Genomic DNA, 72,089 nt, shown 5'->3' on the forward strand with positions numbered 1-72,089 from the left:
AGGCAGGAGGGGTTTTAATACTCATTTGCATTATCTTCCTAGATGATATTATAGTGTACCCAGGGAAAACAGGAAAGAGAAAGGAAGGAAGGAAGGAGGGAGGGAGGGGAAGAAGGAATGAATGAATGAAGGAAGGAAGGAAGGAAAGAAAGAAGGAAGGAAGGACAGAGGGAGGGAGCAGGGAACAGAGAGGGGAGGGAAGCATTGAAACCAAGTTCTTAAAAGAACACTGTTTAGAGACTTGACAGCCATCTAGTGACATGTTTATAGTGAAGAGTTTGAGTCATTTTGCTGTAATCCACAAAGACCCCAGCAGCAGCTATGACCGGTCTGAGAATTTGCCAGGAATCAAAGTCTTGGCTCCATCCTCAGTTTCCTGAGTTGGAATCAGTCACAGTCCAGGCCCCCGACTCATGTGCACACTGAAGCTGGAAGAGACTCATGAGAGAGAGGGAAGGAGGAAGCCACTGTCTGACCCTGTGACACCCCACCCACAGTGGTAGAGGCAGCTAGCTTTCTGTCTTGTTGCCCAGGCAGAAGCTCTTGAGTCCCAAGAGTCTGCACACAGCAGCCCTCTCCAAACTCTGGCTTATATCCTCCAAGATGGCACTGTCACAGGCTGCTGGGACCCCTCACCTGTGCTTGACAAGTTGACACTCTGTGCAGGAGGCTCTTGCTTGCTCCAGTGCTGTCTAGCTGGTGACCACCTGGGTCAACCCTGGGCTCCTTCCCACGGGGGCATCAAGACTCTCAGCATCACTGACTTTGCAGATTGGAATGTGTGTGGAGTGCTATGAGGGGTACCAGACAGTCACCATGAGTTCTAACAGTAGCCAACCCTGCAGGTGGCCTTGGCAGTGCCTCCCATAGGCTGGCCCACCCCCAGGTCCTTCCCATGTTCTTCAGTCACGACCACCCTGATGTCATCCTCTGACCTTTGCTCCTGAGGAAGGGCTCACCTCTTTTGTCCACATCTCCAACAGCCTACTTATCCTTCTTGCACTGGATGCTCCATTCCCACCAGTCACCAGGAGGCTGGTCACTGTCGCCTGGAGTATCTGGATCATTTCAGGCCTGCCTCAGTCCAGGGAACTTGTTTGGGGTAGCTCTCCTTTTGAAGTGTTGGCCTTTCTGCTCTTGCTGCTATTTGCTACCAGGAGGGCAACGCTGGGCAAGCCAAACCCACTTTGGCAGAAATGTACAGTGTTCACAGTTTGGTCAAACAAATGGAGACAGTCTGGGAGTTAGTGTTCAACTTCCCAGCCCAGAGTTGGGGCTAATTGTGTCATACAAAGAAAGCTAGGGGAAGCCCAAATTTCTGTGAGAGAAGCCAGAGGTCACTGCGTCAGAAGGCTCCTTGTCTGATGTGGGGTGCAGTGAGCACTTGTGGGGTTCAGTGAGCACTTGGTTCTGAGGACTTTGGATTTTTGTGAGTGTTGCCTCTTTGCCTGCCTCATTGTCAGTCAAACGCACAGCCTTCCACAGGGCAAAGCATAATGCCACCTGTATCACTGGAGTGCCAGGAGGAGCAGTAACTGTTCGGACTATGCAAAATGGTTTTTTGAATGAACTAAGAGAGAGAATTGTGGCTGGCATTTCAATATGGAAACATCCAACACGTGAATTTTAATATGGACACTTGCCAAGTATGGCACAGGCATGACGCCAAGGACACAGAAGTCAGAGTTGAAAACAGCCTTTGGAGTTGATGCTAGAGAAATCGAAAGTGTTGGCCACTTTGTGTGTGTGTGTGTGTGTGTGTGGTATGTGTGTGAGAGTATGTGTATGTGGTATGGTGTGTGTGTATGTGTGTGTCTCTCTCTCTTTCTCTGTGTGGCATGTGGTGTGTGTGTGTGCTTGCCTTCCACACTCTTTGAAGCAGACTCCCTTTGTTGTTTGATGTTGTGTTTTATATTCCACCTCCCATATCACTTACAAACACAGAGTAAATATATATTTACTCTGCTATACCTGGCTTTATATGGGTTCTGGAGATTTGAACTCAGATCCTGTCATTTGCACAGGAAGCATTTTACCCACTGAGCCATTGCCCGACTCCAGTTTTGTCTTGATAGAGTCTCTCTACATAGCTAAGACAAGGCTAACTTTAAGACCACAATCCCCCTGCCTCTGCCTATTTGCTGAGTTCACAGATGTGCAACTCCAGGCCTGTATTATCCACGTTTGAGCCCCTTGCTTTGAAATAATATAACCTAGTCTTACATATACAGGTTAAAATTCTTTCATAACCTCAAAAATTTCAAAAACAAATGAACTACATCGAGAAACAAAATATTGGCACTTAAATGATGCAGTGTGTATTTTAATTTCCTTCTTTTTAGATTCTTTTCTCTTCTTGTGGACCATTTAGAAACTGGCTGTATTTCTGGAAAGAGCAGGCAAGAAGATCTGGTCCGTGGTGCTGGTTCTGATTTCTCTCCTTTGGGTTCTTGGTTAGTTACAGCAGAGAAGGAGACTGAGGTATTAGTCTGAAGCACATCTAACCACATCCAACCCGAGTAGCCTGAGGACTCAGCCTTCCTGAAGTCACACATTTACCCCCTTGTTCTGACTGAGCTTGACCAATCAGAAGACCACAAGCCTGGCAAGCAGAGATTTAAAATGGAATAGTGCTTGCATGTTAGCATATGTCCAGGTTAGTGCAGCAACGGGGGAGACACACAGAAGAAAGCCAGCTGTCCCAGCTGAAAGCATGTGCACTCAGCTGATCATCAGACGCTCAGTGAGCCCCACTCCAATCCAGAACAACAGATCCGGAGGTGGGCATGGTCGTACAAGCCCAGTGAGGTACACTGAGCATCTTCAGAGCTTGGGAGAACTGAGCTAAGTGTGAGGCCCAGAGAAAGCCAGGCAGGCACAAACAAGCATCCCACTGCTTCCTCTTCCTCTCTCCCCTTGTCTTTCCAAGATTGTAGATATGAGGGTTCAACTAAGCATGTTTTTTTAGGTCTACCTATGTGATATTATATACCAAAATGGCATTTCTTTTTGAGGCAGAATAACAGCCTACAGTATGTGAGCATCACGTTTTGTTTCTTCACAGGAAGCATAGACAAGGATGCTGTAGGAGCAAAGAGCCTACCCTCTACCAACCCACTCTGTGGGTACACAGCATTGGTTCCAATAAAGCTCGCCACTTTGGCATCTGAGATTGTGATTTCCTGGCCACAGGACCTTTCTTATCTAGTCAAGCAGTAGAAAAAGGGTCACCGTGTAGAAGTGTAGAAGGGTGATGGGACAGTGTGATCCTAATACTTGGAGTTCATCACTAGCCAAGGCTAGCCTCCTCTATACAGTGAGACCGTGTGTCTTGACCAGGGAAAACAACAGAAATGGGTACTGTAAAACAAAAGCCAACCAGCTTTTAGGAATGTGAATGCAAGGTAAATCGCCTGCCAACAGCGAGCGATTGAATGGGTGTTCTCAGCAGCTCCTCTCTGGCAGAAAGCAATCACAGACCAAATGCAACATGGGTGACAAAGAGTTTATCCAGTTCTGATTGAAGTCTATCACAGAGGGATGGAGGAAAGGGACTCAAGCAGGAGCACTGGAGGTCATGGGAGAATGGTGTTTCTTGGCTTGCTTCAGGGTCTATGGTCAGCTCCCTTTCTTCTGCATCCCACGACCACTTGCCTAGGAATGGCACCACTCATAGTGAGCTAGCCCTCCCACATTAATCAATCAAGAAAATACTCCAAGAACATGGCCATAGGCCGATCTGATGAAGCCATTTCCTCAGCTGAGGTTGCTTTTTTCTAGGTGTGTTAAGTTGATATGAGGTACGGGGAGTAGGCAAGTTCACAGAGAACAGAAGTGACATCACTAGGGGTGGAGAGGAGGGAGAGGCCAGCCACTGCTCCGGGAGCGAGGAATGTCAGAGCGGGAAGGTGACATTTCTGGAGCTGGTTCCAGGGGGTGGTTCCTCGAAGCCGAATGTTGTGAGTTGTATGGTTAGGAAGACTTGCATAGGAAGCACCGATTGTGTATTTTACCACAATAATTAAAGTAAACAAAACAAGTGGCTTCTGTCTTCAGACTCAAGGAATTTTCTTGCGACCCAAATAACTGTTTAAACCACAATGGGACTCTGGTAGTGTTTCACATGGCTTCTGGATGAACAACAGAGGGAATGGTTTTATTACTGTTGCTAATCTTGTCCTCTTAGCCATGCAGGGTAGGACTTTCTGAAACAGATACGTCAAGGCACAATTTTTGCCATTATGGGATTGGATTATTGTAGTCTGTTTCCATCTGCAGTCCTTTAATAAAATGTGTTTAAGTCAGTGTGTGTCACAGTTAGGTAGCACTTGACCACCTGGCCAACGAGTACTAAATCTTCACTACCTCAGTGAGGAGGGCTGTCCTGGGTGGCGATGGCTGCTCTGCGGGCTTGTGCTTTTGGATCTGCCTTTTGTTGTAGCCTGTATAGTTTGCCCTTTTATACATAAGTCCAAAGATATCTCTCTCTCTCTCTCTCTCTCTCTCTCTCTCTCTCTCTCTCCTTTAAAAATTGTGTGTGTGTGTGCGTATACAAGTGTCTGAGGAGACCAAAAGTGTGTCGAATTTCCTGGAGCTGGAGTTGTAGGGATCGTGAGCTTCCCAGTGTATGTGGATGCAGGGACTCAAACTTGGGTCCTCTGGTAGAACACCAATCACACTTAACCACCAAGCCATCTCTTCAGGCCCTCAAGTTGGATCTTAATTAAAATTAAACTTAAAACTTAAGTGAGTTTTTCCTTTATAGGAAATTCCCTGTAGCAAAGCTGGCTTCTGAAACCACCAAGACCCCCACACTCAGTCCATACCCCTCTGGAATTCAGGGTGTAGGTTTCTGTCTTTACAATGTCCTCGCTTGGCACGAATGTGCTGGCAAGCCCTAACTTCTTATAGTCCTTTAGCTCTCCCTTCTTGGAACTCATTGTGTAAACTAGGCTGGCCTCAGACTCACAGAGATAGCCCTACCTCTGCCTCCCGAGTGCTGGGGTTAATGGTGAGCACCACCATGCCCAGCGGTAGTCTTAAAGTCAGTTTACTACACTGAGAGGTGATCTGGAGGAGGCAGAGGGGTTACTGGTCATTCCAGCGATTGATCTTTGTTTCCTGCAGTGTCTTCATGTTCATGGCTGAAGTTAATTTTGCTTGATTGGCAGTGCACAGCTGTTATCACTTCTGCTTTGCCCCATAGCCCACTGCCTTCTTTTGGATCCACCCAGGTATCAAACAACAGCATTTTAGGCTTCTGTCACCCCAGGTACCATGGGATTGGACAAATTCAATTGTGTCACAAATGTCTCCCACTGCACCCTTTTCAGTTCTGCCGATGGAAATGCAAACGAAGAGACCTAGTTATGAGCCCACGTGAGGAGCATCATGGCACTGTGCAGTGTCCAGGTGTCCAACTCAGGGCCATACGGACCTTGAATCCCTGAGGGGCCTTCTCACTGAGGAAATGGGATGAGGCTGCAGTGAGATTTTATGGGCAGACTCTGTAACCTCTGGGAACACCCCAGGATGTTTAATTAACCTCACTGACCACTACAGCAGACTTTAGCTTGTCTGGGTGCTTAGGCTAAGTGACCTAGACTGAGTCATGTGACTCCATGGCACGGCTGCCATGCCCTCACCTTACTGGAGTGCCGTATTTACTCTGAAGTTCAAATTTACTGTTACCAAGGGTGCTCTCCTCTGATATAAGGAGGCCAGGCTAAGTGAGTTAGCAGGAAATAAAAAAAGCAAAGCAAACGCCACAACAGAGAGTATCATTAATTTTGAATTTTAGAGAAACAATGAAAAACTCTGTACATGCCCCAATGCTGTATGAAATATGAGGGAGTAAAGAGGTTTTTTTTTTTTTTGTCTTGTTGATATGAACTCAAATTTAACCAGGTAAAATTACCAGAATCTCTGTGTGCCTACTTGCCTGTATATGTATCACGTGTATTGGCAGAGAATGGTGTCTGATGCCCTAGAGCTGGAGTTAGCTATGGTTTGAGCGGCCTTATGTGGGTGCTGAGAATTGATCCGGTCCTCTCTGTAAGAGCAGTGAGTGTGTTTATCCACTGGGTAAGTTTTACTTAAATTCATTTCACTCAAGTATCAGCCTCTGCCCAAGGCCACGATGTGAGATCTGAGTGAGTACTCTTGTCTCTTTAAAAGCAGGGAGCTTGAGAGGGAGGCTTGCCTTACATCCAGAGCAGCACTGAGGATGCCCAGGGCTTTCCATCCCTGTGGGCTGCTGTGGGTTTCCCTCCTTCCTTGTCCTGCACCCCTTTCCGAGGCCGTGGAGGGCTATTAAACACCAGCCTTACCTTGTGAAAGGCTTGCCCAGCTGTAAGAAATAATGACCAAAGGGATCCTTTGCTTTCTGTTTTTCCATGTTGGACTCACCTGCCTCTGGCCCTGGAGGACACATGCATTATTGTCCTTCTCCGCTTCTTTCCAAAGGGGAGCCCAGGCGTGTTAATTACTGGGTGGCGGCTACATTAGCTGCGAGTGGATGACAGCTGGGTGCTGGGCCCGCTCTTCGAGGAGAGTTTTGGGTTTCCATTGTGGTCCTGGTTGTAATCCTGGACCTGCCATCTGCCCTAACTGTTGTTTTAGGTCAGGAACAATTGGCCAGGGCCGAAAACATAAACACCTCCCTGCGCTGGCCCTTATCATTTTCTTTTCATGTTGGCTTAGGAAATACACCTGAGAGAGCGAAGGCTCACAATGAACCCAGCAATTACCAACCACCGTGGGCAGGCAGCAAACGTTCAGAAGCAGAGCCCCAGGAAGGGTGGCTGCAGGCTGCAGGCTTGCCTCAGGGCCCTGTGGCCACATCACCACTGAAGACACAGTGCTGTCTCCTCTGTCCTGAACAGATCAAGCTTCCACTAACCAGAAATGGCTTGGAGGCTTCCCCTGATTTATTTTGAGCAAATAGCTACTAGTTCTGGTTATGTGCAGTGCTGGGTGCTGGGAAATCTCAATAAAGATGAGGTAGGGCATAACCAGTTTGTCTCTATGGCAGTTAATTGCAAAAGTGTTAAAAGCAAAATTGGATACACCATCTCCCTTTTCTTCCCAGGTATGGCCTTGGAAGGAAAACCCCAGAGCCACATTGAAAATGAAGGTGGCCTTACAGTGTGACTCCTGTGTACCAGGCATCATGTCAGTGAGCAAAAATAACAGACAAAATTAGACCTTTATCATTAAGTCCTGGAGCAAGAAGGTCATGACATGAGCGTGAACTTGAAAGGCACTGTGTATTGTTTGAACCCCAGGTCAGCCACCTCAGCCCCCTACACTCTACCTGCCTTCAGGCTTAAGGAATGTATGCTTGGCTTCCTCATCTGCTGAATGAGGAGGACACTACTCTGTCTTTGCAAGATTAATGTGAAGTGGCAGTAATGGTATTTAGGAGTCCCGTACGGTCACGGTGAGGACTAAGCTGGTTGAGGCTTGAGAAAGATGTTTGGCATAAACCACAAACCAAGGACACAGCAACTCTCCTGATAAGCTTCTGTGCTGCTATTGAAAACTGACGAGCGTGCTACCTTGTGATCTTTTCCATAAACAATGCAGAATGGAAAAGTACTTCCAAACTTAGTAGGAGTCTGGAAAGACATAGCTTTATATCCTGTTCCCACTTACCAAGAGATAGCAAATTAGTTAAATTGTTGAGGTCACTTTCCACATTGGCTCTCAGATATCAAGGATGTCATTTATTTACCTAATTCTCCAAATATCATTAGGATACCAGTAACATGAACTGTCAGTCAAAACATTTATTCATTACCACCTAATCAGAAATCACGACGGCCTTTTGATAGTTTGTATCGATTGTTAACAGGAACTACAGTCACCTCCCAGAGGAAACACAGCTCTGCCATGCCAGCGAGGGGACTTTTAGACTGAGTTAGTTGAGGTGGGAAGATATACTGTAAACATGGACGCCACCGCTGCATGGGCTGAGATCCACATCTGACTAACAAGGAGAAGGCCTAAAAACCATTTTCTCCTGACTGCAGACACAGTGTGGCCAGCTGCCTCATGCCCCTGCCTCTACCCTAGCTCCCCGATCACCATGGTCCATCGACTGGACTGCGAAGTCTAAACAAACCCTTCCTTCCTTCCTTCCTTCCTTCCTTCCTTCCTTCCTTCCTTCCTTCCTTCCTTCCTTCCTTCCTTAAGTTCCCTTCACCATGTATTTTACTACAGCAACGAGAGAACTGCCACAAGCAGGCCTCAGTGGGTGATAGGACTGGATGCATTATGTTCATGGCAGGTCATACATTCTGATCCTTTGTTCCTCTTAGAGACTAGTGACATGACACAGTTAAGGCGTCAGTGATGTGCCACACAAGGGAAAAGCCAGCCACTGACATTGGGGTAGTCTGTGGTTACAGTTAAGTTCACCAGGATGATACCATTGGCTTTAGCTAATATCTGACAAGTCTATTCCTCTCCTCTCATCTAACGATTGATCTCTTGTTAGCCAGCTCATTAGTGTGGAAGGCATAGATGCTTTGTGTGCTCAAAGGAAGGAAAGCATCCCCACCGATCCCCTTACTAAATGACTATGGCTTCAGGGGCCATGTACATTCACCATTCCTTTACCTGTCCATTTATTTAACACACCTTGAACGAGTACCAAACCTGTGTTGGGCTCTGGGCTTGGTCCTAGAGGAAGAAGACAGATGTAGACATAGTTGAGAAATGAATGAGACAGGCTCTTGACCTCAGGGTGCTTACCTAATAAGAGGGAGACCCTGGGAAGAAGGCATATGACATACTAGACATTTCTTCTGCTAGGCCAAAGTTCAAACTTTATCACTCCTACTTAGAATACTTATGAGTTGGTATTGACTTTAGGTTACCCTCATTCACTACCTATATTTGGGTTGAAATTGCAATAAGCAGCCATTACACCACAACTTTCCAGGCTGAACATGGGCTTTTGAAAAAGTCCATCTCCTACTTAATATTGTTGTCTCCATCCTACTGTAAGTGACTCCATGTTAGTTATCTAGACCCCAGTCATTTCTCTGTTTGGGACAAATCCCATGACTCATCAAATTTCTTCTGATTTTAATGTCCTATAACTTTGTTGGAGAAGAATATGTACATTCTATTCTTATGACATATATTTTGACTAAAAACAACTTACTGGAAGAAAAGGGTTTATTTTGGCTCATAGTGTACAGCAAAATCAAGAGAGGAACTGAAGCATGAACCAGAGATGGCCCTGATTGCTGTTGTACACAGCATTATCTCTGACCAAGGAACTCACTTCACAGCCAAGTGAGGTATGAGGAAACCATAGAGGATGCTGCTTGCTGCCTGCCTCATAGGCAGGCTTGTATTCAGCTGCCTTCCTTCAGTAGTTGAAGACCATCTTCTTAGGGATGGTGCCACCCACAGTGGGCTTGGCTCTCCTACTTCAATTAACAATCAAGGACCCTCTGCCCCCCATTCTCCCAGACATGTTGCCAAGCCAGTCCAACCTAGGCAATTCATCAATTAAGATTCCTTTCTCAAATGACTCTAGACTGTGTAGATACTTCAAGCTAATTGGGACAGGAGGTAAATTCTTTTCCTACAGTTTTCTTTCCCACAAATATCTAGATGGTCAATGCTACAAATATATTTTTGGTACACATTATTTTCTTGCCAGAACTTTATGGTTGTAGTCTTCTCTGCTTTTCCATACTCCTGTATTTGTATATATACCAGGGACAGCAGAATGAGAGTAAAATGTCCTTAAATTTGCTCATTTTTTCCCAAGGCTCCTGAGTATATTAGATATGTTGTTACCAACCGATTCCAATTTTATTAAGTCTTAATCTCTTGTAAACACTAAAATAAGTAAGATCAACATTTTTTTTTGTAGTCATGGAGATATGAAATTTTGCATCTTTGCCCAAGGATGGGCCCACACTGACAGAAAAGACACAGAGTGACCAGAATCTGTCTTCTAGCAATTTTATTTTTACTTGCAAAGTGATCAGAAGAGGAAAAGAGCTCTGTTCTAGCTTGCCTTCTGTTGCTGTGATCAAACACCATGGCCAAAAGCAACTTGGTGGAGGAAAAGTTTTATATTCTTTACAGGTCATCAAGGGAAACCAAGGTGGGGGCTGAAGATGGGAACCTGGAGGCAGAGACTGAAGCACAGACTATGGAGGATGCTGTTTATTGGCTTGTTCCCCATGGTTTGCTCAGCCTGTAGTCTTAGACATCCCAAGACCACCTGCCTAGGGGTCACACTGCCCACAGTGGGCAAGGCCTTTCGACATCAGTCATTGATCAAGACAATGTCCAACAGACGTGGTCACAGGTCAGTCTGGTGAAGACAATCCCTTAATTGATCCTCTATCTTCCCAGGTGACTCTAGCTTGCGTCAAGTTGAAGAAAAGCTAACCAGCACATTTTCCTCATGTATTTTAATTATCAAGTCAACAATCTCTGTAAGAACAGTCTCTTTACAAAGGAAAACAAGAAATAGTCAATAAATGATAGGCAAATACTCATTGCTGCCTTCATCTAGACTTGGATGAATTAGGGGAGAGTTTACTAATTATAGCCAGATGTGATGTCATTAGCCCTTAATACCAGTACCTAGGAGGTTGGGACAGGAGGATCAGTAGTTCAGGACCAGCCTTGGCTACATAGTCAGTATCAGGCCAGCTTTGGCTACATGAAACCTTCTATTAAAAAAAAAAAAACAAACAATCATTAGCAACAGTCGGAGTTGATTAGTTTATATCAGTTGTCATTAGCTGATCACCTGCCACAATGGCACAGGTGTCTATTCTTATTTATATTAGCTTATATTGAATATGCATATCTTATGATCACAGGATTGATTATATGCCTGTTGTTACAGTTTGAATGTAAAATGTCTATCCCAGGCTCCTGGGTGGGATGCATGTTTCCCAGATGGTACCTCTCTACTGGGAGTGTTGTGGAAACTGGAGGCAGAGCCTACATAAGGTAGGCCACAGGTCCCCAGTCCCCTCTCCTGTCTCCAAGCTCTATCCTTCAGGAATGGAGGACAAGTCCCTGTCACAAGCCCCTGCCTCATGAGTCCAAATGATCATGGACTTTCTGATACTGTGAGACAAAACAGCCATCATCCCCTAAATGGTTTCTGCCACGGATATTAGTAGAGCAAATGAGAAAAGTAACCCATAGGTCCATTTTGCAGACGAGAAGACCAAGGCATCACAAAGGTATATAGTTCGTAGAGTCACACTGAAAAAGTGGAGAGCCATGGTTTCCCACCCAGGCAGGCTGGTTCCAAATGGCCCAAGCTCTCCATGGTGCTCACTGCTCAGCCATTCCACTGCATGTCCTTCATCCTTGATTCTAGTTCTCAACCAGAGAACTACCTGAGATAGGAAAGAGGGAATTTATCTCTGCAGGAATTCAAATTTCACACGCTCTGGGACCATTTACTTGAGATGAATAGCAATATTTTCTTTAAAGTTCAGAGGGTTCGTAGGAGGTAGTGCCTGGTTTTATTGTCTTTTGTCTGTGCAGTACATATTATTTATAAGGTGTTCAATTAGACTACAAAGAGGCCCTGGGTTCCCTTGGAGATTTAAAAAGCCTTGTGGAGGGATAATACAGCTTGGCCGTGTCTGGGCCTGCACTTCTCTATGTTTTTATAAAAGGCAGGGTGCCCTTGGGTCATGTTAGATCTCACTCAGTGGAAGGTGGCATGAAGGTGTTGTGACCTAAACACTCACTGCAAACTAATTCTCAATGCTAATTCTGGCCACTTCTTTGCCACTCATGCTGTTAGTGCTGTCCAAGTCTGGCTGGTAGCTAGATTTATCTTCTCTGACAGTTTGTAATATTTGGACTACAATGAGGTGGACAGTTGATATAGAAGTATCACATTTCTGTAGAGTAGGCATCAGTTATCTGTTGCTACAATCCTGCTGCATTACACGCACACCCACAGGAGAATCTTAGCATGAACATCATTGCTCTCAGGTCTATGTGTCAGCATGGCTCAAGCAAGAGGCTCAGGAGCGTGAGGTCAGCTGCAGGTTGGACGAGTAGCTCTGCTGATGTTGGCTGAGATCTCCCACATGCTGAGATTGGTTGGTCTAGGAGGTTGAAGTCAGCATGAGTCTCCTTCCTGTGACCCCAATTCTTTAGAATGTTGGCCCAGGTAGGATCACTTGGAGGTTGTAGAGAATGAGCAGACAGACGTGAGTGTAGTTCTCTGCTTTGAAACAAACTTCTAAGTGGTGGTTTCCATTTCTGTTGCTTTCCTGCAGATAAAGACAGTTATACGCCCAGCCCAGAGCAAAAGGTGCAGTGGTTCTCAATTTAGGAGCTGCATATCAGATATCCTACAGATCAGATATTTACATTGGAATTCATAACTATCAAAATTAGTTAGGAGAATGAATGAAACAATTTTATAGTCATGGGTCACCATAACCTGAGGAACTGCATTAAGGGTCACAGCATGAGGAAGGTCAAGAACCACTGTAGGAGTGGAAACCACCCTTGGTCAGAAGTGACTCAAAGTCACAGTCAGAGGAGCGTGCATGCAGGAAGGGTGAGAACTAGGGTAGGGTTAGAATTAATCGGCCTTGAGTAGAATAGACAAAAATGCCCCCAGTTGACCTGACATTGTTTCCAGTGTCTTTAAAATTTGTTTCACATTTTTATTATTTTGTGTGCATAAGTATTTTGCCTATAGTATATGTGTGTACCGCATGTGTGCCAGGGGTCAGAAGAGGATGTTCCTCTCTTAGGACTGGCTTTATAGATGGTTGTGAGCTACCATGTGGGTGGTAGGAATCGAACTCCGGGCCTCTGGAAGAACAGCCACTGCTCTTAACCTCCAAACCATCTCTCTAGCCTCAGTTCCAAGTCTCTTAACTGAGGATAATTACTGGTGTGGGAAGAAGGACAGCCTGGTTCAGGCTTCTGCTCTCCATACCTTGTGGTGGTCTGAGTGAGTATGGCCCCTATCAGCTCATAGATTTGAATGCTTGTTCACTGGGGAGTGGCCATATTTGAAAGTATTAGGAGGTATGGCCTGGTTAGAGGAAGTGCGTCACTAGGGACGGGCTTTGAGGTTTCCAGAACCTGTGCTGACCCCAAAGTTGCGATCTCGATCTCTTTCTCTGCCTACAGATCAGGGCCTAGCTCTTAGCTTCTGCTCCAGCACCCGCCTGCATGCCGCCATGCTCCCTGTGGTGATGATAACGGACTGAAGCTCTGAAACTGTATGCCAGCCCTAATTAAATTCTTTCTTTTTATACAAGTTGCTGTTCATGGTGTCCCATCTTAGCGATAGAACACTGACTAAGACATATTTCCTTGACCATAAACTAATGTTCTCATGTCCTTGGTCAATTTCACCCTTTCCGAAGTCATCATGGGACTCTACTGGGCTAATGTCAGTTGATGGCTTCTAAAGTTTTAAGTCTCAATGCATATGGCAACTCTCACTGGTGGTATTTAATTAGGTGTTAGGGAGTCTGTCCCTCCCCTCCCCAAATGGACAGACACTAAATGATCTCTACAGAGAATGTGTAAATCCACAGAAACTATAGTTTTCTTATACCACCCCAAGAGTGGGTCTGGCACAGTCCAAGCATCAGCAAAAGCTATCCATAGGAGTGGAGTCCTCATGAATACGAGAAACACAGGTTTTAGACATGAGGCTATCCCTTCCTCCTTTTGGAAGAAGAAGCACCTGTTTGGGTGTGGTTCTTTTATCCAAGGAGACTGCATACCGAAAACTGATGTCTGACTTTGTTTCTACCTGTGGGACCAACTCTTCAAAATGAAGCCACTTCTCCTTTTCCAGATTTTTTTGTGATGACATATGTTACAGGATGTTCTCTGTTGTTTGTGGGCTCTTGTTTGAGAGGGGCTTTCATGTCTCCCAAACTTCCCTGAACTTCCTAGTTAGCGAAGGGTGACCATGGACTTCTAATTCCCCTGCCTCTGCCTCAGAAGTGCATATCAAATCCCTGGAGCTGGACTTACAGGAAGTTGTGAGTGACCACGTGGGTGCCAAGAAGTGAACTTAAGAGCACCTGGAAGAGCAGCAATGACTATCTCTCCAATCCCCTCCTTCCCCCATCCCAATTTTCCTTTCTAAAATATATGCCCTGCCTGTATACCCCCCAACTCAAAATCACTATAAATGTCACTATATAGAGAATGTACAAAAATGTCATTTCTAAACCTACATTATGGATTTGGGGCCTTCCTCTTGATAGTGCCAGAACTCACGTGCTGCACGAAGTTTCACTAGGAGTTTGTTTACTCCCAGTCCCATGCACAAGCGCACCCAGTCCTTAAGCCCGATGGAGACAGGTTGGATTCAGCTAATTCATCCCATCCCTCTCCCGTGTAAAGAAACAGGAGATAAAAAGGTGGCCTTGGATGGAGTCCCCTTCCTGTGGACTTCCTTGGGCTCTCAGTTGTTAGAGCAAAATGGCTGATGGCTGCTTAGTTAGGGATCTGGGAATGACCGCGCAGGGCAATCTGGTGCAGATCTGGCCAGCAGCAGCAGCTACACTGTGGTGGAAAAGACAGTGCTATCCTGTTTTCATTAAGTGTATTTATAAACACACTGAACATGAAACATTTTCCCTTTCTTCACAGTGATGGATGATTATATATCTATGAAATGTTTTCATTTATTTGGCGCCAGGGTAATCAAAATCAGTTGAAACTGTCCCAGCGAAGGGAAGGGAGAGAAAACAAGGCAGCCTGGGACAGCCCCGGCCGCTTTCCTCTTGCTCTTCGGGTAGGAACTGCCTGGCAGAGAGGGTCCTTCACAGAGGAACGAGCTCTCGGGAGGGGTAATTGCTCCCAGCCCTGCTCATGGCTGCAGTCCACCGAAGCTGCAGCTAAGAAGAGCTTTCAAAGAGCTCGCCTGCCTTCTGGAAGCAGCGTGGGAGCGGCTGGGCCAGCCTGTGCGTGACTCTGTTTAGGCTGAGAGGGAGCTTCGTCCCAGAAAACCTTTGTGAATGAAACGAAGCGGGCTTTCATGTCTGCCCTGGCCCGTGTTCTGGGTCAGGCGCCCTGATCTCCAACATCCTGTTTAAACTGGTGTTTTCCACTACATACAGACAAAACTATTTCTATTCTGAGCTCTTCGTGATTGCACAGAGACTAGCAATGGGGATTAGGTAGGGATGCAGGGTTGTCCTGCTGGGGAGAGACATACAGAAAGCAGACGCCCAGTCCTCTGCTTTTGATGTTTTTTTTCTTTCCTTTTTTTTTTCTTTTTCTCTTTTGGACAGCTACAGGACTTAGATCTGTGCTTTACAAGTTCAACCTTCAGTTGAAGAGGCCACTGTTTTAGCGAGTTTATCCAGCCTAAACCACAGGATAATGCTGTTTGCTTCTGGTCCTCGCTTTGCCTTTTGGCTCCAACATGGACCTGTTTACGGGCCAGAGAATTAAAACCTCAGTGGGAGAAAGAAAAACAAAATGTCGCCGGCCATCACTCATCACCTTTAAGGGAATTAAGTTGACTGTCGGAGCAGGAAAAAGACCTTCACCTTGTGGTTAGGTCTAAGAACTTGTTTAAGAGAATGGAGGGATTTCTCTGTGGCCACCAACACGGTGAGGGATACATTAGACAACTCACCTGGTTTATTTTCCTGAGAGCTTAGCTAACTGACTAAGTAGTCGCTTTCATTTTCCAGATGTCATAAGGAAGAGAAAAGGTACAGAGCCAGACTGCTGGCTATTAAAAGGCAACAAAATTGCGCGCATGCGCATCCGCCATTTTGACCCTGTGAAACGGAGCGAGCAGTAATGGAGCGAGCTGTAATGGAGCATGGAAAACCAAGTAAAATAAACCCTCTTTATCAATAAATTAAAAACGATTTCAGTGTTTGAGAGTGACCTTTGAGGTTTTCTTAGTTCTAAGAAAATTATAACTGTATTCCAGCACCCTAGATAAACCTGTTTCCCTGTTCTCGGCTGAGCGGCCCCTCCTATGGGCTCTTAAGCTCAAGACAGTGGAGCGGACGACCTGCATGCTGCCGGAGCACGCAGTGCACACTTGTAAGGATGCAATTGGAATCAAAAATAGTAACATGAAAAATGTGCCTGATACCAACAGGAGCATCTTCTCCGGAGGGACCAAGGGGCGACTTTGGCCCTTAATTAGCCAATAAGATTTCCCATTTCTTCAATTGGCACTTTTGTCTATGAACTTGGAAGTTGTCCGGTTTCTAAAAGTAAGCGAGGCTCTAAGTGATATAAGGGTTTAAGATATTTAAAGTTGCTTCTGGGGTGCTGGCACGGCTTTAGAAAGACAAACTGTATCAGTTTCTTTCCCTGCTAGAATGAAATACTACGAGCAAAAGCAGTTTGGGGAGAAAAGGGTTTAATTGGCTTATACTTCTACACCACTGTCAACTGTCAAGGCAAGGCACCCAGGAACTTAAGGCAGAAACCTAGAGACAGGCACGGAAACAGAAGCTGTGGAAGAAAGGCGCCTATTAGCTTGCTCAGGCTGGTTTCTTATATAATCCAGGACCACGTGCCCAGGGGTGGTGCAACCTTTTGGGGGATTGGTCCCCTGAGATGGGTTCTCCCACACCAATTAATAATCAAGGAAATAACCCAGGAACTTGCCTACAAGCCAATCTGATGGAAGTGTTTTTTTTTTTTCAGCTGAAGTCCTCCCTTCCCAGATTGAGTCAAGTTGGCAAAGATTAATCAACACACAAGTATGGCAGGAAAAAAAAATCCATGTCCTATATCAGTTTTTCATAATTAAAAACTAGCTACTATCATTTAAAATATATTAATAATAATTATGAAAGAATATGAGAGAAAGCTGCTTTGACCCAAAAAAGATGGATTGAGTAGTTCTCAAGATTGTGACCTTGACTTTGAACATTTAGATTTTCAATTAGTTGGCGTGAAACCTGCTACTTTTACTAAGAGAGGAACTAATTAATTCAGTAATAGGCAGAGAGACCCAAGTTCCTCCCAGGAAGATAAGATGACATCACCTCAGAGTCTGAGGAGGCAGTATGCAAATGTAACTTCAAATCAGCCAATCACATTGGTTGAGATATAGTGAGCATAGCCAATCGTGATCACTCATCCTCCTTCGTAGACCCCCATATGTCAGCCTCCAGTAAACAGCACGAAGAGCCAAGAGAGGGGAATCCAGCCAAGTCTTACACAAATCCCTATGATACATTTATCTCCGGATAAATAGTTCATCTCACTGACTTCTGTGGCAGAGAGATCCACTGCATGGTATGATGTTGGTGTTTTCCTAAGGAATATATTTCCACCATTAGAGCCAAACTGACTTGTTTAAAAGGAACTTTTCCTTCTTTCTTTCTTTCTTTCTTTCTTTCTTTCTTTCTTTCTTTCTTTCTTCCTTCCTTCCTTCCTTCCTTCCTTCCTTCCTTCCTTCCTTCCTTTCTTCCTTTCTTTCTTTCTTTCTTTCTTTCTTTCTTTCTTTCTTTGTTTATAGGCATTTCAGCCAGTTTCATTCAAATTTTATCTAAGTGGGAGCATGTGCTCAGATATTGAGTATGAATTTCAAGGAAGAGCTTTACTCAGAGTTTAGCTTAATCTACGTTATTAACTATCCTTTCTTGCCAGCATGTTACATATTTTTTTTAAAAGTGAGACGCTCTCATCCCTTCTTGATTAGTGTCCAGCAGGCTCCATGGTCTCTGTTTCTGCTCATTGCTTCTTCAGTTGGCTTCCCTCCCCCACACTTCCTGCTCTCCCAAGTATCCCAGCACCTCTCATTCCTGCTACAGAACATTCCAGGCCTTTATGTAGGCCCAAGACCTCACACACTTATCCACCCAGCTACACTTAGCTGAGCCTTTATAATTTGTGAATGTCCTAGATAGTTTTACCGCTACAATGAAGAACAACAGACTGGGTAGTTTATAAATAACAGGTGCCTGTTTGGCTCAGAGTTCTGAAGGCTGAGAAGTTCAAGAGAATGGTGTTGGTGAAGAAACTTAGGGCTGATGAAGGACGGAAATAATGGGAGGCAGAAGGGCAAGAGAAATAGACCGAGAAAAGACCAAACATGCTTTTATGCCAGTGCACTCTCAAAATAAGTATACCCTAGTTAACAGCATTGGCCAATTCCCAAAGACAAAGCCCATGAAGTAATGAGTCCAGCCCACACACGAAGGCCACGCCCACACACGAAGGCCACGCCCATACACGAAGGCCACGCCCACACACGAAGGCCACTGAAGTCCTATTACTAGGTCCTCCTCCCAGCATTGTTGGGGATTAACTTCCCAACATCTGAACTTGAGGGATACAATCAAACCGCAGCATCCTGTATAAAGTAAAAACATGGGTCCCTTATTCAAAACTCACTAAGAATGTCAAAATGGCGACTGAAGGGCCTTAAACCAAGGACGAGCATGGAGCTTGGGCGAGCTCTCAGGGCACATGCTGGAGAAGCCAGAGCTGACCACACTAGTAACCATACTCTCACAGGCATCTCTCACAGGCACGTAACACAGGACGTTCTCAGAACACATGAACCTTTGCTCCTTTTACTAAAATCCCTTTTAACCCAACACCAAGTGTTCAGAACTCAAATCTGAGTGTTTCTTTCCTCCCTTGATCCAAATATGGACCCCCCACCCCGTTTCCTACAGTCTGAGTGACTTGTTCAAAGGCTGTGCTTATTTTTCTGATTATAAGTACACTATACAGAAGACTTTTAAAATAATGAGAAAGAAAAAACCCTCATTACCCACAAAATGCCACCAGTTAGAGGCAAATACTGTTTTTCTTTGCTTTCTGCTGATCAGATAAAATGTTCTGGCCAAAAGTAACTAGTAGAGGAAAGGAATTTTTGGCTTCTGCTTGCAGATCACAGCCCATCACTGAGGGAAGTCAAGGCAGGAGCTGAGGCATGAACCATGGAAGAAGGCTGTATACTGGCTTACTTTCTGTCTCGTGACCAGTTTCTTGTACAGCACAGACCCATTCACCTGACTAGTACGGTACCATCCACAGTGGGCACAGTGGACTAGGCTTGTCCACATCAATCATCAGTCAAGACTCTCTCTTACAGACATGGACACAAGCTAATCTGATCCCAATTGAAGTGCCCTCTACTCAGGTGACTCTGGGTTGGTAAAAAATCAATCAGCATACCTACTGTTCAGATTTTTCTATAGACCCTTCTAAATTGTATTTTTTCTATACATTTTAATGTAAGAGGTTGTATTGGCTCTTGTGTGTTTTTCAAGTCTAAAGTGGGATCACATGATCTTTTTTCACTTAGCAATGGCAACACAAGCCATTTGTACATTAAGAAATACCTGTAAAGTGTTCTGTCTACATAGCAACTGACACCATAATCTCTCATGGTTGGTTAAGTATTATAAGGGTGAATGAGATTGCTTTTCCTATTGTAACTTTCTACTCCACATTAATTCGAAGCAAACAGGCATTCAAGCAAATGTGAAATGTGAACCCAGGTCCACATAAAGGCAGAGGTGGCCCAGGAACTGCAGGGACCTGTGATTTAGAATTTAATGCAGAAGAAAGGCCCCAGCGTCTGCACATCTTCCAGAGCCTTGGACACTGTAGGCTTGGCAGTTGTTCTGCTGTGGAGAGAGGGGAGCCAGAAGAGTTCCTGAAAGAGAGAGTGGGGACAGAGATTTGCAGTGGTGTTGACAAGTGACGAACAGGGCAGCTTCTGAGCCAAGGAAGTGTCACGGCAGAAACAATCCTCTCACTAATGGCGAGTCTTCTGGTCGCAGCCAGTCAGTTCCCACACTGGGAGAATCTAGCCAAGTTCTCCTTGCTTATGAGAGACAAATGCAGGGAGAGGGATTGGTTTCCATCTTCAGCAGCCCAGTGTTTTGAATTCCCTGGTCATATGTCTGCAAGCAAGAATTCAGGACAATTTTAGTGAAAAATTACACTTCTTAAAAAATTTTTTTTTAACAAAAATCACTTGTAAATTATTGTCCTTGGTGTCAAGTAGTTTACTCTTATAATACAGTCCATTGGTGCTTAATCATTTGGTTTGTGATGACAGACATTCCGAGTACAGAAGCCCAATCCCAAAGAGGATGGAAAATGTTCCTGGTATTTACATCAGCTCAAAGAATTCTACAATATATTACAACAGCTTACTGAGCCCTCATACTGACTGCAAAATGAGCCCTCCCGGATATACACCACAAGAGGCTGCATCAAACAGCCACCAACTTAGTGGTCTCCAGGTGAACTTTGGTTGTATCCCTTCAGTCTCTGCCACCATCTTCTCAAGGCCTCTTCTGTGTTTGGTTTGTCACCTCTGTTCCTAACCTGGAAACTTGCCTGTAGAGAAAGTCTCTTGTGTACTTTATGGATACAGCAGCTGTCAGTTAAAGCTGATTGGCCTGGAGCTGAGGCAGGAAAAAGAAGGTGGGACATCCTAGAGGCAGAAAGGATTCTGGGATAGAGCAAAGCACAGACGACTGGCACAGGAACATGGAGGAGGACAGAAGAATGGGAGTTGAGCAGAGGTAACCAGCCACATGGCAGAATCTAGATTAGAATAAAATGATGAAGTTATTCTAATCAGAGAATTATGCTAGTTGGAGAATAAGCCAATGCTTATGGTCAAGATGTTTGTATACAGATACAGATACAGATACAGATACACACACACACACACACACACACACACACACACATACACATACATATTGAGTGTCAGAGTTGTCATTCTGGGAGCTTTGGGACAGGAGGGAAACCGCCGCTCATATTCTTGCCATTGGAGTTAGGGCTTACATGGATATCCCGGTTGATCTCATCTCAAGATCGTTAACCAACTCTGTAAGGACCTTGATCTAGTTAGCTCTAGTTATCAACTTGATCCAGCCTGGAGATATCTGAGAAGACAGTCTCAACTGAGAGATTTTTCAGGAGTGGCTTGTGGGTGTGTGGATGGAGATTCTCTTGGTTTTTAATTGACATAGGAGGGCCCAGCCCATTCTGGACCCTCCCACACTCTGGATAGCATCATGGGTGTCAAGGGCTATGAAGTAGACACATATTTTGGAGACCACCATTATGAGAGAATCCATGACAGAGAAGGATATTTAGCTGCTGGTGTGTCCCTAGAAGGGGCTTCTGAGTCCTTGTGGATAGACATGGCCCTTCTGCTTTCCTCTGAGTCCTTGTGGGTAGATGTGGTTAGCCTGCTTTCCTCTGGGTGTTCGTGGGTTAGACATGGGTCAGCCTGCTTTCCTCTGGACCCTCCTGGGTAGATGCGGTCAGCCCACTCTCCATTGGGTCTTTGTGGGTAGATGTGAGTCAGCCTGCTTCCCTCTGGGTCCTCATGGGTAGACATGGTCAGCCCACTTTCCTGGGTAAGGCTGTGGTAAGCAAGAAAGAAACTAGCGCTAAGGGCTGTCTGGGTTGAAAGGCAGTCAGAGCTGGCTGTCTCCAAATCTCTACTGCAAAATGGTGTTTGTGGGTGCTGAGAGTCATTCAGTAGAGGGAGAGGGAGCTGCGCTTGATGTGTGGTACCATGTGAGGTGGCAGCTACCTTAGCAGCTTCCTGTGTACAGATGGGATATACCTAGAGGATACAATTCCTGCTGTGCCACCACATCATGGTACCTGGTCTGAGATCCAACCCTAGGAAAGAAGATGTTGTGATGCTAGAAGAAACGGGTGTCTCATCCACTGAAGGGCAGGAGGCCCAGGAGAGGTGGGAGGTGCTGTTTAACCTTTTCTTTGTATCCATTGGAACTCTCTAGAGAGACAAAACCATTAGAAACATACCCATGTGTACACACACATAATAAACATTCATACAAGCACACACATATACAAATACACAGACAGATAACTACACACACACAGACACTCACACGTATAAACACACATGCATGCTCACACGTACACACACATATACTCACATGCATTCATAATCATACACATGTGCACACACAGAACACATACACTCTCTTCCACATACATGAACATACACACATACACACACTCTTTCTGACACACAAAGGCACACCCACACTCATGCATGCATACATAAACACATGCACACACACTCTCACATACACATGTATATACACAAACAACCTCTCTTTCACACACACACAGACACACACACACATTTGAAGACTCCCTCTGGTGTGAAGGTGGAGAGAGCTGAGGTTGAATCAGTGTGGATTCTGTGGTGCAGTCTTGAGAATTCCTTCCTGGCGAGGCCACCACAGACTTTACATTTAAGACTGTCAGCAAGGCTGCTGCATAACTCTACCATACTCACAGTCTTCAGAGGTAAGTATTGATCACATGCAAATTATACCTTCACAATAAGACCCAACCAGGTTGCATTGGCACCTCAAGAGAGCTACCACACAGACATACCAGCAGGCATGAGACTGTCACTGGGGTGTCTCTGGGCATCTGGTAAGTGCCAGGATTGTGCTGTGTTGCTGTAGATATGATTGTGGGTATGAAATACCTGGCCTGTGCTATTAGGATCTACAGTGAGGTTGCTCAGCCAGCCCAAGCCACCATGGAGGTTAGAGTATCCTGAAGTGGTGGAGGCTATTGGTAGAATAGTGACTGAGGCCCCAGGAAGGCCCAGGATGATCTTCTCAGATTGACACAAGAATTATGAGCCAGGGATGTGGGAAGACAGAGGAAGGAGGCAGAGGAAGCTGATGAACCAAGGAAGTGCAGGAGACAGAAAAACGAGGGGTGTTCCCTGCAGAGAGGCTCAGAGTCACAGAACACAAGGAGCCTAAGGAGTTAACATTGACTAGCCTGAAGATGTGGTCGGGGAGCAGTCTTGGAACTGACCATTCCACATCTCCTCTGAGATGCTGAAGTCAGGGTCACTGCAGGCCACAGAGGGCTGCTGAGTTAGGGACCATATGGTTAGACTTTCTGGGGATGATCACCAACATGAAATGGTTTATACACCACAGTCTTTGCTGCCCTTGACCTCAGGAGCCCCTGCTCCCATGGTACCTCAGATGAGGACATTCTCCTCCTCCTTAGCAGTCTCTTGCCTTTCATGGAGAAGATCAAAATTAGAGTGAGTTACCATTGAACATTATTCAACCTTTCCATATTAAAGTGAACATGAGATCAAATTGTCAGTTTTCCCAAACTTTATGTCAGTTTGTATCAGGTTACCATTCACATGCCAGGACACAGAGCTTATACAGGCCCAGAGTGGAAGGAATCTTCAAACTGGGCCAAATCTATAATGTGAAGAACAAGAAAGAAGAAAAGGAAGAAAAGCAAAATGTACTCAAAGCAAAATATATTTGAAAATGAATGAGCCACCAGCTCTGGGCTGGGGGTGGAGGAGTGAGGAGAGCTCAGCCCACACTGACTTTTGGGGTCTCTCATGTATCACCCTACACCCCCAAGCAGTCAGATGTGTGCCAAACCAGAACATGCTCTTCCAGACGTGCCCCCCTCAGTTCCAATGTGTGTGTCTTATGTGGAGTGGAATCCATATATTTCTTATCCATTTACACTTAAACTTTCAGGACATTGTCCAGGGATGCCTCTGTGCCTCATGGATCTCTCCATCTTCCTTGCTTTTAATTTGAAAAAGGAAATAAGACTTTGCAGAGTGTGGACTTGCAGCCACAAATTTGTACGATGAAGAAAAATACGGATCTGTTGTTTCTCTTTCTTTTTTTTCTGTTTCCTGAGCTTCAGAGATGAGACTGCCGACTTGGCAAATGCATAACTAACCAGAAGAATTTGTACCAACAGAATGGACCCAAGTAGCTGTCTCCTGTTCATGTGTTCAGATTATTCTCATAGCACTCCACGGCAGCGGGGAGGGGTAGAGGTATGGCAGGGGGGAGAGGAAGGAAAGGAAGAGAGGATGTTTCACAGAGAAAATGACAAGAAGGAGCAGAGGTCTGAAGGGCAGCTACAGAGAAAGAGTTTAAAAGTGTTTTTTTTCCTGTGGAAGAGCATGGCTGTCTACGTACATGGGTGGGTGGTCAGAGGATTTGAGAGTTTGAGCGGGTCTCCCTCATTCTTTTTGAGACAGGATCTCACATTTCTTGAACTCCTCAAGTAGGCAAGCCTAGCTGGCAATTGAGCCTCTGAGATTCGCCTGACTCTACCTCCCTGGTGCCAAGATTACAAGCTCATGCCACCACGTTCATTCTGCATTTGTTCCATGGGTTACGAGCATCCAACTCAGGCCCTTGAGCTTGCAAAGCAAATGCTTAACTGGTCGAGCATCTCTCCAGCCTGAGAATTTAAAACAACCCTAACACATGGGAAATGTGTATACCCAGGTCAAAGGAGTGAACAGCATACCTCTGAGGGAGGGGCACTTGCACTCTGCTATGGACCTTGTGAGAGCACCACATTGGAGCAAAGCCCATTCAAACTTGAAGACACAAAGACTACTTTCCTATTTTGCCATTTTTTTCTCTGGATACCAAAAGTTGCTTTTCTGGAAAACCTTTGTTAATGATAAAGTGTTTGATGCAGTTCTGGAACCTTCAGATGAATCTTCAGAAGTTCTGTAACATTGTTGGCATTCGTGAATGGCTTGTACAATCTTTTCTCTGTCTTCTTACACACTCACTGCCTTCTTAGAAGCTGTGTAGGTCACAGATGATTTGCTTTAAGAGAGATGTGCTCTTTGAATAAGACCCTTATTTTCTGTTTATCTATCTATCTATCTATCTATCTATCCATCCTATCATCTCTCTGCCTATCTATCATCTATCTATTGATCACCTATCTCATCTACCTATGTATTTATCTAATCTATCATCTCTATCTATCTATTGATCATCTAATTAGTTACTATTATCAGTCTATTATCATCTCTATCATTTATTCTGTATGTAGCTAGCTATTATCAGTCATCTACTTATATCAATTTGTCTATCCATCACATATTCATCCAACTCAAGTTTCTAATGTGCCTCACATACATCTACTATGTAGAAACATTCACAAATGCATAGTCATTCTAATGTATCTATTAGGACACAGGTTAACTTTAAGTTATTTTAAGTTCTTAAAATGTCTCTGCTTTGTCCTCTGCCCTCATGGACTTTGACTTGGGTGTGATCTGAAGGGACTGTATGGATGACTCCTGAAAACCCCACACTCTGCACTCACGTGACTTCCTGTGTTTTGCTTTCTTCCCACTAGCTTTTAATGTCTAACAGTAAATTAATTTGTTCATTGGCCATTTTGAGAAACATCGTGGACCAAAATTATGAAAAGCGCAGCACAGATAGCATCCCAATTCACCCTCACAGCGACGCCCGGAAGTGGGCACTGTCTTCCCATTTTATTGCTAAGGAAACAGCTGCTTGCAGAGCTCCAGACGCTTGCTCAGGGTCACACTCTTGGTGTTAGGCCTGTGGGTGGAGTCCAGAGCTGTCCGTGAGACCTCAACCTGCAGCCTTATCTCCTATACACAGACTGATGCACAGGAATTTATTTGTTCACTGGAAAAGACATCTTGAAAGTCTCCAGACACCCTCTGTGTTAAGTAGTTAGGAAAGGGCCAATAAAACAGAGTAAGGCCATTGTTCATGTTTGTAAGGAGATTGTTTGATTTTATCAGTAAAATGGGATTCCTATGGAAATCGGTGTAGAGGTTCCTCACAAAGCTAAAAGTAAGTGTACTGTATGCCCTGGCTATACCACTCTGGGCATACACCCAAAGGGCTCTGTGTCCTGTTATAGAGATATCTGCTCATTGATGATCATTGCTGCTCTCCAACAATAGCCAGGAAATGGAAAAAGCCTGAATGTTTTTACTTCCCTTAAGGTTCCAGTTAGCGTAGGCTGTGTTATGATGTGGCAATAAATGATAGCATGGTTTTGGCGGGTCAAAGCAAGATCCATTTCTTACCCTTAATGTGTCTTCCTCATGCCTTACAGTATCTTCTTCATTTGCCATCATTTCTACTTCAGCACCACAGCTGTCTAGCACATTAATAATTACCATGACAGAAGAAGAAGGGACTCTGGATATTTCAGGTGGATCAGGACATGCCCCAATGGAAAGTGAGGCACTTTACAAACAGGCTGTATATTGACTACATCTTGGGAGTAGTTCCCAGGACAGAGAGCCAGGGAGGAAAAGAGACTAATCAGAGTGGCTGGGGCAAGTGACAAGGACACTGCACATGGCAACATGGAGTGTGTGGACTTTGGAAATAGACAACGGCTATGCATGAGATATCAGTATCATGGGACTCGCCTGGGAAAGCCGTTATTCTAAGGCTTCCTCATCTCCTTCCTTCCAGACTGTCCTATGAGAGAAGCAGAGAGGTAACAGAAAGATCACCAAGTCCTTTTGTCTTCGGTTTCTGTATTCACAGGCTTGGGGTCTGTCTGCGGCTCTCAGCAAAGAGCATGAGGTGATCCAATCCTACTGTCAAGAAAAAAAGCCAGACAGATGGATGATGAGTGTGTGCACATGAGCAAGAGCACACACACACACACACACCTCATATGCACACAACCCTGGTGAAAGCCTCTGAAATGAGCTCTGCTTAGCGTCTGATGTCTTGTGAAGGAAGGGCAGCTGTAGTGGAGAGCCTGGTGTACTATGCTGGCTTTGCTGCAGCACTCTCTTATTCTATTCTCAGCAGGGGACAGGGCAACAGTATCCAAGGGCAGGGTGTCTGAGCAGAGCTGTCTGTCTGTCTGTGCCTAAGGATAGTGATAGATGCTTAGGTTTGTGGAGGCATGGAGACTAGAGCAAACATTACGGAGGGAAAGGAAGCTCAGAAACTGAGACCAGCTCTCCAACCTGCTCTTGTCTTATGGGTCTTGCTGAGAGGCAGGCAAGACAGAGAAACTAGCTTCTTAAAATCTATAAAATAGATACAGAATTGCTAGGAACTCATGATACTTACTGGATGAGAAGATAGATTAGTTCAGAGCCTGCCAACTAGAGGGGTGTAGTTCACAAGCCAGGTGGGAGTTCTGCTAGAGGCTGCTTCTGGGATCTCCTAGATACCCAAGTCCACATGAGCTTGTCTCTCTGTCGAACAGTATAGTAGCTACATGGTCCCTGCCCATCCCCCATGCCATTCAACTCATCTTTAGGCTGCTTGTAACAGCTATCATATCAGTGCCAAGCAAATTGTTGTTGTGCTGTGCTGCCGAGAAGACAGGAAAGGGAAGCCTATACTTGTTCTGCATAGATACAATCATAGGCCTAAGTATAATCACCACAGAGTCTCAAAATGCACCATGCTCAGATAAGGAGAGAGAATAAAGACCTGGGGAACAGTAGCAGCCTACAGCCATGTGTGTCTGCACAACTTCCCACTTGCTCAGTTCAGAAAATTCAAGTGTTGTTTTGGAGATTTGGGGTAGTTATAAGAATCACCACCACCACCACCACTACCACCATCTATTTTTACAGAAATTTCTCACTGTCTAGCCCAGATAAGCTTAAAGTCACTATGTAGTCGAGTCTGGACTTGAACTTTTGCCTCATCCTCTGAGCCTTGGGACTACTGTAATGCATTACCACATGCAACTGTTCACAAGCTTCTTTGAGCCATCATCAGTTGGTTCTGAGATCTGAAACCCACAGATCCATGTATGTGTGTGGAAATAACACAATGATATGAACATGAGAGCCCTGGTGTGCCCACGGGAAGGATGAAGTTGTGTGAACTACACAGCAAGATGTCAACGTTTATTATAAGACAGCAGCTTATATGGAAGCAATACAAAGGTACAAAGTGCAAGCCAGCACAGCCTCTTTTAGGAAAACAGAAATAAGGACTCAGGGATAGGGGAGTGAAGACTGCATCCAGGTGACAAAGAGTGGGCTGTCAAACACTCATTAAGGATAAACATGTAACAGTCCATTCAGCCCCATCTCACCTCCCCACACTAATTAACTATGACTGGCTAGTAGCTTTAACTATGGAAGGTAAAGGCTAAACTTCAAAACTCCCAGAGGATAATTTAGATCATATCTTCACTTCCGAAGGGACAAGGCAGAAAAATATGAACAGAGATTGTCTTATCAGGGTTTCTATTCCTGCACAAAACATCATTGCTGAGATGCAAGTTGGGGAGGAAAGGGTTTATTCAGCTTACACTTCCACATTGCTGTTCACTGCCACAGGAAGTCAGGACTGGAACTCGAGCAGGTCAGGAAGCAGGAGCTGATGGAGAGGCCATGGAGGGATGTTACTTACTGGCTTGCTTACCCTGGCTTACTCAGCTTGCTTTCTTATAGAACCCAAGACTACCAGCCCAGGGATGGCACCACCCACAATGAACCCTACCCCCTTGATCACTAATTGAGAAAATGCCTTACAGCTGGATCTCATGGAGGCATTTTTCTCAACTGAAGCTCCTTTCTCTGTGATAACTCCAGCTTATGTCAAGTTGACACAAAACCAGCCAGTACAGGGACAGAAAGTAAACTATTATTAGCCTTATACCCGACAGCGGGCTAATGTAAAAAAATATTCAAAGAACACAGAAGTTAGACACCAACAAACCAAATAACCCAATTTTAAAAATGGGGCATAGAATTAAACAGAGAATTCTCAACAGAGGAATCTTTAGCACTTAAAGAAATGCTCAATATCTTTAGTTATCAGACAAATGCAAATCAAAATGACTCAGAGATTCCACCTTATACCCATCAGAATGGCTAAGACAAAAAACTCAAGGGACAGGAAATGCTGGCAAAGATGTGGAGCAAGGAAGTCCCTTCTGTGTTGCTGATGGGAGTGTAACCACCCTGGAAATCAATTTGCTGGTTTCTCAGAAAATTGGGAATAGTTCTACTTCAAGACCCAGCTATACCATTCCTGGGCATATACCCAAAAGATGTTCTACCATACCACAAGGACTCATGCTCCACTAGGTTCATAGCCTTATTTGTCATAGCCAGAAACTGGAAACAACCAAGATATCCATCAACTGAAGAATGGATAAAGAAAATGTGATTCCTTGACAAAACAGAATACTACTCAACTATTAACAAAAACATTATGGATAGAACTAAAAAATATTATCCTGAGTGAGGGAACCCAGACCCCAAAGAACATGCATGGTATGTTACTCACTTATAAATGGATATTAGCTGTAAAGTACAGGATAACCACGATACAATCCAGACTTAAACAAGCTAAGTAACAAGGAAGGCTCAAGAGAGGATGCTTGAATATCACTTAGAAAGAAAAATAAAATAGCCATCGGATGTGGAGGGAGGAAACTGGAGAAGGGATGAGGAGGGGAAGGGAGTGGATCAGGTATAGGGAGAGCTGGGGCAAGGGGTCTAGGAGAGTGAGTAGAAATTGGTGTGCAGGGGTTGGGGGCATCTTAAGGATGTACCAGAGACCTGGGATGGGGGAAGCTCCAGGAAGTCTATGAAACTTGTCCTGCCTACAAGAAGTTCAGGGATAGAGAATGGAGTAAAGCCTAAGGGAATGGACAACCAATGACTGGCCCAACTTGTGACCCATCCCATGGGCGAGAACCAATTCCTGACACTATTAATGATTCTCTGTTATGTTTGAAGACAGGAGCCTAGAATAACTGTCCTCTGAGAGGTTCCACCCAGCAACTGACAGAAACAGATGCAGATACCTACAGCCAAATATTAGGTGGAGCTTGGGAAGTCTTACGGAAGAGTTGGGGAAAGATTGAGGAACCCAGAGGGGATAGGAACTCTACAAAAAGACCAATAGGGTCAACTAACCTGGACCCTTGCGGGGGTGGGGGGTTCCCAGAGATTGAACCAAACAACCAAAGAGCCTACATGGGTTTGATTTAGGTCCCTGGCACATTTATAGCAGGTGTGCACCTTGATCTTCATGTGAGTCCCCCAACAAATGGAGTGGGGCTTACCATGACTCTGTTGCCTGCCTGTGGATCCTGTTCCCCAAAATAGGCTTCCTTGTCTGGCCTCAGTGGGAGAGGATGTGCCTAGTCCTGCAGCAACCTGATGTGCCAGTGTGGGTTGGTACCCAGGGGAGACCTCCTCCTTCTCGGAGGAGAAGGGGAAAGGGGAATGGGGGAGAGGTTGTATGAGGGGAGACTGGAGGAGAGGAAAACTGCAATTGGGTTGTAAAGCGAATAAATAAATTAATGGGGAAAAGAAAACTATTATTGAATTGGATCATATTAAGAACTTCTGCTCATCACCTCACATGACATTATTAAATGGGTTAGACGTGTGTGTGTGTGTCTACACTCATATGTGTACTCGTGTGTATGAGAAACAGAGAGAGACAGATGCAGAAAGAGGCAAAGAGACACAGAGATTTGTGAGCATGTATCTAACAAGGAGTCCATAACAAATCACTAAGAAGAAAACTACATAGAAAAAGGATCAAACATTAAATACACATAGAAAAAGTGGTCAATAAGAAACACAAGATGCTCCAGCAAGGGAGGCTACATAAAATAACACAGAATGCCCCCATTCTCCCACCAGAATGACCCAGCAAAATCCACACTGCCGACATTATTACAGCCAACAGATTAGTCACTTCTCTTGCTTCTGTGATGGGATAGCTGACAGAGACCTCATAAAGGAGGAAGGACTGACTGACACTTGAGTAGAGAGGGATCTTACACTTAATGCTGGGGACCATGAGATGGCAGGTGCAGGAGGCTGCTTGCTCACATGCTGAAGGGTGAGGAAGTAGTGTTTGGGCCAGAACTGGGACGTAGCTATAATTCCAAAGGGCTTCCTGGCACCCTGTGACTCACTTCTTCCAGTTTGGCTCCATCTCTTAAAAGCTCTTAAATGACTTCCAAAATGAGCACCATAGTCTGAGGGCCCTGTGTTCAAATGCCGTAACCTGGTGTGTGGGAATTTCACATTTACACTGTTACAGATGAGACATTATTTAAACTCTCAAGTTCTCATATTGCTAGGAGGGACACACACACACACACACAAACACACACACACTGATTTGGAAAATATTTGAACATTTTACTGAAGTTGAAGGGTATATACATACCCTCTGACTAGAAACTGAAGAAACCAAATGTACAAAGGAAGATGTCTATACACGGCTGTGTGACAAGACTTTTTTCCTGGGAAGATATAACACGCATGTCTACTCACCCAAGCTAGAGATCCCATGACAGACCAAAGTAAAGATACCACCAAAGTCCAGTTTGGCGAACCAATGAGTTTTATTGGGTTGCTTATAGGAATATGGGTGAGGAGTTACTTACAGAAGCAGAAATCATTCAAATAAAGCTGCATCACCAAAGCCCAGTGCATCATGGGTGACAGGTCACAAAAGCTGAGAACCTGGAGCACTCTGCACAGACTTCAGACAGCTTATCAGGTTGAAGACTGTCCTTTCTAAATGACTCAGTTGGTCTAAACCTCTCCCAGGCATCCCAGGTGCTTTCTGCTTCTTCTAAGAAGCAGGTCTGGTATCACAATCTCCTTTGCAGCTTTGATCTTCTGAAAATTACTCTCAGAAGACTTTCTTGCTTACTCTGACAGGGAGTGGTTCAGTCAACCTGGTCAGTTTCAGGGACTTTCTGAAGCTATCTTGAATTGTTTATCTTCTAGCTTTAAGAGCTTTCCTATAGGATGGAATCTTCCAATCCCGAGGAAAGCGCTATGAGATTTTCATAACTGGAGTGCAGATATCAGCAGTAAAGCCACATATAAGGAATATTATTAGGGATATAAGAAACTCTTAGAAGCATTATTCTTAATACCCACAAATGTTAAACAATAGAAGAATGGATAAAATGCATGTTTATAGAATGAGATACCATGCAGTAAAATAAATGAATAAATGAATTGTTGGTACACAGAAGAATATCACAAGTTGAAAGGTGAGACAACCCTATATCATAATCTATATAAATTTTACCAAAATATACACTTAGTCCATGCTGAGAGTGTGAACATATTTATGTATGGCAGTTGTATTAGTTTACTTGACCTGTTGCTATGACAAAGTACTCTGACAAAAGCAACTTAAGCAGGAAAGAAGTTATTTTGGCTCACAACTGGAGTGTATCCATCTGGGCAGAAATGTCATGTGACCAGCACTAGAGGCAGCTGATTACCTGGTGTCCAGGATCCAAAAGCAGAGAACAATGAATGCCATCCTCAGTTCATGTTCTCCTCTTTACATATATAATGGGACCTCAGCCTAGGGAATAGCACTACCCATGGTAGGCAGGTCTTCTCACCTCAATTAAACTAATGAAGACAACACTTCACCCACCCTCTGTAGGCAAATGCAGAGGACCCATCGCCCAGGTGATTTTATATTTCATCAAGTATACAATCAAAATTTAACATCAAAGGAATTAGAGGAGAAATGGAGAGTTTGGGAAGTGACAATGTTTCCTTTTCTTATTTGTGTGCTGGTTTATGAGTTTGGCCATCTTGTAATTAATCAAGTTTCACAAAATCTGCATGTCTATCTCTATATCTAATCTATATCCATATCTAACATTTATATATCACTTCAATCAAAATAGTCACCTAAAACCAATAAAATCCTATCAAGCAATTTTGATGGATCTTGGCCAAAGGTTTGATTTTCTTATTATTGCAATAGATTCATTTTTCCCCACAGAAAATGGCCACATTATAATTTAAATGTTTTCTGTGAGAAAAGTAATCACATGTCAGAATAAACATGTAAAGTTAAAATGCTTGTGGTTCCTTTATGCTTTTATTTTTACTTGGATTTCTGTTGCAAATATGTATAAAAACAAAAGAAAAAGTTCTGTAGGTTGAAACATGGAATCAATCCATTAAAGAGTTTTATTTATTTTTTTTCTGAATTTTGTTACAAAGTAAAATAATGAGGTCAATTCTTTACAATTTGATCTTCCCATGGCCAAAGCACACTGACACATTTCATTTTTGTTCTTCTTTATTTAAAATGAGCGGTGGAAGTTCAATGACAATTGATCTTCTATAATAACTCTGCAAAGCAGGCTGGGAAAGAATGACTCCACTTCCTTCTATTGATGAACAAACTGCTACCCCCAGTTCTTAAGGATCACACGTGGGGTAGGGACCAGGAGCTGGAATGCAGATGTGGGGACACTGGCTGATGTGGGTTTTCCCCCTCATCTAAATGTTCTTTGGGCCTGGGGTGAGAAAATTCAGAATCTCTGGTTTCTGGTCAGCACTGGCAAAGCTGTGAAGGTGAATTGTGTACCGGGGAGGGTCAGCTGCTGAAGTGTGACCTAAGTTTCATCCCTAGAATCTCTATAAAAGCATAGAGCTTGGTGGCCTGCCCTTGTGAGCCCAACACTGGGAGGCAGGAAAAAGAGGATCTCTGGGGCTAACTGGTAACAGCCTTTGAGATGACTTCTCAATGAAAGTAGATAACCTTCTTGGCATGTCCAAGGCTGTCCTATGGCTGCCATGCACTCATACAAACCTACACACACACACACACACACACACACAAATACACACAGTCATACACACTCACACACACACAAATACACACACAAATATACACTGTCATATACACTCACACACATACACACACACAAACACATACCAACACAAACACACACAATACAAAGAGGGAAAGGCATCATTAGACAACTCTGAGTTGACCTGTTGAAGATCTAGAGAGAGACATGACTGGAATAGATCCTCAGGAAAGCTGTAGAAGAATGAGCTCAATCCGATGGCACAGACTTGAATTCTCAGCTCCCAAGGAAGCTGATTCAGGAGGGTAGTGAGTCCAAGGTCAGTCTGGGCAATGTGGGGAGAACTTATCTCAGAATAAAAAAATACCATAAGAGCTTGGGGATTGGTTCAGTGGTAGGGCTTTTGCATGGCATACCCAAGGCTCTGGGTTCAATTCTAAGTATTGTAAAAAATAAAAGTAGAAAAATGAGATATTCTATATTTGTATTGACTTAAAAAGGCAGAAAATGAAAAGGATGCAGAATAATATAGTGAAAACCTAGTTTCAATATGACAAATCTGTTTCTTAAAAGGTTCCACTGTTTCATAAAGCAGAACTTAAAATCTACCAACCCCTCTGAACTGTGTCCTTTGTCTGGAAAGTCACTGGCAGGACCGCCTTGTGATAGTGCAGGATAACCCAGAGCACAGGGAGGAGGAGGGAGAGCATGGAAAGTGGAGGAACATGGGAACAAGGAGGAGCATGGGGAGGAATAATATAGTGATGAAGAGGGAGAGCATGGGAAGTGGAGGAGCATGGGGAAGAGGAGCATGGGGAGGAGGAAAAGGTACGGAGGAGGAGGAGGAGGAGGAGGAGGAGGAAGAAGAACACAGGAATTGGAGGAGCATGGGGAAGAGGAAGAAGGAGAAGAGGAGAAACAAGAGGAAGAGAAGGATGAGGAAGACACCAGCTCATTATCCAAACCCAGATAACCTGAGACTCTAACCCCTGGGTGTTCTCTGAGGCCATAGCCAGTGGCCATAATGGATGTGCAGATCACAGCTTCTCTCAGTGCCCCCTGTTTAGCTCCTACAGGGGATGATGTACCTGCAAACCACCTATGTTCCTCACAAGATGAGGGAGGGGGTTAGGATGATCTGGGTTGAATTTTGAAATGCTTCAGGCTTATTCTCTATGAATTTGAAATATCCTTTGACTAGTTAGGCCTTCCTCCCTAGATATCCAATCCTCTGTGCTCTGGCACTCACAATCGCCCATTTGATCCACCTCCCGGAGATAACTGATCCACCCATCTGCCTCTGCTACTGGTCCCTAGTAGTCTGCATGGCAGAGAAAATTTCTTCCCTGAGCCAAGAGGTTTTCCTCCTTCTCACTATTGCTAACTCCTGTATTCGTTCTGCTTCATTGTTGAACCTCCAGGGTGAGGACCGCGGACACAGTCGTAAAAATCACGGCCAGGTTACGATGTGAGATCCAAGGGTCTCACTGGAATTCTCTTTGCTCTGGTGCTGCTGTATGGATTGGTGAACCAATGCCAATAAACAGAAAGTATCATGGCTCAAGTAGTGTGGGAACTGCATCATCCTCTTTGTCATCCCTCATCAAGAGCGGGGGTGGATGGCTTCACCTCTGATACAGCAGTTGGTTTCTGTCATCAGGGACCCAAGCCTTTCTTTTCTTCCTCTCTGTGGTCTTTGACCAGCTGGACCAGAAAACAAAACTTCATCACCTCATGACTACAAGATGGCTGATGTAGCCCCCATGAGGCGCTCTCCTCATAGCTCCACAAACAGGAAGGAAGGAGCTGACGCAGATGTCTTTTGATTTAGAAAGTGAATCCCATTCTGCTTCCCTTTTCCTCTCAGTGTGGAGACCTAATTCTATTCCTGTCTCTCGAAGATGATTGGTGAGGGAGAGTAGGATCTGCACAGCTGGTTCAGACATTTGTGTTGAGAACAGGACTGGCCTACTTTGAGAATGAAGAGAATTCTTGTCAATGTCTGGAACACAAAATTAGGAGGTATTCTAGTTCAACTGCTGTTACTATGATGAGACCCTCTGACGCAGGGCACTTTTGGGAAGTCAAGGGTTTATTTAATCTTTTGTAGCAGGAATGGCAGGCACCTCTATGTAAACGCCAGGGCCATACAGCCGCAAAAGCTTCTCCTGCAGGAGGACCTAATTGAGGACTGCCTGAGAGACCAAGGATTGCTCGTACAGACAATACCAGCCAGTCAGGAACTGCTGTTTAGAAGCCGTGCTTTCTTGAGACCAATGGGGAGCAGGTGGAGGGTATTAAAGGAGCTTGTAGCAGCATTCAGGTGAGCTTGCTGGTGCACTTCTCACCTGCTCTTGGAGTCTGTCCTTGACTGTGCCAGCTCACCTCCAACCCCCAAGGGCAGGTAGGGTCAAGCAGTGAGTAGTCCAGGGCACAAGCAACAATCTTTCGTGTCACTGTCTGTCATTGAAGAATGTCAGTGTGAGTCTATGTGGATTAACTCTGACTGAGGAACTCTTCCCCATCCTCACAGGCTAGGAAGTATGACAGGGGCCATGGAAGAACTCACGACTCATGTTTTGCTTTCTTTTTCTCATATTTTTTCTTTTCTTTCTGACTTATTTATTTTTATTTTATGCATGCAAGTGTTTTGTCTGACTTGTATGTGTACAACTTGCATAGCTGGTGCCCCAGGGAGGCCAGAAGAGGGCATCAGATTCCCCAGAACTAGAGTTATACATGGTTGTGAACCACCATATTGATGCTGGGAACCGAACTCAGGTCCTCTGCAAGGGCAGCAAGTGTTCTTCACCACCAAGCCATACCAGCATCTCTCTAGCCTTCTTATCCAGCACTTTATACATCCTAAGACCACCTGTCCCTTATGGACTGGGTCCTCCTACACCAACTGGCAATCAAGACCAGATATTCCCATAGGCCAATTCTGTCTGATAGGCTAATTTTATCTTGCTAATCTATCAGTTAAGACTCCCTTCTCAGGTCTAGCCGTAGACTCTAAGCTATGTTGAGTCGACAGCTAAAACTAGGGCATGAAGAAACAGCTATGGGGTATAAAACCAGGAAGCCAGTCTAGGTGTTCTGCTCTGAGAGAGTCGGTCTAGCTTTGATAACCTTCCTTGCCGTTGACCATGGCCTGAGTTAAGAATGAATTGAATACTGTGTGCAGTGTGCCTCATGTGTGAAGGGACGGACACACGACTCTTCCAGTCCACGAATGTGTGAGTGGTTACATGAGCACCTTCGTCCTTGCTCATGCACACTTACCAGAACTTTCTCTTCATCCTCACATTTCCCTCCTGGGAGGGAACACTTCAGGCTTCCTTGCACATTGGTCATGTTTTTTATCATCTTGCCTTGTCTATTTATAATTCTCCACTCTAGGCTTCCAGGAAGCCTGTCTCTATCATGTTCCTTTTTTTCTGAGCAGGCTTCCTCTCGTCAGCCCCTTTCCTTTCTTCCTTTAAGCTGTGTTCTCTTGGCGGCTGTGCCTACCACCTCTTTGTTGCTTCTTATTGTATTTTTTAATGAATTGTTTTTAATACAATATATTTTGATTATGTTTCCCCTTCTCCAAATCCTCTTGAATCATCCCCACCTTCCAACACACCCAACTTTATGCTCTCTGTCTCTCTTCCTGGGGATGGGGGGGTTGGGGCACCCCAAGAAACAAAACTAAGAAGGAAACAGCCATTTCAAGCCACAAAAACTGAAAATTAAACAAAAATAAACAACAACAAAACACCAAGTAGTTAAAGACCAATAAGAAAAAAAAATCCAAAACAAAAGCAATATGAAACAATCAACCCACAAAAATACCACTGAGTTCATTTTGTGTTGGCCAGCCACTGCTGGGCACAGGACCTGCCCTGGAATGTAGCTCTGTAATATTGGTGTTTTTAAGTGTGAAGATGGGTGAGTTTTGGAAATCACTGTAGATCAGATACAGATTATGTTCATTCATCCCTGAGGTCAGGCTGCTCCTTCGCCCTGGCTCCCCTTCGGTAGACTGCTAGTCCATTCCTTCAGGAAGCAAGGTTTTCTGTCACTCATGGCTTTGATTGACAGGCAGGAGCTCCATTCTTAGTAATTTGAATAATCCACCAGAAGAAAGAAAATGTTTAGGGATAACAGTAGAGGAATGTTAAACTGCATCCAAGCAGAGACTTAGCCTTGTTGGTCAATGTCTCTTCCAATTGGAGTTTAACATGGGTCCTCCCATCCTCAGAGGATGTCATGAGTCTGATTTAGATTTCTATCCTCCAGAGCTGAAGTTGGCAGACACAGCTTACAGAGTTAGAATACACAGAGCTCACTGGGCATGGCCTGTGAACACCATGGAAAACTTCTTGGCTTTTCTTCCTTATTGGTTATCTGTCTCCATCTTCCTCTCCACTGACACAGGAGCATACCTTACATTATATTCCCATCTAAACACTCCTCAACATTCACACGTGTGCCTTTTCTCTTCGTTGAGTAGAAACTGGATGGCGTTTGATCAACAGCTCTGACATCACCACATTTACTCCCTTAAATCTGAATGTCTGTGTCCCAGAAAATCACATCTTGAAATGTTTACTCCAAGAGGATGGATTTGGGGGAGTGGCCTTTGGAGGTGATTAGGTCACATGAGCAGAGTTTTAATGTTCTTATAGGCGATGTTCAGAGTGATGTAAGTTCCTTACACCAGTGAGACCATGCCATCTGTGAAGCAGGAAACAGGCTTTGCCAAATGGCAAATCTACTGGCACATTGATGTTGAATTTCCAGCTTCCAAAACTAGAGGAAATAAGCTTGTATTGCTTATAAGTTACCTGTCCATGGATTTTACTAAGGTAGCTGAGATATGATTCCTGAGATTGCAGCTTTCCTGCTGCTCCTCTGAGCAGCTTTCTGGGCATGACCAGCGGTATCAATGTTTCCCTTTTCTGGATTCCTTTAGGAACATGGACATATGCTGGCCCGGGAGCTCAGTTGATAAAGTATTTGCCTTGTAAGCATGGGACCTAAGTTTGACTCCTAGAATATATATAAAATCAGGCATGGTGATGCATGTTTCTTTCTAATCGTAGTCTTGGGGAGGTAGAGGCAGGTGAGTGGTGAGTGACTAGGGCTCCTTGACCAGAGAGCTTGTCTAGAGACATGTATTCCAAAAAATAATAACAAGTGGTGGCTCAGTGGATCATGTGATTACTGTACATGTGTGAGGACCAGAGTTTAGTTCTTTAAAGCCCACATAAAAGGCAGACAGGTTTGATGGCCACCATAATCCCAGACCATGGAAAGCAAAACCAGGAGATCCCCAGAGCAAGCTAGTTAGCTAGAATAGCTAGAACTGGCATGTTCTGGGTTCAGCCTGGGCAGTGAGAACAATTGAGCACAAGCCATGTCAATTTAGGGTCTCAACATGTACTCACACACAGGTACACACATGCTACACGCATACATAGGCCCTTCCCCACATAAAGGTGAGGAGTACTTGAGGATCTATATCTAGGGTCTCTGACCTCCATATGAACCCCACACTGTGTGCATGTATAATATACGGAAACACACACATGTACGTGCATGGCCATATACCACACACACATGCACACACATACATACACACACACACATACACACACACACACACACACACACACACACACAGAGAGAGAGAGAGAGAGAGAGAGAGAGAGAGAGAGACGCATGGATATATTTAGAATTACTTCACATAAAACATGGCTTGCTGTCCTGACACTTTGTGAAGAATGGGGTCATGTCCACATCCTGAACCTGTGTCACAGAGGACTGTTGACGAATGCCTGCTGAGTAGTAGCCTCTCTGGGTCGATGGACCTTTCACTCACAAGTGTTGTGGGCAAAAACGGAGTTTAGAATCTTTGTCTGTCTGCTGATTATTATCTGACTTCTCAAGAAGTGTGCTGGATCACATCTTCCCAACCATCTGAAACCAGTTGTTTCCATCCATCACAGGACCCTCCCCATCCTTCTGTGTTGCCGGGTCCAGATTGCTACCCTCCAAATTTTATTTTGAAGCTTATTGTTGTTGTAGAGCTCAAAGTAGTTGTACACCATGGCTTGACTGAGAGCTTCTATGTTCTGGCAAACCGGTCCCCATAGTTACGATAAATATAACTCAGAAAAGCGTTATCAGACATGCCTCCCTGCAGTCCTCCTCAACTGCTTCCGTTGACACTCTCTGATCCATCCCAGTGCCTACCAAGGCCCCATGATGATGTGTGCTGATCCCTCAGGCTCCAGTTATCACAGGATGCACTTGACACCCATCCATGCTAAGGGGCCCATGTGGCAGGCTGCCAGCCTAGGGGACCCAGCACTGCTCTCGGTAGGAATGTAGAGGCCCATCATCTAGCCAGTAGGAGAGCAGACCACATTGGGCTCCTGTGGGGTTTATTCTGTCTTCAGTGCATCATATTCACGAAGTGAACCTCTCTCTTTTGAAACAGCTTTAAGAGTGGAATTTCTGGTGGCCAAGTTTATGAATATTCAAATAAGGCACACACAATTAGGCTGTCTGTATTTCCCCCTATAGTTTTCCTCACTGGGATAATCTACCTCATCATTTCTCAGCAGCAGCAGTTGGCCTTTAGTCTGACCAGTTGCCAGGAGCTCACTGCTACCTAAAGGTCAAATTGACAGAAGATGAGGAGCTTTTGCTTGGACCAAGCCTTGGACCGTACTCAGGTGTCATGAAAGCCAGATCTCAGAGCATAGTGTTCAAGAGAATCTCAGACACCGGATCAAGAGCACCATCAATTGCATCTCATGCTCTAACAAATGCCTCATTGCAATGCCTTCTTACCGCACAGCGTCTCTTCCACTCAGGCCTTTACTCTTTCCGTTCCCACGCTGTCTTGTGAAACTCCACACCAGCCCCAGTGAATTCCACAACACGTGTCCCAGCTCCGCTCTCTGGGGTGATTTCTCACGCACTCATCATCCACAGCTCTGTATTCTGCCTTTTGTTCACAGCATCATTTGCAATAAGAAAAAATACAAAAGAAAGGAATAGACATTGTCCTCTTGGAGGTGAGTGAGTTTTTCTTGTGTGTTTCAAGTAAGACTAGATGACCACAGGCAAGTCTTTATGTCTGAGTTGTTGTCACTTAGCTGAGTGGCCCTTAGGCATGTGGCAGGCACCCCAAAACCCGAAATACTTTTTCTTTTGAAGACACATTTACATCAATAATAAATCACCTAAAAAATTTTCAAGTGGTGCCAAGGAGATGGTTTAGAGGGTAAAGGTTCTTGTTGTCAAGCTTGATGACTTAAGTTAGAGCCCCAGAGCCCACATGGTAGAAGGAAAGAACCAGCTAATCTCTACAGAGGTGCCATGGCATGTTTACATTCACACACACACACACACACACACACACACACACCCCAAACCATCATGATTCAAGAAGAAGCTTAAGATTATGACACTTCCCACTCCAAACCTTTGCCACCCAGTTTGGAAAGCATTTGAATGCTGTGGAAACACGATGCTATGGGTTACATATGGCTTATCACCCAAGAGTCCTTGCATTGGAAACTTTGTCCCCAGTGTGGCAACCTGAGAGGGGTTGAGCCTTTAAGAACATCTGAATGAAAGGTGATTGATTGGTCCTTAAAGGCAATGCCTTTAGACTAAAAGTAGGTGGTGTGGCTACTTCTTATGTGAGGAAGCAAGCGTGGCTGAGGAATGACTTTCTACCTTCCTTTTTGGTGACAAGATGGCTCCTCTTTCTCTCATGCTCCTTTTATGATAGCAACTGTCACTAGGTCCTCCACAGATGAGGACCTCAAAGCAATAAGGCTGCCCAGTGTTGGATGTTCAGCCTCCAAACCTTTTTTCTTTACAAATTATCCATCCTTGTATAGTTTTTTATAGTCATGAAAATCAGACAAACATAAGCCATATTAGAGCCATGGAATGACATCACATAGCTATCAGGAGGTAAAGCCCAGATCTACCACAAGCAGAATGGCCTTAGAGACTGACTTCTGTTTCCAGATTATAACATCTCCTACAATCTGAGAGGATGCTAGGAGAGGAAGAGAGCAAGTTGAAGACCATGAGGAGTCTTTATATTAATCTTCAAAGGTCAAATGGGTTTTGGACACTAATTCTTCCCCAGTGTCCATAGAGGACAACTTCATGGTTATATCTAAGCTTCCTAATGCATGGTCCCATTGCAGAGTTCAGAACCTAGGTCAAAATAATTGATTTCTGATGTTATTTGAGAACTCATTAATTTTTTTTAATCAACATTAGAAACTCTACTGTAACATTGTGACTTCTGATTATTGGTAGTAATTGGGTCTATTGGGTCAAGTGTTTGATACTTTTAGGTAGTGTATAGTAAGGGTCTGATGAACAGAGACAAGGGCTCAAACTTCCTGTGCTAGGAAGTAGTGTTTTCCTACTGTTAATGTTTGCATGGACTGGGTTAGTGACTACAAGTTACCTGAACTGTGTGAATTAGGGTCTTAACTCTTTTTCTGTTGCTGTGATAAAATACTTTAACAAAAGCAATTTAAAAGAGGAAGGGTTCATTTTAGCTCACAGTTGAGGGCACAGCCCATCATGGCAGAAAGGTCTAGGTGGCAAGGCCTTGAGGTGGCTCCTTACCTCACTTCCTCACTGCATTCACAGTTAGGAAGCAGTGCAAGGAATGCCTGCATGCATCTACTTAATTCCATTTCCTGACTTACACAGCCCAGGATCCCAAGTAGGGAATGGACCACCCACAGTGGGCAAATCATCCTACCTCACTCAATACATTCAAGGTAAACCCCCCACAGCAAGAGTATCCCAGATGATTCTGTCATGCTGACAGTTAACTCACCATCACAGTTACTGTTGCTTATCAGAGACTAAAATATCTGCAAGAACAGCTCAAGTGAGCAAAGATTAATCTCACTCATGGTTTCAGGTCTTCAGAACCTAGTCCTTGGCTATCCTGATTCTGGGCTATTGTAAAACAGAATACCATGTCAGCCAGAACATGTGGAGAGGAGGCTGTTCACTACAGGACAGACAAGAAGATGGGACTAGAGTTAGACACAACCAAAGTGACCTATTTCCTCCAGCCAGGTTTTATGTCCTCATAATGTCACCAGTTGGAATTCAAGCATGCAAACAACACATGAGCCTGTAGGGTAGCACATTTTGTATTCACTCAGTAACATCATCAGAAATGACCCATCTACAAATCTGCCCATGTTCCATCCACCTGGGTGATGTAAGAGTGAGCATATCCAACCCTTCTGGGGCTTGTCCAACAGTCTCTCAGTATGGCAGAAATATGCAAGATTTCCTTTTTAAACTTGGCAATCTAAAACCATGCAGGTTGTATCTTATTCACATGTATCTACCAAATATATGAAAACAAAAGACTTCACATGATCTCTTAGGATGTTTTTCCCCGTCAGTCAATGCCGTGGGTTCCACACCCTGAGCCCTTATCAAAGATATCCAAATAGGAGGGAGAATCCACCCTGCTCCCAAGACTCTTCCAGAAGCTTCTATTTGTTTTCCTGAATCAGCTGTTTTAAATTTTATCTGAATAATGTCTGAGCAGGAAATGGAGTAGTCTCCATGCATCTGTTCATTCAGTCAAGATTCACAGAGCCTTCCATCACTGGCCCGTGAATGGGAAAATGACAGTAATTTCCTCACTGTAATCTTGAATCATAATTTCTATTTCCTACTGATATATTCCCTGTCTCTAGGCCTGAGGAGACTTCTAATTTCTAACAACTTGAGATAATCATATGCTGGCTGTGCAGAGCAGTTAGGATAACACCAGTAAGTAAGTAGGATTCTAGAATGTTCTCCTTCACCATCTATAAATATGATAGCAACAGATTATGACTTAAATATATGAATCTGAGGCCAGAAAGGTACCTGGACTATAAAGACACTTGTCACCTAGCCTGATAACTTGAGTTTTGATCCCAAAGAGTCGCATAGTAGAAGAGAACTGGTCCCCTTGAGTTGTCTTCTGTCTGGCCACCACATTTCTGAAGTGGTACACTCACTGCACATGTGCATGTAAATAAAAGCAATAAATATCCTAAAAAATAATCAACCCCTATAAAAGAGAAAAAGAGAGAGAGGCAGTTTTACTGGGGCAGTTTTACAGAGACAGGTTGAAGACAAAACAAGCTAGACACAGGCGACAACCGAAGGAGCCAGAAGATTAGGACAAATTGCTAGAGTTAGTTTGAGGGCAAGCATAGCAATTTGGGAGAAGCCCAAAGAAGGCAGATTAAGTCAGTCAACTTGAAGTGGAGTTTGAGCTAGAACAGCTGAGTTGAACCAGCCAGCCAGAACTCAGAAAGAACTAGAAAGGGTGAGCTTATTCAGCAGTAAGTCTCAGCGGCTGAAAACATTCTAGGCCTAGATTAGATTGTATGGAGCAGAGAAACTTCCAGAACTGGGCCTGGGTTAGCAGACTGAGGCAGTAAGCCTCAGAGATGACAATTACTTCAGATGAATAAAAGTCACTATTAAATATGAGAAATGAAATACAGTAGTCACTAACTGCTTAATTGGGGACCTATGTTCTCTAATGAAATTGAGGATCAAAATAGACAGCTCATTGACAGTGGGTTAGGAAGCCTGGCTTGCTTATAAGGAGCACGGCTTGTTGGCATGGAACTGGGCATGGAATGCAAGTTCCTAAATGTCTAGTTTATGTGTAGATTCCAAAAGATCTCATTGTACATTGATAGAAAGGGGGAACAAGATTAGTTGAAAGGCATTGGATTGTAGAAAACTGCTGAACTAGGCAACCTGTATACTTTAAAGGTATTTTAACATCAGAATGGAACTCAGGGAGTGTGTTAAATGAGGGAAGAGGTTTTGCCTATGAAAGATGATGAGTTCCATTAGAATTGATAAAGATCCTTTTAGAGTAAGAGAAGCTTCCATAAGAGAGACACAACTCAAGGAAGGAAGAGACAGAAGGACAGCAATGCAGAGGATACAGAAAGCTGGTCTTCATGGGCACAGCGCAACAAATCAGCTGAAGAAGGACAGCCCAGTCATCAGACTGGCAGACTGAAAACCTTGGTACAGAAGAACTCACTGGCTGAGAGACAGATCATCAAGATGGCAGTTAGGGAGGATTATCCCATCAGCGGATCTTCATAAGGATATTTGGATTGCTAAGCTGTGAATTGATAATTGGTTTCTGTTGCAGAAAGTTAAACTGTGTACAATTTTTAGCTTAAACGAAAGGAGGACTGTTGTAGGATATCTGATTTCAAAATGTAGGAAAAAGAAAAGAAAAGAAAAAAGAAATACTTATAAATATCGAAGCAGCGGTTTCTAGGGATAAATGTAACAAGTGATGGCCCTTCTGGAAATTAGTAACAACTAGAAACAAATAATTTTCACATTTTGGGGATGAGGGCTGGACTCTTGGGCTACATCTATTTGTCTATCAGCAGATTAATTTTTATATAGTATCATCCATTATCTATATGTCCATCATGTATCTATCAGTCATCTACTATCTATCTATCTATCTATCTATCTATCTATCTATCTATCTCTTAGATATTGATTATCTATTTTCTGATCTATCTATCTCCAGTCTATCATCTGTCATACCCCAAGTAACTCCTCAAATGGATACATCTGAGACAGGAAAGATTTCCACTGTACTTTATTCGTGAGTCCTCAGGGTGACTTTTGTGCTTAGACTATAAACACTACCTACATCACCATGAGAAAACAGGTGACAGAGTTATGTGAGGGAAGGTTTATTTCAGTTTATATTTTCAAAGGGTCTTAGTCAATTCCAGTGGGGGAAGAATGGCAGAGCCCATGGTGATGGCATCATTTGGCAGAGGCCCATCACAGCACAGCAGATCTCAGAAGACAGCTTGCTGGAACCTGGAACCCAGGGCTGGGTTATCTCTACTCATTTTAGTCCAGCAGCCAGACTCCATCTCCTGAAGTTCCACATGCTCCCCAACTAGTGACAGCTGGGGATGAAGTGCTTAAACATAAACCGGCGAGAGACACTTCAGACTCATACCATAGCCAGGACTGTGGTTTATCCTGAGCTAATGGTGACCATGTGGTTGTGGAGACAGCAAATGATAGATGGGGCTTGTAGGTACCTCATATTATGGAAGTCTGTCTCGTAACTAACCGCAGCGATCACTGCAGTCTCTGTGACTCAGTCAGTCTCCTCTAGCTCATATGCATTTTTAACATAGCTGTAGTTTAAACTACAACACATGAAGGTCTGCAGAGACATTAGGTTACTATGGAACTATTTTCCCATTGTCTTGTTCTAATAAAAATAAATCTCTTGTATGTGTAAGAGTGCAGAACTGCACCCAATGATAGGATTCAAAGTCAAAACACTGTGGCCTTTACGCTTAAGTTAAAGAAGATGGAGGTATTTGCTTATTACACTTCTGTTTTTCTTGTGGTATCATTAAATAATAAGCAACTTGCTATCAAAATTAGCCCCTTGTTTTAGGACTGTCAAAAATTTTAGGGTATTCATACTGACAGCACTTAGGCAAAGCAATGTTCATTTATGATTCATGATCCCCAGAGATTTTAAAGCCCAAGACCAAGGATAGCATGGCGTGGGTCCTCTCTTCTCTGAACACGTTGTCATGTGCATGCCTGGTGTGCAGAGCACAGTAGAGAGCAGGAGAGTGTGTAATGGCTCATCACAGCAGGTGTGGTGGTACATGTGTGAGCTGAGCATTGTGGGGCTGAGGAAGGAGGATCAACTTAGGCTTTGCATCAGGATCTGTCTCAGTTTATGAATGCACGTAGCAAGGGTATCAGGTGCATGTTGTATGTGGAGTTGTCATTGAAGTACACGGACCGGATATTGTTATGCAATAGAAAGAAATTCATGATCTCTTAGATGGGCAAAAGCGTCATCTGCAGTCACAGCTGTCTCCTCTTTGGGTTGACACAGATCACTCCACAAATTCCACTAAGCCACAGGTCTCCCCCTCTGTGTTCCCTTCAAATCACCCCCACACTCCATTTCCTGAAGTCCCTGGGAGCCTAGACTCCTCCATCTTCGTCCAACCCACCAGCAGCTACCTGGTTCTCACTTTCCTATTTATCTGTTCCAGCCTCCTTCCTTTGGAGGTGTGTGACGTTTCATTGAGAATTCCCCAATCTTCTTGTCATCTAGAGGTAGAAAAATGCCACCTATGAGCCCTGCCACCATTGGCCCACGTAGGTGAGGTAATCTTTAGGGCTCTTTAGTCATCACTCAGGAAACACTCTTCTATAGTTCCACAGTGCCCCTCTCCCATCACATAGCAGAATGAAAGCAGGCCGTCCAAAACAACCAAGATCCTCTAAATTCCTGCCTCAAACTCTCGCAGACAAGAGTTAGTGCAGATCTGCCGTGCATCGATGTTCCCCCTTTCTGCTCTCCACTGCCAATCCACCAGCCACACTCTGTGCTGTGTTCTCTCCAACTACCTCAGGACCCTCTCCTTCAACCCTTCCCCTCTCTCCTGGGTCCAAGTAGCTACATCTTTACCCTGCTTCAACATCCTCACCTTCTGATTGCTGCCTCCCTGACTGCATCACCTACCTACTGCCACTCCATGAAACTTGATAGAGTCTGGCACTCTGCCTTCTCTGAAGCTCACACTCAGATACCCATCCACCCCCAAGCTCAGATCACATTATTTTTGTTCTTACATTTTGCACCTTGAGACAGGTGTATGAAACCAAGCTGGCTTCCAACTTGCTGAGCAACCCAAAATAAAAAGACCTTGAACTGCTGATGTTCCTGCCCATGCCTACCCAGTGCTGGGATACAGGTGTGCATCACTATGCTCAGTTTATGCAGTGTTGGGGATTGAGGCTAGGGCCTCATGCATGCTAGGCAAGCTCTCTAGCAGCTGAGGTACAGTCTTAGAGTTTATCCTTCTGTGTGGCCTGCTTGACCCTTGTTCTGCTTAGCATGTGAAATGTCCTCCATAGGCTCCTCTCAGCTCATGGTGGTATCTTGAAAGGTTATGGAAACTTGGGGAGGTAGGATCTAGTTGGAGGAAGTGAGTCACTGTGGGGTGGTGTTTTGAGGCTTATAGATCTGCTCCACTTCCTGTCCCATATCTACTTCCTGCCCTGTTGAGATGTGAGGAGTCCCAACTACTCAGTTTCATCACTGTGGAGCTGCCTGAACTGTATCTTGCCCTCGTGGCTATGATGGGAGGTCTCCCTAAAACCCTAAGCCCAAACAAAGCATTGCCATGTTATATTGCTTTTGCTACATATTCTGTCACAGTGATGGGAAACGTGACTCATGCAACTGTGGGGGCTCTGGTGGACTTCGTCCTTTGACTGCTCCACTTTTATCTCATGGACCATTTTCACGTTCGTTTGTCTGCAGCCTCTGTTCCCATGAATCCTTTAGTAGAATCGTGGCAAGTCTCATGCCTAGACCAGTACACCCATCATCCTCATCTGCATCCCTGGATCAATGAACCCATCCTCCTCATCTGCATCCCTGGACCAGTGCACTTATCCTCCTCATCTGTATCCCTGGACCAGTTTTTGAAACGCAATGTCTACATTTGTGTCCTGATTGGCATAGATCCTGGATCCAGCTGGAGCTCCATTCTGTCCAGCTTGCCTACTAGTCTCAGAGATAATAGTTACTTTCCTCATCACTGTGACAAAGATAACACAGAAGCAAAAAAAAAATTAAATGGGGATCTCATTGCTTCGTGTTAAGAGATGGAGACCAAGAGCTCTGGTCCAGCACTGCTTGATGGGGGATATATTTCTAAAGTTCAAAACTTTTTTTCAGAGAAACTTGTATCCCTTTCATTTCTAATTTCCCTAAATGTTCCCCTCCTGGACATCTGTGGTGTGTGTAGAGTTCAAGGTCACAATTCTCCTTTAGTAGCTCTTTCTATTTTTTTTTCTGAGACAGAGTCTTTCATTGAACCCAGACCTCATTATAAGGCTAGGCTGACCAGCCAATGAGCTCCAGGGATCTGCCTGTGCATCTCCAGCACCAAGGTTATGAATGCAGGCCAGTACCTGTAGCTGCAAAAGCTTTTCAGTGGGTGCTGAGGAGCTGAGCTCGAATTTGCTTGCACACCCAAAACTCCTGACTGAGCTGATCCCTCTCACTGCCATTTCCATGCCTTCCACTAGAGTGTATCTCTCAGTCCAAGACCTCTACGCACTTTTCCTTGGGAGTGTTTCTCATGTGATATTTCTAAAAGTTTGAACTCTAACCTTTAAAGACACATGGCATTATGGAGGCTGACTATCCAGACACATAGCTGTGTCACGTGCTTTCCCCACTTTGCCGATCTAGCCTGTGAGCGTCTTGAGAACTCACTGTGTATAGAGGACAGTAGGCAAAACCTCATCTGACTGAGTCAAGCTGCAATGGCTTCATTCTGTATCCCACTTCCTTCTAGAGGCTCTATCCTGTCTTTAAACCATTTCTCGTTCTTCCTTTTTTGGCCATAGCATATTCTGCAAGCCCTCCAAGAACAATGCTCTATTTTTTCACTCAACTTTACATCGATTTTCCTTTATGTTTATTTTTACTTTTTAATACAGTGTTTTTTCATCTGGCCTTACCAGAGAATTTCATCTTTGGTCCCCTCTTTACAGATTTCCAGCTTTCCTTCACAGCCTGGATTCTTCTATCACAGAGTCCCTCTGGAGGAGACCTGCTCTTTCATCTTCCAGCCTTGCATTCCACCATTCTTTGAAATTTTACTACTCTGACTTCTTCAAAGCTGGCCTCTAGTCTCTCCACCATTATCTGTGGCAGATGCCAGATCTACCTGCCCTTATCTCTCCACAGACCCTGCTATTGGTTGGTTAGAAGAGTTCCAAAGGAGCTAGTAATGTAGCCATGTAGCCAGTAGCTGAACCCATGGCCTCCTCTTTGGGCTGAAGAAGATCTCCAGTGGTTGTCCCCATGACCTCCTTGCTATCACCAGCCTCTCCCAGCATCTGTTTGATCTGGGACTGGAAGATACGACTGCTTCCTCCTGTGGATGGATGGTCTTCAGCACATCCCGTCCCCTCCCCTACCCCATGCTTTCATCTTTCCATGCTCTTGCCTGCTCCACTGTAGCCTAACAGTCACCATACCTTCTTTGGCTTTGGCTTTGACTGTCCAGCCATAGGTCCCATTTCTTTTGAAGAAGCATCTACTTCTAATTTACTGACTTAAACTCTGGTGAAGGTGATTAGTCCTGGTGACCTTTCTGCACCAAAATATTATGTTGGTTGATTATATTCTGTGCTTAACACTGTGGTATGTAAACATTGGCATCGATTCTGGGCTCCTTGCAGATTACCTTTGACTGAATCACTTGGCCTTAGACACTGTTTTCTACAGTTCTGAATAAATTTCCCTGATACTTATTTTCATATTTGGAGGGAAAATTTTTGGTTATATTTACTCTTCCTTCTACAGGTCTGAATGCTTTAAAATCTTCTATTTCTAACAAAGTTCATTACCATTATCATGGAATATTATCCATTTCTTACTATTATTTGAGTATCAATGTCATCTTCACGCTTTAGTAGGTTGTCTTCAGGCAATGTGTATGATCTCAAGGAAACTGCATTTCAATATGAAGTAGAAAACGAAATTCTGTTCTGAGAATAACATCAGGAACAGGATTAATGGGTGGCAGTTGTCACCATATGCTCAATGAACATCAACTACCTATAATGTGTTGAGCCCCATGCTATATGTTTTGGACACAGTGAAGAATGGTTGCTATTGATTTGAACCCATTGAGCCTGATTTTAAGTGAGGAATACAAGTACTCACATGAGCAGTATAAGAACTAGAGCAGGACCTATGCACAACAGAGACAACTGGTCACCCACAGATGTCGTTCTGGGTCAAAGTCATGATCCTATTACCAGAAGATGCTCAGTATAAACCTAGTCATGGTGGCTTCACAGTAAGAACAATGTAGTTACACATAATACCTGGCTTTCTATCTTTCTAAAGAGTGTGTGTGTGTGTGTGTGTGTGTGTGTGTGAGAGAGAGAGAGAGAGAGAGAGAGAGAGAGAGAGAGAGATCTGTATGCAAATGCTAACAGAAAAGTGTGTGTTTATGTTTTTGTAGATGTTTTTGTGTGGGTCTCCATGTGTGTATATGTGTGTAGTTTTTGAATGTCTCCATGTGTCTATATGTGTGTAGCTTTTGTGTGTGTCTCCATGTGTGTATATGTGTGTAGTTTGTTGTCTCTATGTGTCTATAAGTGTGTATGTATATAAATAGTGATCAGTTTTCTGAGATCAACATCAGTTCTGCTGTCTAATTCTACAAGTTCAGTTGTGCCTGGTCCTGAAGTACCAGCTCCGTAACTGTCTACAGTTTGATCAAAAGTACAAAGAGTTCTCAGAGTCCTGAGAGGAAGGCCTTGGGGGAAGAACCTACTTGGATAATGCAAGAATCTGACACTCAGAGGACCCTTGGGAACTCAACATCAATAACAACTACCAACAAGCCCTGACCGGGCTGTGAGAGCACCCACCCCTGAGTATGAACATGCCCACCTCGGTCTTAGAAATATATTTTTCTGACTGCCGTCGAAACACACAAACCATCTGAGAGCAAGTGAAAGAAAGAGCAAGTCTTTCCCACCACCTGCTCTTCATTAGGTGGCCAGCACTGTAAGCTGGCCTGCGTGCTGACATCAGTGGGGTCCAGCTGCTGGCAGATAAGTGGGAGCACATGGTACCGGCAAGATAAGACTCTGGTGGCTGGGAGAGATGTGAGCAGCCAGGCTCTTGCAGGGGGCCTCTGGGAAAAGTCCTGTTATCCTCAGCATTGTTCACACTTGCTAACAACTTTCCTTGAATGGGGTTTTCAACATGTTTCTTCCTTCAGCTAAGCATTATCTGCCAGTTGTTAGTGTGGGTTATAGCCCTCACAGCAGCTTCCTGATGTTGTCAGCACAACAGGAAAGAAGCAAGAATTGAGAGTGATTTACAGGCCTGGGCTGCCATGGCCTCAGCCCAGTGTGAGCCCAGCGATGAGCATTAGGCCAGTGCTTGAAGCTCCTGCTTCAGAAAAGCAGAGAATGTGCCTTTCAGAGAGGTGAGGACACGTGTGGTGTTTACAGGGAAAGATGGTAACAGTCTAGAATGTGCGATTGGCCCTCTATGTGTGGCTGAGCTACTAAGAAACGGTCTTAAAGTTCTATGGGACACTGCCATCCTACGCTATCTGGTTATGTACGTAGTCCTGAAAGACAGCCTTGGCTGTTGTTCCTTAGGCATCATCCACATTGATTTTCAGACAAAACCTCTCATTGGCCTGAAACTCACCAAGTAGTCTAGTTCAGTAAACAAGTGTTAAATTGATTGGAGGAAGTGCTTTCTTTGGCAAATCAATCTCTCAAGATTTCAATATCCTTAATCTGAACGCAGAATGTATTTGACCACCTGGGGAGAAACATGCCAGCTACACCTCCTCCCACTCTGGAGGGAGTATGGTGGCTCCTCACAGGAGACACAAAGATGACATGATGCATTTTAAGTACAGAACAAGGGTAACCTGGAGTAAAAAGTCACACTATCCTGATGGGACTAATTTAAAGCCATCTATGACACTTGTGCTAAGAGGGAGTATTCTCCAAACCAGTTAAAAGCAGATGGAGAAGAGCCTGCAGGGAAATGTACAGAAAGCTTTCTGAGCAGGTCAGCCGAGTCCCCAGAGAATTGTTAGGATTTAAGAATATACAGCGTTTGGGAGGAAGCTCTGTCAGTAAAGCATCATCACATAAATACAAGGACCAGTTCCTGTCATCATTACCCACTTGCAGAGCTTGCTGTGGGTCTCTGGTTGTAATCCCAGCATCAGGGAAGAGGGAGACATGAATAGCTTTCAGTGCCTGGTAATCCAAACCAGACTACTGAGAGAACTCTAGTCTCCAGTGAGAGACCGTGACTCAAAAGGACTGGGTGGACAGGTCCTGCAGAACAACACTTGGGGTTAACCTCCTGTTTCCACAGATATGCACATACAAATGCATATATGTACAAGCACACACACACACACACACACACACAAACGTACACACACATGCATATACACAAGCACACATATTCACAAACACATGCACACAAATGCGCACACACATATACACACATGCACACACACATGCATGCACACACACACACAAACGTACACACACATGCATATACACAAGCACACATATTCACAAACACATGCACACAAATGCACACACACATATACACACATGCACACACACACACACACAGAGAAGCAGAGAGAGACAGAGACAAGGACAGAGACAGGGACAGAGAGACAGAGAGGGAAAGCAAGAGAGATTGAATTTTATTTTAATGGTGATGTATGTTTATAAGAAACTTAAAGAAATTAGAATAGAACAAAAAAGGAGAATGAAATTCCCTAAAACTCCATTGTTCTGAAATAACCACTATGGAGTTTCATTTTTGGAATTGGTCTTTAGTTTTCATCCGATATCTAAACAGCGAACAATCCATGTTCATAGAAGATTATATGTTACAAAGACTCTTCTGTTTTATTTTGGGACAGAATCCCACACACCCTTTGGCTGTACTGAAACTTGCCAATAGCCAAGGGTTAATTTGTACTATTGGTTCTCTGACCTCAACCTCTCAAATGCTAGGTGTACAGGCATGCATCTGCACACTCAGCCAGCACACACCATTTTCTAGTACCTTTGGGGTCCCATTGCATGGCCATGTCACAGCATGTGCAGTGGCCAAGTCCATGTAAGCACCTGTTCCCCAATGCATATTGTCACAGGGATGCTGATACCTGCTCTGTGAATTTCTCTAGCTTCCTCTTTGGTTGAAACTACAATCACATCAGGCTCTTTTTGACAAAGAAAATTATAAGGAGAGCCATGTTCAAGGACAGCTCAAGGACTTTCCAGTGTCCGTTTGTTTATAGAAGAGTGCAGGACCTAGAGAGGGGACTATGGTTGGCTGTTCCTCCATGATGATGGCAGGCTATGAGTGACAAGTTACAAGGGTGTGTATTAGTGAGATGGCCACAGGGAGGTTTTGATCAGATTGGTGTCTGGGTCAAAACAAGGTGAAAGATGGATGTAAGGGAAAGATATTAGAGGCTGAGTGCTGGTTAGGAATGCTGTCAATTGTAGGAGATAGTCAACACTTAAAAGATGAAACCGGTAATGGGCTGTTGGTCAGAGATGTCCTGGAGACCTCCCCCACGACCCAGCAACACAGGCTATTGTCACTGTTCTTGGTTGCTGAAGACATCACACCCATTTGTCACAAGACATGGAGAAATCAAGTTGGTACCGACATGGAAGCTTCCTCTCTAATGAGCTCTCGTAGTCCTGGAAGGGGCTATGCAAACTGTTGTGTGCATGTGTGCAGAGGGGGCAGTTAGCAACAGTCTTTCCCACCTGGAAACCCTATGGACTACAGAAATGACTCAGGTGTATCAACCTGTGCCTGTTTGTGCAATAGTGGCACAAACGTTATGGAGATTAGCAACTGTTTTCTGGTTGGATGTAAGCCTGACTCTATGCAAGGAAACATATGTCTGGTACTTATTTGTAGCATCTAACCAAGTACATATAGTCACGGAGCTTAGTGACCCCAGTAGTAAACCTACTTCTACCACCACCACCACCACCACTACTACTACTCTAAATGGACATAGTATCAAATTGCCCTCTAAATCTTTATCTCTCTATCCACAGATTATGAGTTCATCTCTCAGATTTCATCAGAGAAGTTTGTACAGTGGCAGATACTACCATTCACTTTCAGAAACTTATGACCGCCTAAGTTGCAGAAGAACAAGTATCAGCAGAATGCTCTGCCATAAATGGGTGTCTGTATGCTCATCCTGAAGGATCAGGAACCATCATGGAAGAGGGGACAGAAGGGCTGTAGGAGCCAGGGTACAGGGAAGGGCAGAGTGAAGTGGTGCATTCTGGACACAGCAGGACTGCTGTGCTCACAGATGCATAATAACTGAGGTTTTCTGAGGAAGGTTGGAAGAAGAGGATCAAGCCAGTCAATAGCCTTGCATGGAGTCGGGTGGAGTTCCTGAGCCCTCACTCCTAACAGAGGAGCTATGGACAGTTGACAACTTCTAAGGGAAGAAGAGTCAGTTTTCTTTAAGGGTGTGGCCCTGGTAGGTCAACCACCCTCCCATGGATGGATCCACTCCCAGAAAAAATATAGGCAGTACAATTTGGACTCATTGGGTTATTAAAAAAACAAAAACAAAAACCAGAGGTCATGAAGTTGCCAGGGTGGGGGTAGAGAAGTGTGGATGGGTCTCTGAGGAGTTAGGGGAGGAGTTACAGGGAGGAGTTACAGGGAAGAGTTACAGAGGGGAGAGGAGTGAGATTTATATGTTCAAAATACAATGGAGTTCTCAATAATCAATAAAAAAATCTCTTTAGAAATAAGAAAGTGAAGGGTGACTTGCATACAACCTAAGCTGTGAAGGACAGCGGCTGCTGGCTGTGTTTGGGTGTTAAATGATGTCTAAGAAAAACCCCAGTCTTCCCAATATCTTGCTATGCCATGTTTTGTGTACATAATAGACTTTACGTCTTGGGCTTCAGACATCACAGCATTAAACAGGAAGAGGAGTAAGGCACAGTGACAGGCCAAAGAAATGTCTGCTTGTTTGTTTCATCATTCATAATGCTGGTTAGCCAGGGCTGCTGTAACGAGATGTCACAAACTCAGGCTTCATAGAACAGGGTTGCTGTTGTTTGATGTTTTGTGTGCTAGAAATCCGGAGGCAAGCAATAGGGTGGACTGTGCTCCTTCTGAAGGCCTCTGGGGAGTGTTGTGCTCCTCCTGAAGTCCTCCAGGGAGGAGTCCTACCTACTCTTCTCCTGGATTGCAGTGTTTGTTGGCAACACTGGGAAACCATGGAGATGCATCTCTCTGATTTCTGTCCCTCTCCTCGTATGTCCTTCTCTTTTGTCTTTTATCTCTATTTCTAACTGTAAATTGAATTGAGATCCATCTGAACATTGAGTGGAAACCATTATGTCACAGTTGAGGACCAAAGCTTGGTTTCTGCATGCCTCAGTGATCATTTTCTTATCCCGGGGCAAGTTCTGAGTCAGAGCTCATTTCAAGGCTTACAATACACCCACCTGCCATGGGCATCAAGTTCTCTGATTGATACCTGATGAAAATCAGGATTAGACTGTCAAAGGAAAAGAGGAGAGATAAGGGATGCATTCTTGATGGGACTCCAGGTCTACACATAGGGACAAACTTAGGAGTGTGTGTGTGTTTGTGTATACACATGTGTGCATGTGTTCATGTGTGTACATGCATACAAACACAGATGCAGAGGAACTAAAAACCTAAACAAAATACATATCAGCAATATTTGCAGAGCTAACACTTCTGTCCCCTGAATATGGGACCTGCATCTGTGAGCACTAGAGTCTGTAGTGAGGGATGAATCCACTGTATATCCAGTGAGTGAGAGTCTCTGTGACCTTGATATTAAGTGGGGGGTAGGTAGAGCACAGGAAAGGGAAAGGTGAGCACTAAGGAAGCTTTGGGGAAGTGCATGTGTCAGTGAAGGTGCTGCCCTTATTGCCATCCTTGTCTGTAGCAGCATATACTTGCCCATGCCCCAACTATGCTTAGTGGCAGCTCAGTGAGCCTCTGGGAAGCATCTACCATGGAAACTGGACACTTAGGGATGCAGCTTTCAAATGGGAAGTTTAAGGAGGTCTTTCCTTGACTTCATGTGAGTTGCCATGATGGAGTGGAGTGGGCTGGATGCTAGTTAGCTTCCTGTGCATCTGTTCCGACAGTGCTAGCTGTCCTTTGTGTGGAGCATGAGTATTAAGAATGCTTGAGCAGTGGTGATGAGACCGCACACTGTCACCTGGCCTGTGTTCGGACACAGGTAGAGAAAGCTTCTCGGTTCTAGGTCCTGTGTCCAGCTACCTGAGTCACTAGGGTGTGCTGACTTGTGCACTGGGTTCTTTTCATTGGCTTGGTAGATGTTCAGTCAGCTTGAAGAACAGCACTGGGAGCTGAAGTCAGCTCTCTGCTTCTGGCAGCCCAATTGGAGATGCTTCATCCTCAGACCAGCACTTCCAGAAAGTTCAGCATGGAACCTTAGTACCTAGCCTTCTTTACCCATGGTTGGCCACCATGGCAGCTCAACATGAAGTTCAAGGGGGAAATTTTTCTACGTCTTTTCATGCAAAACAAATGGTAGCTTACAGAACTGCATTGTACAAAGAATTTACCTCTGTTTTCTTTATTGTTTTCAACCCAATTCTTGTCCTATACAGTTCTCTTAAAAAAAAAAGATTAAAAATCTTTTAAATACCTGGAAAGGAAAAAGAAGGGAATTCTCAGGGAGATTTCTCTTCCCTGGATGTAAATTGTTATTCATCTTTTTATGGTTGGACCTGGCTTTGTGGGGGTATCTATTTATTTCATTAATCTTTTTGGTAGCCGGTTAGCTGTGCCTTCTGTGGTATCAAACAGGCATATCAATCATCGGCCCCATAAGGGAACTGGGTCTGGGCCATTCCATTTAAGGGTAAAAGGGTCCTTCCACATAGCTGTGGCATAGTTTTTATTGATCTCAGCGATACTAGAGGCAGTCAGCAGCAGATTTGCTATAAGCTTTCAGTTTTAGAGAGTTAAAAGCTAACAAGGCATGATGTAGAATATTTCATGGGGACTCCTTCTGGGGGGTACCGTTCCCCTTCTTTTGTTTTTAAAGCCAATTTTTCAGGGTTCTTGTAAAATCAGGGCAGAAGCGTCAACAGTTGCTCCTTCCACACTCAGAGAGTCATGAAGACCCTATTTAAAGAAATATAAATCTATATTAATAATCTCTTTTTATCAAAGGACTGTTATAGCACAGTCGACAACTAATCAGACTATATTATATATCGATTAGTAATAGATTCTTCTACTTTTTGTGAGATTACTTCTCTTTTGTCAATTAATTGTTGAGGGAAATTAGGATTTACACCTCTCTTGAGACTAGAGGTAAAATTGAATCACCCATGATGTCTGCTGTTAGAAGTTCTAATCCACATGCTGGCCTCCAAACTTACACTACTCAGACCTTTGAAGGGCCATTGACAAGAACATCAAACAGCTAGAGATTGACATCACTAATCTGAAGAAATCCCTCGTTTCACCATCTGAAGAGACCTTCAAAAATCTCAAAGATCCTTATTGGACTTGATTTACTCTAGTACAATAGAAAAGGCTGTGTACAGTTCTTGACTGTGTACAGCCCTTAAAGAAGAATGTTGGCTTTACATAGACAAGACAGGGAGGGTTAAAGAGAGCATGAAATAGATCAGAGAAGGCCCTGAGAAAAGTCAGAGAGAGAAAGAGAAATATGAGTGCTGGTACAAGAATTGGTTTTCAGCCTCTCCAAGGTTGTCAACCCTACTTCCTCCCATCTTGGGACCGTGATTTGTGTCATTTTTGCTTATTTCTGCTGGTCCCTGAGTCTCAAATAGGCTGACTAACTCTGTGAAACAACAGATAAATAATTTGGTAGCAAAACCTATTCAGATACATTATCATAAGTTAGCTATGGAGGACCACGAGACTCAAGATGAGGTTGTTACTTTATCCAGGGTGTTCTCAAAACCCATGTCCACCCAACCTAAAAGAGGGGACTTCCACCCCTATACCAAGCAGAGAGGGGCCACCCAGAACCCCCTCTGACTGGCAATCTGAATTCTTGCTTAGACTGCGAGGGAATATAAATAAAAATAAAACATAAAAATATCCATCTGGGTTCCCTGAGGGACAAGCCTGACTGCATAGGGGTTGATGTCAAAAGTATCCCCTCTCCAGGAAACAAATATCAGGATGGGTATGGTCCTCATGCCTCACTGGACAACGACAGAGGGACTGGAGCCATTACAAAGTCCCCTTCAATTACTGGAGGTCAGGCCTCTATCCCTGCCTTCGCAAGATTAGAATCGCCACAGCCCTTCTATACTTAGAGAAGGGAGGGGATGTCAGGGACATCCCTGCTTACACACTGAAGGCCTGAAATCAGCCATAGGCCTAAAATCAGCAATAGGCCTGTCATACATGTATACAAACACCAAGTCTTGGGTCTCTGTGGAAAAACACTGAAACAGATGGCTATAAGCTATTGTAAACAAGCAGCTTTCATGGAAATTTACCAGCCTGAGGAGTCATAGACCTTGTAAATAGGTAACCTTGGCAAACAATACTAACTTAGATAAGGACAAGTGAATCATAGGCAGAGTCATCATGATCTGTCCCCTGAACCAATATCCAGCCAATACCCTGTTCTGAAAGATATCTGTATTCTCCCTGAACACTCATGCTCCAGTGCCATCCCCTTCCCCATGTCCTGCCTTTTTGTGTTTATAACCCCTGTGTGAATGAATTACGATTTGAAAAAAAATAAATAAATTATTTAAAAAATCTTTTAAATAGGCATGTGCCCATGTGTCCTCCTGTGGGTATGTACGAATGAGGTAGGGGCCCTCAGAGGCTGGAGTTCTGGGTGGTTTTGAATCACCTGATATGGATGCTGGGAACCTAACTTTGGTCTCCTCGAGAGTGCCATGTGCTTAAACCACGAAGTCACTTTCACAGTCCCCCAGGTGCACTTTTCATAAGCTTTTGGCTAAGATTTCCCGGGGGCTGGGCCCATAAGAAAACTCCAAGGTAATCCTATCATTTATGTTAGAATTATTAATGAAACGCAGCCTTAGCAGTCTTGGCTCTTCATGTAGCTCAAGGAACAAGGAGTCTCACTTCCAGATGGAAATCCTGAAGGGAAGAGGAGCCCAAAGGTCACCAGGTAGGCTTATAGTTGGTATCCAGTGGAGGAAATTATTGACTGTCCCTCCGTCATCCCTGGCACAAAGAGGTACAATATGTTTTCTTATATTCAGCCATGGAATCCACGAAGATCATTTGAAATCTGGGCTCATCTGAAATGCACATGCATTGAGTTGAGATAAGTTATGCGTAAGCACGAATCGCCGTATCGGCCCTCTGGAATGTGAGCATGCCGTCTATATCTTCCTTCCGCCCCATTCTCCCTTCCTCCTCAATCTCTGAAGGTAGATTCTTGCATTCACACTTAAATCAAGTGGTCTAACGTGCTACACAGAAGAAGATAATACCACAGATGATGGTTTGGCTATCGTGAGTTGGCAGAGAGTGGGAAGGGAAGGATGTGAGCTAAACTCTCAGGTACTCCCTGGATGAGAAAATTCCCAGCCGTGTTTTGAGATGTCCACATGGACCCCAGCATGTGAGGAAACAGTGAACTGACACCACCAAGTGGGAGGGACGATGGTTTTAACAGTGCTTTTCTCATCCACAAAACTGATGTTTTTTTGTCAGTTGCCACTCATCTTCTGAGCATCTCAGATGGGTTGTGTCTCCTCAGTGGTGAAAGATCGTTATGGGATAGGAGCTCTAAGTTTTCTTTTGACCAGAGTTACTTGGTGCTTCTATACCTTGATGTTTGCCCAAGTGTGACCTCTTTTGAAGATAGAGTCTCTGCAGAACTCATCAGTTAAACTGAGGTCAGTGAGCTAGGCTATGACACCTTATAACAAGAAACTAATTTAATTTAGCATATGCACATGATGTGTGTATATGTTTGTTTACATGTGTGAGTGTGGTTTCGTGTATGTGTGTGTGTGTGTGAGTGGACAGCCTCTGACATCAGTCCTCACCTTCCAGTCTTCCATCCAGTTTAAGGAAGGTTCTTTAGTTGCTTGACACTAAGCATTCTAGGCTAACCATCCCTCAAGGTTTTGGGGACTCTCCTGTCTCTGCCTCTTACCTTGCTGGAAGAGCCTGGGCTCGTGGGTGCGTACTATGGTGTCTAACTTTCCCATGTGTTTAGGAGGCTCGGGTCCTTATGTTTGTGCAGCAAGTATCTCCCAGGCCCTGGGATGCCATCTTGATTGCAGATTTACAGACACAGTAGTGATCATGTTTCTCTGTATGAACCATTCCCTGGGTTGCAGCCGTCTTAGCAAACTGTGCAATGTTGGTTGTGTGGTTTAGCTCAGATGGCGCCATTACAAATTTAATAATAATGCATAAAAATTTTGTAAATGTTTACGCATGCACAGTCTTACTGAATGCTGACATCCCAGGAGACAGAAACAATTTCCCTAATTCCATGGAGGCTAGATACCAACCTCTGATTTTAAAACAAGAAAAGCCAAGTTCATATATAACTTGACCAAAACCATGGGGTGTTGAAAGGGCTGCTATGGACACAAATCCACGGCCTGCTTCCAAGACGTGGGCTGTACCACACTGCCATGACTGTAAATGACTGAGTGCTCGTGCTTGACTATAATTAGCAAATATATGCTTAAAGGATAGGATGCAGAAGGCAGAGTGAGATTTGCAGGAGCTTACAGGAGTATTCTATCCAGACAGAATGTCGGGGCTTGTTACACAGACACCACCGTTGAGTGGAGAAAGGCAGGATTGTCTTCCTCCTTTGCTGGCTCCCTTAGCTTAATCTGACTGGAAAGATCACTACTGTCCAAATACAAAAGATATGGCAGGCAGACCTCTCAGAATAAAGTAAATCTGAGTGAGGTACCCTGACAAGGTTCAGATGGGACTTGGGGAAGAGAGTAGAGCAGTTCTGTTGAGCAGTTGGTTGTTGTGTGTAATAACATTGTTGCTCACTCTCGCTTGATACAAACTGTGCCTATGAAGTAGACATAGACCTGGTAGATAGGTTTGGCTTAAGTGGGTAGTGTAAGAGAATGTCACTTAAATTCTTTGTGACCGAGGAGGCTCATAAGGCTCAGGACAGTCACAGATTTTGAGGGCTTTGTTGACAAGTGACAGTTTTAGGCATGGTAGGATAATACTCTGGTCCCACAAACAGCTTTCACTTCTGTGGTCCTGGGAGGAAAACCTTTCTTTTTAATGTTCTGAGGTAACATGCAATGTGGCTGAGTTAAGCTGCAGCCCTTGTTTTTCCTTTGGGATTTATGCTGCAAGTCTCTGTACGCGCCTGTGACCCTATTGCCCACATGGACTTGTTTATAGGGAGCTGAGAGACATCAAATTATGTCCCTGTTTGAGCTTCCAAAACCACTTATTGTCAGAGGCAAGCCTTGATCCCTAAGTTCCTGGTTCTCCTGTTGGAGTCCCTTCCTCCATGCTGGGTGTGTCTCTTCCTACAGGGACATCTACTCTGAAGGATTTGAGTGGTGGGGAGGGGTGGGGGGGGCTTTCAGCACCTAGTAAGGCCTGAAAACCAGGAGCCTTTGAGACAGGAATCTCCTTCATCCAGTCAGCCTTCATTTCCCACTGCGCTTTAGTTCACAGCCAGTGGAACACTTCCAGAGGCCTGTCACCATCCTATCAGCCCTTCAACTCCCGGGGGAGAGGACTTATTGCATTTCCCAGTTTGCTTTTGGAGAAAGGACAAGAGCTAATTCTCAGGGTTTTTTTTTCCTCTCAGACCCTGCTTCTGGCTTAGACATACGTGGGAGCCCACACAGCTCCCCTTCTCTGTAATCATCTTCCCTGAACCCAGATTCAGTGACCAATCATCAGATGAGCAGGCCCCATGAGGATACATTTTACCAAGGGCAACTGTGAAACTGGCCCGACACGTAATCCTAGTTTTAATTGAAAACATTCCAAGACGACTAATGTACATATTGGTAACTTGTAACCTGGGTGAATGCTGTAAATGATAATGTTTCACAGTGTCAAATTGTTGGATGCATGGACCTGGAAACAAGTTTCTGTAGATCAAATGCTTGCCAGCAAGCATGAGGATCTAGGTTCAAATCCCCAGCAACTGTACAAGGGTGGAGGTGCATGCCTTTAACCCTAATGCTGAAAGGACTGAGACAGATGGTTTGGGGTCTTACAGGACAGCCAATTTAGAAGTATGAGCTTTAGGTTAGTGAGAGTATCCCTCGAGAGGATAAAGCATGCAGTGATCCAGCAGGACATCAGACGCCTTCCTCTGTGGCCTCAATGCAGGAACATCAGCTCACATAGATACACATGCAACAAACCCACACACATGCACACCTGCTCTTAAATTTTCTCTCTTAATTCTTTTCTATGGAGAAAACAAAAAGGCTTTGTATATATGTGTATATATGGAGATATTAAAATAGAAACATAGCTGCCTCCCCATAATAATCTTAAGGATGTTAAGTTAGTTAATCCAGGCATGATGGACGATACCTATCAACTCTCATCTTATAGGAACAAGAGTTTATTCTAGAGCCATTTTGAGTGACCATGGCCCAGGACACATAGATTTGTGCTACCCCAAATTCCATGCTTCAATGTGGGAGCAGCTTCATGAAGTTTTAAAGTTTTATACAATAAATACAGTCATAAGTCAAGGTAAGTTTGAAATACATTGATAGGCAATCAGAGAGGCAGATGTACCAAGAAGGGAGATAATTTTCTGTAGGCCTAAGATGGTATCTGAAGACATTCTTAGCATGGGGGTTGGTTAAAGCCAGTGGTCAGCTGAATTGATAGACTTCAAGTCACAGGACGTTAGTTTTGACAGAGGTAGGCAAGGAATGACTGACAGGGAGCAAGAGAAAGCTATTAGCCTCTGCCCAGTTACATTTCTACCCCTCCACAGTACTGTAGTTCAGACCAGTCAACTGGCCTCTCAGCTGCAAAAACAGCTTCTTTGCGGAAGTTCTCATTCAGAACCACAAGTTCAAGGCCATCCTGGCCTACACAGTGACTTCCAGGTTATAAAACGAGACCCCATTTCACCATTTGTTTGAATACCCCACAGAGGTGAGCCAGAATCATGGTGGATCTGAACTTCAAGACCCTCCAAGATGCTTTTAGCTCCCAGACAACCCTGAGAGAATACTGGAATTGTTTCCCTCGGTGGCAGTCCCAGGGCGACTTCTACCGAGCCACCTCATTCCGCTGAGGAAGGAATTCCATGCCATGCTGAAAGGCTTTCCAGGGCTGCTCTGCCACTTGTTGCTACTTATGTATGAGAGCCACACACTTATCCTGTCACCCAGAGTTTTAAACCAAAACCCAGCTCTGATGCTAAGGCCTGGTTTTCTGTTGCATTTCCCTCAGACCCAGAGCCTGCCTTTTCGCACCTCATTAAATGCTTGGACTTTTCATCGCCCCCTCCCTTAATCCAACAACATGGTCTTTGGTCCCAAGATTAATGATGACAATAAAAATATGGGGATAAATCTTCAGAGGGCCGTGGAAATGTGCGGCCACAGCTGATGAAGTCTCGCTCATGAAACTTCAGAAAGATTTATCTCCGCTGATTGCATAACCCCTCTGCTTTGTCTAATTAAAACAAACTTAATTTTACTGTACACCCTTTCTAAGAGACTTAACAAGTTTACTGTCACGGGGTTAAACAGGTTTTGTGACAGGTGATTTGATCCCTGACCTAACACTTAACCCAAATCCTTCAGGTTTCTTTAAAATTTGGCCTTGACATGTTTTTTTGTGTGCTACAACCTGCCTAAGTCACCTGTTAGTCACATACTGAGCCAGACAGGAACTGCCTCCCTGGCTTCTCTCCATCTGCAGGAATGAGCAGCTCTGACCTCCTCAGGCAATGCCCTGTGAGAAGTGACTCCTGATTCCTGTCAGCCAAGGACTCTCAAGGAGCTTCTGACAGCTTAGTCAGGTCTCCCAGTTCTTCACTGCGAACGTCAAAGTGAAACCTCTTCTGGTGATAGAACTATTCCTCTAGTTCTCAAGAACTAATTAATTTTATTTTTTCTGTTTATGTATATTTTATTATTTTATTTTATGCATATGTGTGTTTATATTTGTGGGGGCATGTAAGTGAGTGTGTGTGTGTGTAGGTCAGAGTTCAATGTTGGTGTCTTTCTCGGTTGCTTTTCTCTCTCTCTCTCTCTCTCTCTCTCTCTCTCTCTCTCTGTGTGTGTGTGTATGTGTGTGTGTGTGTGTGTGTGTGTGTTTATGAGTATTCATGTATTGTTTCTGTACTATATATACAGCTGGTGTCCAAAGAGGCCAGAGCAGGGAACTGGATCTACTGGGGCTGAAATTGCAGATTGTCTTGAGCTACCATGTGGAGCTACGGGAAATTGAACCTGGGTCCTACAGAAGAGCAGCCAGTGCTCTTAACCACTGAGTCATCTCTCCAGTTACTTGGCAACTTTGGGAGCAGGCCTGGAACACATGCTGGCAGCCCTTCCCCTCTTCGTAAAGTGGCACTGGTGAATTTCAGCTTCCACAGCCTCATGCAGTGTCCCCCAGAGCTATCAATGGGTGACTTTCTCACATTCCATCGAATAATGGGAAGACACAATCCTCTTCAGAGATAATTGTGAGGCCATAATTCAGGACTCCATAAGATCAAGGGGATTTTGCTCTTGTGCTAGAGGAGAGATCACGGACTCCTTGATTCCTCCTAATGATCATGATCATGGCCATGACAGGTACAAACCAAAGACTGACACTAAGGGCCAGGAAGGTGACATCATGTCTTTTCTCCTCCAGAGCTGGGAATACTTGCTACTAATCACATATCTCCTGGGCCTCCTTACTTGTGTTATTCATACAAGGCCTTGAAGAATAAAGGAGTTGGAGGAACGCTTTCACAAAAATATCCCCCGAGGATTTCCCTCAGGGTGACATATGATAATAAGCAAGAGACCCAAGCAGTCTTCCCATGTCTGTGGATCAGCAGACTATGTCCCAACAGGAACTAATCTGATCACAATATGCTCAGCAAATCATAGCCTTCCATCAAATCATATCTTATCCAGGCATAGTATGGGTTTTATCATCACCCATCTCTCCATTCATTTATCCATACATCTATCCACCCATCTATCTTTCCATCCATGTCTCATCCATCCATCCATCCTTCATCCATCCATCCATCTCTCATCCATCCATCCATCCATCCTTCATCCATCCATCCATCCATCCTTCATCCATCCATCCTTTATCCATCCATCCATCCATCCATCCTTCATCCATCCTTCATCCACCCATCTATCTTTCCATCCATGTCTCATCCATCCATCCATCCATCCATCCTTCATCCATCCATCCATCCATCCTTCATCCATCCATCCATCCATCCATCCTTCATCCATCCAACTCTCCATGCATGCATACATTCATTCATCTTATCCTCCAATCTGTTTATTTCTCCATTAATTTGTGTGTGTGTGTGTGTGTGTGTGTGTGTGTGTGTGTGTTTAGATAGACAGGGATAGACAGGAAGATTATTTCTGTGATCTCATGACATATACGCTCGACCCTCACCTTCTTTGGCAATTCCGTCTCTGTCTCCCACTCTCTCTGCAGGAGAGATGTAGATGTGAACCAATACATCGGCTTTTCACATGGGTTCGGGGAATCAAATTCAGGCTATAAGGCTTATATGTAGCTATACTGACTCCCAGCCCTGTACTCATTGTTAAAATAGAATCTTCATCTGCCCTTGGTTTTCATCTGTTCTAACCCTTTCCTATGCTGCATAATTCTACCCATTCTCTTTCATCAGTGTTTAAATCTCTCTATAGAAGTAAAGAAGTGGTCTAAATGTCCACATAACACAACATTTACTGTCTAATTAGGTCCATGTCTAATTAGTGGGGCAACCTTACCATGGAATAGTTACAGCTGCTCAACGAAACTTCCACTGATCGAGTGAAGAAGGCGTGTGAAGGAACAACTCATGGGGAGTAGAAGAATGTTAAATGAGAGAGAGAAATGTGAAGGCTTCAACTACAAGTAGTGTACACAATGTTGTGTCTTTCAGTTGAAATTCAGGATCTACATTCAGGTCCCAACCCAAGCCACTGTGAATTGAAACCCCCTGAGTTTTCTCATCTTGAGAGAATCCTGTTCCTTTCCCCACTCTTTCATTTCTTGGAAAGGAGGCAGAGAGAACTCACAAGTGTTTGGAAATGATTTACAAAGGTGATACCCTCAGGTTGCCATAAATAAATGAGTCGGGAGACTGCTTGCCTCAGTTTGCTCAAGACTCAGAGCTTTCCATTATAGTGGACAAAGAGGTTGCTCTATACGGAAAGAAGCCTGTCTACCCTGGGGCAAGATATCACACCTCATCTCTCCAGAGTACACAAAGAAGCTATTTCCAGTTTTTTATTTCTCATATGAGTTTTAGGCTCTTTGTCATCCCAACCTTTGATTGACAGGTGGATTTGATCTCTGCATTATAGTTGTTCAGCATTTGCTTTAAATCATGCATTAGGTTTTAAGTTCTCTAAGGTCAGAGGTCAGCTGGTTTTGAGTCCCAGCACCAGCCCACTTTCTCCCATTTCCACCCTCTGTTCCAGCACTACCCAGCTGTGCTTCTGAAGCAGACACAGCTCTAACCATGGGGTCACTGATGAGTGAAGTTAGTTCTTACTGAGGGAATGAACAGGCAGAGGGATGATCACACTGTGTGCTTTGGTCATGATTTGAGTATGTCCTCAAAGGGCTTGTGTGCTAGAAGTTTGGTCCCCAATGTCGAGATGTGGGGAAGTGGTGGGGCCTTTAAGAGGTGGGGCCTAGTGGGAAATGATTAGATCATTGGACAACACCCTTGGAAAGGATTAATACAGAATGAGTAAATTCTCTGGAGAGTGGGCTGTTACAAGCCTTATAATACAACATACGACTAACCCATGTCTTGGCCCCGTGGCTATAACCTTCTCCCTTTCTCTTTCTCTGTCAAACTATAATGTTGCAAAAAGACCTGCACCAGACACTGCACAGATATGATTGCCTAATCATGGACTTTTGGGATACCAAACTGGGAGCTAATCTTCTCATTTCTTTGTAAGTATCCAGCTTCAGGTACTTTGTTACAGCAACAGAAAGTGAATTAATACATACTCTGTGGGAAGATAGCTGAATTTCATAAGATACTGGTGGAAGGGTGACCTTTCTATCCCTCTCAGTCTGTCCATTACTGTTCTGAGGAGCTCTTTATTATAACAACCTTTTCCTCTTGTGAATGGCTCAGAACCCTTTCAAATCAAGCATCTATCTCTTTTGGGTCTTCCAATTACTCTTTACATGACAAACCCTGAACATTCCACAAAAGTTTGGGAGTCAAGCTGGTATATGTTGGGAGGCGGTTGGGAATGAGAATCTGTGAACATCTGTGCCTCCACTTAAATAATATGTGTTCTATAAACACCTTATAAACATGCTTGAAAAAATATTTCCAGATGACTTCTCTGTCACCTAAGTGGATGGTGCTGGGTAGACATTACATGTGGGTTGAAAACATCTTACAGGGATGGACCAATCCCCAGAAAAAGATACTCTGATAATCTGTGAGAACTCAGAGTAAACCAGAGAGGGAGGCAGGCCTTACATTCATGCTGTACAACCACAAGGCCTAGAGTCAGCCTTAACTGGTTATATGGCTGCACACCAGCATGGACGTAAGGAGCACATGCTGCCATGTGCCACAGCAGGTTGCTGTCTTACTCAAGGTCACTATTGCTGTGATGAAACGCCATGACAAAAGAAACTTGGGGAGGAAAGGGTTTATTCAGCTTACGTTTCCATACCACAGTTCATCCTCAAAGGAAGTCAGGACAAGAACTCAAGCAGGGTAGAAACCTGGAGCAGGAGCTGATGCAGAAGCTATGGATGGGTGCTGCTTACTGACTTGCTCAGCCTGCTTTCTTATAGAACCCAGGACCCCCTGCCCAGGGATGACACCACCCACAATGGGCTGGGCCCTCCTCCATCGATCACTAATTAAGGAAATGCCTTACAGGCCTGCCTACAACCCAGTGTTATAGAGGCACTTTCTCGATTGAGGCTCCCTCCTCTCGCATGGCCTTAACTTGTGTCAAGTTGACATAAAACTATCCAGCACAGTCACTATAGTGAACACGAAGGCCACAGAGATAGCTATTATGTGTCTCATAGCTACATTAACTCTGGGTGAGTCTGTCTCAGTGTCACGGTTTCCAGGTTAGCCCTTCATGGAGTTCTTGGGAGGGTTATCTCAGAGCCTGGCATATACAGTCCACACTCTCTAAGCCTTCTATTATTGTAGCATACTCTGACTGCAGCCGAGATTGGCATGAAAGCTCATGTTTTATGAGGGGCGAGTGCAGGCACCGAGGGTGAACCGGCTTCAGTGTTTGGATCTGTCATATTATATTTGAAATCTATACTGAAATCAATGTGTAAAGGTCCCCTGAGAGAACTGGAGGGGGTGTGCGGAGGAGTGGAAGCATATGGTGGGCTGTGTGCTGAAGACAGACTCCAGTGATAGAAACAGGCTGGGGAAGAAATCTGTCTTTTCAACTCCGTCAGTCACGAACAGTTTCCAAATGTTGACATTACGCGCGATACTAATATACTATAAAGGATCCGTGTAAGACTGGAAAAGCACACGCACACCCAGCAAAGCTGAGTTCTACATGGGTCCCTTATGGCTAGAAGCAAAAATTCACATCCAGCTCTGAATAGTAGGATCTGCAGTGGCCCACAACAAGAAGCCATAGTAGCCATCATCCACAGCTATGACCATACCAGACTTTTCCAAAGTCAATTTAGCCTCATTACCTCAAACATCTCATTAAGGTTGTATCCCATTTTTTTACACTATGAAGGACATTTATTTGCCTTTCGCCTCCCTTATGGGATTTCTAGAGTGTGGCTAGTCCATATGGAGAATAAAAGACCATTTCTTACACTCCAATTGTGGATGAGTTATGCTGGCTGAGAACAACCTTTGAAGTCAGGGGAAGCCACACTATCGAGCCAAAGTACAAAATGAACTCCCAGAGAAGCCCCTAATGCATTATGGAACACAAGGCAGAATCCAGCTGATGGTGATGCTAATTTTCTGCTTTTGTCAATGAAAGCCAGACGCCAGGAGGACCAGCTCTGGAGCCCCGAGAGTCTTCCCGAGTTGCCACATGGCAATATTAGAAATCTGGTGTTTGCCTGGTGAATGAGGTGGGGGAACCATGTGTGGGTGAGGGCTGGCTCTCTTATTTTCCTTGGCATGGTTTATGGAAAAGTCAGAGAGAATGAATTTCAAACGATGGGTCAAAACTCAAGATCTGAAACACATTTATTCCATCCTGGAGGTCTCCTGCTTCCATGGAAATAGTTTCGCTAATTTGAACTCTGGACCTGGTTTGCAGGTATGTTACTCATGCAATCCCATGTAAACATATTTTTATTTCAGCCATTTGCTATGCACTGAGTCTTTTACATTTTATGTAATTATGGGGGAGGGGTTCAAATTGGTTGTGAGCGAGTCCCTCAGTTTCGGTTTTGTTTTCCATTTTTTTTTTTTTTTTTTTTTTTTGGCTGTGTAGAGTCTAGAAGCTTGCTCTCACATGGTGGTTGGAATGGGAGCTCTCTCTGCTCAGGTGACTCTCACCCCTTACTCTAACTTTTTGCTGACATGGTAAACATCTGTCAACTACTTTACATGTGTGTTCATGATGCACAAATATGTGGAAATAACAGATTGTTTGATGGCAAAATGTAAGAAATTAGACAGATGGTTGAGTGTCCATTCACAGGGGTAGAACATTGTGTGTGTGTGTGTGTGTGTGTGTGTGTGTGTGTAAGAGAGAGAGAGAGAGACAGAGACAGAGAGACAGAGACAGAGAGAGACACAGAGAGAGAGACAAAGAGACAGAGAGACAGAGACAGAGACAGAGAGACAGGGACAGGGACAGAGACAGACAGACAGACAGACAGACAGACAGACAGACAGACAAAGGATGACCTCAGAAGTCATTCCTCAGGAGCCATCCACCCTAGGTTTTGAGATAGGGTCTCTCACGGGACTGGCATAGGGTGGGCTGCCTGGTCACCAAGCACTGGCATTTCTCCTGTCCTTACCCCCCTAGCACTTGGGTTATAAACACACACCACCATGTGCCTGGCTATTTTCCCAGAGTTCTGAGGTTGTAACACAGATCCTCACACTAGCAGATAAGCGTTGCACACACTGAGCTGTTTCCCCAGTCCCATGACAACTACCTTCCAGAGACATTGAGCTTTTGGGAAACAGAGCTGGTGCCTAACTAGAAGCAGGAGAGAGAGTGCAGAGGTCACCAGGAGAAGCAGTTCCCACACCCTCTTGGATGGGCGTAGTTACAAAAGATGACTTCTTCTTGTAGAGATTTTTGAAATCTTTTTATGATGCTAGAGTATTTTGTGATTCATCTTTTATCTCAGAGCTTCCATCAGCTGTGTTTCAAAGGAGGAGCTGTGTGCTTGCTGGAGCCATATGAACTCTCTAACTTCTTAGAATAATAAAGTATCTCTCTCCCTATAAAACTTGTGCTTGGACCAAGGCTGGCTCTTAATACCTTTATTTAAGAGGTCTCTACAATTAGGACCCAAGCAAGCCACCCAGATGAAAATATCTAAACGGTTATAAAAATACAAAGTTGATGCAAGCATTTCAGATGATGTCAAACACCTAAACAGCGATGCCCAGACCTACTTGCTCTCTAGGACCTCAGTTCTTCACCATCTTTGGTATAGAATTCTATAAGATGCCCCATATCACATTGGTGACTTTTGAGGATAATTGTATGCATTGTATTTTGCTATAAAAACAGGATCACTGGGGCTGAGGAGGTAGCTCATTGGTAAAGGAGGAGGAGGACTTAAGTTTGATACCCAGAACTCATGTTTTAAAAAAGCAAGGTGAGGTTGAATGTTCTTATAATCCCAGCACTGGGAGGAAGAGACAGGTGGACTCCTGAGGTTTCATGGCCAGTTAGCTTATAATAGTTGGTGAATTTCAGACCAGGAAGAGACAGTATCTCTAAAATCAAGATGGGCAACAATCTAAGAAACGACAGGTGAGGTTGTCTTCTGGCTTCCATAGGTATGAACACACATGTGAATGTTTGCCGGCACGTAGATGTATAGCCAGACATCTACCAACACATAAGCACACAAACAAAAACAACCATAGGAAAAGACTTACATCCTAGGGGTAGAAAGGACCCCCTGATGGTCTTTGGTTCTTTCTCGTACACTGGTGCTGAGGAATCACAGCTGTGATTGTCCTGGGAGTCCTAGGACAAAGCTGCCACACTCAGTCCACGTTCCCATGTGCATCCTTGTTGGCCAAGGAAAGAGGCAGTCGTTCATTCTTCCTCCAAGGTCTGCTTTCTCTTGTCTCTAGACAAGGCATCCACAGAGCGGACAGAAAGACCGAGCTACATAAAGACTTTTCCTATCTGCAAGGATGCTCAGAGCAGGCCATGTTCTAATCATACAATGGACCTGTGGGAGTGGCTGGAGGTGTCTCTTCCTCTTCCTACAGTCTACTTAGAAGACAGGACTATGGAAGTATCTCCTAGGAGAGGCCATACAGAACAGAAAAGTAGACTGTGTGTCTAACATAGGATGTAATGTATTTAAACTTGACCTAGGAGATCTCTGCCCTCCTGTTAGGGGTAACTTTGTTTGCCTGGAGGCTGAGAGCCAGCAGATAGACATTCTGGTTTCAGGAGGTCTGAGAGACTTCATCAGGCTTGGGATTGGGGCAGGGAAGTCATGGACTGAACCTGCTGAAGGGCTGGCCATATGG

Source organism: Grammomys surdaster, unplaced genomic scaffold (genome assembly GCF_004785775.1).
Source record: "Grammomys surdaster isolate TR1022 unplaced genomic scaffold, NIH_TR_1.0 126118, whole genome shotgun sequence".
NCBI lineage: Eukaryota > Metazoa > Chordata > Mammalia > Rodentia > Muridae > Grammomys > Grammomys surdaster.